Raw genomic sequence first — 71,875 nt, 5'->3', positions numbered from 1 at the left:
TAAGTTATTTAACTTCTCTTAGCCTCAGTGTCCTGATCTGTAAAATGGGAGTAAGGACTTCTAATACCCCAAGGATGAGGGTGAAGATTGAATGAGGCTACGCAAGGGAAGTGTTTATCTAACACCATGGCTGGCATACTGTAAATGCTATTATTATTCTTGCTATTTTTGTTAAGGGCAAAGTGAAGTGTTGTCCTAGGAGAGCACTGGGGTTTAACAGAGAAAAGATTCAGAGGTAATTGGCTGAAGCCAAAGTCCAGTTATAAGAATGCAGCCTCCGTGGGGAAAGGGCTGGAGGGTGAGATCAGGACCCACATTCTGAGCAGCACAGAGGATCCTGGGCATGTGCCTTGGGGAGCAGTCCCTCCTACCTGCAGCCAGATTTATGCTGGAAACTGGGCGCACAGCAGCACACCAGATGGCCAGGAGCTGAGCCGGGGGAGATGAGAAGCTGGATGCTTCAACCTGCCCTCTGTCAGCCCAGGGAGTCCCCAGCTGAGACACAAAGCACCAACAAGGCAGAAGAGTGATGGAAATTTCTAGAACGGGTCAGGGTCTGTCTCAATGCTGACTGCTGTCTCTCACTGAGCCAGGCACGGTATTGAATGAACAAACCAACAGGAGGCCAATGCTCAAAATGAACTGAAGTTAAGGAGAATAAACATCGACTTTTATTTATTTTTTGTTATTCTTGTGTTTAAAGCAAGTGCAGCAAGGAAAGGAACCGACTCCTGGAACCTCTTCGGTAATCGTGTTTAAGTCAGCGATTTGAAGCTCAGGCTCTGTGGGAAGATGGGAAAAGCTCCTGGACTACTTGCTATGTGAAAGGTATCCATCCGGGGTGGCGTCCGGGAGATTCTGCCAGACATCGGGGACCCACCAATCAGCAAGACCAGTAGAGCGGCTACTGTCACTGCGGTGGAAAATGATGAAACTACAAAATAAGAGAAAGGCTGTCTGTCCTCATATCTGGGAGCCATACCTTTGTCTGAGGGATGAAGAGAGTTGGTCAGAAAAGTTACTTAAAACATGCAGACTCTTCCCCAAATTCTCTTTCCTGAGAAGCTTAGGATAAACTTCCCTCCTCTTCCTCTTCCATCATCTCCTCTTCTTTCTCCAATTCTTTGTTCTCCCGCCCCAAAATCTGCTCAAACTGTCTCTGCCCTCCTTTTGCCTAATCTCCTCTTTAATCTTTCCCCAAAGACTCTTTGCTTCGCCTGTAGAGTATCTGACCCTCCTGAGACTTCTCCAGTTTGCATTGTCAACCTCTTAAAAATAACTCATCATTCATTTTTTCACTCTCATACATAAAACAAAATTATTGAGCATTTGTAATATGTACATGCATTGAGCAACTTTTCACATTTTCTAGTCACTTCTACCCTATGAACTATAGGTTCTGGTATTTTCCTGGCTTTACAAATCAGAAAACTGAGTGGTAGGGAAATCAAGTAACTTGCCCAGGGTTACCCAGGAAGTAGCCATTGCCAGACTCGACCTTGGGTTAGCTGATTCCCAAGGCCACACTCTCAACTATTATGCCACGTTGTTTCCAAGTGATGGTGATTCACCCTGTGACCTCTGGATGACCATCACACAGGAAGGGCAGCATTTCCAATGTAACAGGGGTCACAGGAAACAAGCTGACCCTGTGCATAAAAAGGGCGGCTGTGTTCTTTGGTGGGGCGGGGCGGGTCCAGGGGCCCTGCTACCTGCTGTGGAAGTGATGCTCGGACTCAACAAGATGAGGGACGGAGCGAGTTCCCACATCCCTTGGGACAGGTCTAAGCAGGGAGGGTAAACGCAGGAAGAAGAAAACACTCGAGGAGGCCTAGAAGATGGTCTCGGGAGCTGGCATGGAGTATACAGGAAGCGGAGATCCCACCCACTGGGCTGGTGGGCCGGTGTCTCAGCATCCAGGAGAAGGACACTGCAAAGCCAGGCCATCTTAGGTGCCAGGGCAGCAGGAGAGCGATGGTTTCAGTCGTGTGACCACACTCTTAACTGCAGGCAGCCTCTGGCAGGATGGGCAGCTGTGAAGGTGGACACTACTGTAGAGGTAAGCCAGGCTCAGGGAGTCCATTTTTTTTTAACTTTTTAAATTCCAGTTTTATTGAGACACAATTGACAAACAGTACTGTATAAGTTTAATGTGTACAGCATAATGATTTGACTTAACATACATCAGGCAGTGATTATCACAATGGGTAGTGAATATCTGTCAACTCGTATGGATACAAAATTAAAGAAGTAGAAATTCTTTTTCCTCTTATGAGAACTCTTAGGATGTACTCTCTTAACTTTCACACACAACATACAGCAGTGGTAACTATGTTTATCATGTTGCACGTTACAGCAGGGATTCCTTTTTTGAAAATTGGTCCATTTCTTTGGTCACCAGGTACTCATGGAGGTGCAATTCCTGTGTTCCCGGGTCCAAGTCTGAGTACTGAGCATCCAGGACTGAACAAATCCACACATGCCTCTGCTCAGTGGAGGTTTAATTTGTGCCACTTTTGTAGGAAAGTGACCAAAACACACCAGGTGATGATGGTGATATGGATAGGCCAGCCTTGAAGCACAGTGAGAACTGTCCAAAAAATTAATCAGGCAGCAAATATTCACCGTAACAGGCTTCTTTGCTGCACAGAAAAGCTATTCTGGAGTCCTTTCAAACATGCACCACAGAGCAATCCCTGAGTACGTGCAAAATGGAATCCAAATAATCCGAAGTGTATTTATGCCCAACTTTTCAGAAATTCACCCAGGATAGAGAACAGGATGTTCCACTGAGTAGGTGCTAATAAGGTGGCCTCATTTCCGTGGCTGGCACTGTAATACCTGGTGGAGTGACTCGTTCCACAAGTCATTTGATGGTAAAGCTAGTCCAAACATTGCAATTAACAAGTGCCTAGTAACAACAACCAGAAATTAGAGTCTCTAATATTAACTGTGTAACCCACTTTTCTGGTGACCTTGAACAAGTCATTTCACTTTTGTAAATTTCATGCTCCTTTCCTGGGGGAAGAGAGAATGCCTGGGACAATTTCTAAGTTCCCTTCCCAAAGGGACCTAGTATTTCTGCTAGGCTCCAGGAAGGAAATCACTCCAGGGCATTAGTATGAATGGAACGTGGCTAAGATGTGTGCCAGATGCAGAAGAAAAGACCCCAAATCAGCCAGAGGGTCCCAGCTCTGAGAGCCAGGATCTCGGCATCCTCCAGGTGCAGGACGATGCAGGCTGTAGGCATCACTCACATGTGAGATACTTTGTTTTCCTCCCTGTGGCCTGAGGGCATGTTGTTCCTGACCATGTGTATAAAGACTTGAGGTGTTTTCAGGGCAGCAGCATGTGTAGGTGGCACCTTGGAGAATCAAGTGCTCTGCATGAGTGAATTCCCAAAGAAAACAGCCAAGCTTATTTCTGCAGACATCAACTCTTCCTTCACTAGATCTAACCTATTTTCCCCAGGGCTGGTATGAGGAACACCCACTATTCTTCTGTGCTGAGCTATGGTGATAGACGTGGTTTGTTTAGGAGTATGGGTCTGACCCCAGATAACTGGGGACTTCCCATTTTTTATTTTTTTGCATTCTTTTTTATTGAAGTATAGTCGGTTTACAATGTTGTGTACTTTTTATCTTTAAAGCTGTTGTTTGCTTCCTTGCTTCTTTGTTCTTGCTCTTCCCTCTGCAGTCTGCTGTCTCACTGCCCTTGCTCTTTTGTTTTGATTTGCATTCGTTGGTTTCAGGCAGAACCGCCCAGTGGACAGCCTGAAGGCGACTCCACGCCTCCTTCCCCTGTGTACATTACCTGAGCTTCCTGACAGCTCCTTTCTCAGAACGAGGCTTTTGGAACTTTCTATCACGATAAGAAGCTGAAAGGCTGATCTTCACTAGTTATTTGGGTATGAAAACCTGTATTTAGACATCAAGAATTAATTCATGAAATTAACAACAATTTGCTTTAATGAATGTCCCGTTTTAAGTAAGGAGGCTGTGGGCCTTGAGGGAAAGTCAGGGATTGGCGAGTCAGGTTAGGGCCTTGCTCTATGAAACGTGAAAGACTGCTTCCCTCCCTGAACGTCATGCTCTCTTACTTGCAAACTGAGAATAGGAACATGCACTACAGAGCTGGTATGAAGTTCACATGTGATCAAGTGTCTGACGACACTTTGTAAAGAACAGCAGGGAATACACTGGTAACCATCATGAGGACACAGCGGTGCACTGTAATAATTTGTGGGTCTGTCCCATCCTCTAAACTGTAAGCTGTTTTAGGGCAGAAAGTATGCCTTACGTCTAAGGGTGACATTCAAAATATTTAACAACTCGCAGGGCGTCAGCCAATCAGGTTGGACACCGGCCTCAGCAAAGCAGGTGCGGGCTGTAAGGAGCCAGAACGCCTCCACCAACGTGCAGACCGGCCCTGCTCACACCCTCAGGAATCCTCCAAAGGGACCAGTGCCTACCTTGCACAAAAGGGATGCTCAGTAAGTGAAATGAAGACATTATCTGCTTTGTAAAACTTTTTTTTTTTAACTCACGAAGTTTTCAGAGGAACTTTCAACGTAAAACTGCATCTCTCTCTCTTTATTTCCCCAAGACTATTTTAGGGGCATATGATCTATCCCTGCCCTACTTGACTTCCCCGCAGAATATTTTTTTCCAAGTTCAGTTCCAGGTACTAATCCCTAAACACCTGAAGCCTCTTTTCTTTTACCTGAGTTATGGATTCATTAACCCAGACTTTTTAGAAATGTTATTATTAGAACTTTAATCACCCATGTCCTCCTTTTAAGTTCTTTCTAAAATTACTTTCTGGCAATAATAATTATGTCAATCAGGGGCCAGCCAAATATAACTGTGGCCCTTGAGCCAAATCAAGACGGGAGTTTCCAGCCATAATCTATTATTTCGCTCCAAACGGTTGTGCTAGTTTTCCCCGACCCCCACCCCTACCCCCACCCTCCCTTCTCTGTCCTATCTGTCTTTCTTTGGCATCAAGTGACAACAGCAAACGGAGTCCTAAAGACCAAGGCAGAATGTCAGAACAGGGTCTTTCTTACCACCTATTGTTATGTTGGCGTCTGGAGCCAGATTCTGCAAGTCATTTCTTCGAGGAATACAAAGGCAAACATGAGATGGTAAGTCAACAGGGTCTAAGTCAAGGGCAGAAGCCAAAATGGCAGTGCTGTGGCTGGAAGGCAGGGATTGGGAGGACAGTGAGACTAGGGTTGGAAGAGACAGCAATTAAGAGGTTCAGACATGAAGAGTAGACGACACAGGGCACAGGTGACAGGACTCTCATTTTGAAAGATGATCTCAGCCCCAGCTGCTTTGATGTGAACCAGGAGAGCGGTGGCGAATGTACCAGACGCAGGGAGGGAAGCCACAGCCGGTAGAAGCATTTCAGCAGTGACTCACCTGACTCCCAGCCCCTGCAGCCTCCCGCCTCTGTCACAGGAGTTCTGTGGGATCCAGGCTCTGAGATCACCTTGGCCGCAGTCAGACAGCATCTCGGGACCCCTCTCTCGTCACCTCGGCTCAATGTGAGGTCAGCCAAGCTGGCCCTTTCTGCTTTGACTTCATTCATTCATTCAACAAACATGTACTGAGAGCCTCTTATTTCCCAGGTGCTGTGCTGGGGTTTGGTGTGACAAACATTCTAGCCCTAGGGGTAAGGAACTGAGAAGACAGACAAGGAAACCAAAAATCACATTTGTAGGGAGCAATGTGCTTAAGTAGTCAGAGGTCAGATAAAGGGCACATGCCAGTAGTTCACAGTGCCTGGCTTGTGAGGAGATGACTGCGAGCTGTTCCAGGGTGTTTCCGTGGACCATAAGGGACCATTCAAGGGTTAACCAGGGGAGTGAGGGGTTTAGATTTGGGCTTTGATAGCCCACTAGGGCAGCAGTGTGGAGAATAGTTTGCCCGCAGCCTGCGGCAATACCCAAACAAGATTTTGGTAGTCTGGATTAGGTTGGTGATAGCGAGGATGCAGAGGACTGGGTGTGTCTCAGAGGGATGTTGGGAGAGTATCGACTAGCCTGGTGAATGATGGGCCAAGGAAGGTGAAGGAGGTGTGGGGTAAACTACCCTCTGCCATGTTTCTGTCTCGGAGACCTGGTAGGTGGAGGTATCAGCTCACTGAGGAGGACAGTGAAGGAGCAGAAGTTGGTTTAGGAGGTGAAGTGATGGGTTCAGTTTGGGGAGAGATGTCGATGGGTTATTGACAACTGTCAGTAGGAGACCGGACATACTAGTGTTACCCAAAAGTACGTGCTCTGTGCACCGTGATGCAAAAGGGAGGCCAGAGAGAAAGTAAATTAATACTTTGCTCGTTTCAAAGAGAGAAAAAAAATTCAGCTGAACTGAATAGCATGCTTAATAATGTTGTTTATTTGCATTCTGACGCAAGCTGCTTCTCTGAATTTAGACCAGCCACGGTCAGTGTGTGGTCCCTCACTGGTCCACAGACCACATTTTGAAAAGCTTGGGTCAGGAGAGTCTGGGCTGGATGTACAGGTAGAATGTCAGCGTTCAATGCTTTTCTCACTGCCTAGATCGTCCTGCCTCCTTCTTCGCTTCTCAAACTGTCCTTCTCTCTCCTCAATACTTCAGGGAATATTTACTTACTCTTTTCATCTCTGAAAGAAAGGTTTCCCCTGACTTTCTAACACTTGCCCTTGTCCTGCTGACCCATTCACCCATCCTCTCTCCTGCAGGACTTGGTGCTGACAACTGCTTTCTTCCTCTCTTGTACCTTCTGCATCTTATTTCAACCAGCAACTCAACTCAGCATCCGAAGTGCCCAAATCCTCCACTGTGAACCAAGCAGAGTCCCCTGGTTCTACTGTTACGGAGTCCAAACTCATTCTACTCGCCGCTCGACAAGCCAATAAATCAGGAGACGAGGTGTTGGGGAAAGGAATAATGACTTTATTTGGAAAGCCAGAAGACTGAGAAGATGATAGACTAATGCCCTGAAGAACCATCTTACCCAAGTCAGAGTTCAAGCTCCTTTTATAATAAAAAGGGAGGGGGTGTGGTTGATTGTTGCAAACTGCTTGGTGCCGAATCCTTTGTTCTTGCAGCTGTCTTTGTGGGCCAGGTCATGATGTTCCTGTAAACTTCCAACAAGACAAATGTTATTTTCTATTCTGCAACTTTTTATCTCTTGTGGATGGCAAAGTATTGTACTCTTAAAGGTCAGAGCCTTGAGAATGGGCTCTCTTGTGTATTCCAGGCTGTAGGCAATATTCTTTTACCAAAGGTGCAGAACCACCAAGCCTAAGCACAGGAAACAGAGCCCAGGGTTAGAGGCAAAGAAACAGATCTCATATGGAGTCAGATTTGCTCTTCCCTGCAACACTACCACTTCCTCCGTCTGGCTTTTTAGCTCCTCCCTTTCCTTAATCACAGAACTTCCTGAAAGGGGTGGGTCTTTGACACTGTCACCTCCATTGTCCCTTGGCTTCCACCTCCCTGCCTCTCTGCAACCTGCTCCCAGTTGTTATGCCCAAGTCTCTTCTCTGACCTCGACCTACTAAAATTCCCTACAACGTTGGATGCTTTATCACTCTTTTCTTGAAACTCCCGTTTCTAAGGTCCTCTTTTTCCTGGTCTTCCTGCATTTCTCTGACTGCTTTCCCACAAATTCTTCTCCTTCCACAAGTGCCTTGCAGATAGGACCAGTGTATTCTTTCTGGAACTATTATTGAAAGTGTATTCCTGGGTAAGCCACTTCAAGTCTGGCTTCTATTTTTTTTTTTTTTCCTGTAAGTTTGGAGCTTTGTACTAGGACACTTGCAATGTCTACTCCAGGAACAGTTTGATTCAAGAAGCATTTATTAAATGCTTCTTACATACAAATCAATTTGGGAAATGTACTCAAGAAGTCTGAATGCCATTTGCAGCAACATGGGTAGACCCAGAGATTCTCATATTAAGTGAAGGAAGTCAGACAGAGAAAGACAAATATCATACGATGTTACTTATATGTGGAATCTACAAAAATGATACAAGTGCACTTATTTAAAAACCAGAAGTAGACTCACAGACACAGAAAACAAACTATGGTTACCAAAAGGGAAAGGAGGGGATGGAATAGATTAGGAGTTTGGAATTAACATATACACAGCACTATATATAGGATAGGTAAACAACAAGGACCTACTGTAGAGCACAGGGAACTATATTCAGTATCTTGTAATAATCTGTAATGGAGAAGAATATGAGAAAAAATGTATATGTATAACTGAATCACTTTGCTGTACACTTGAAGCTAATACACCATTGTAAATCAATTATACTTCAATTTAAAAAAAAGCTTGAAGGACATTAGGAGTCAAAGGTCACCTGCCATCTGCAGTGTGACAGCAGCCTAACCAGCTACTGCAAGCAGTCTGTGGAGTGAGGCAGTGCTAGTCAGGGTTCTCCAAGGAAACAGAACCATTAGGATGCGTGGAGATATAAATAAGAGACTTGTTAATTGAATCGGGTGGTGCAGTTACGTGAGCCCCAAAATCCCACCGTCTGCCGTCTGCAAACTGGAGCACCGGGAGGGCCAGTAACTCAGTCTGAGTCCAAAGGCCTGAGAACCAGGGGAGCTGATGGTGTAGCTCCTGGTTCAAGGTCAAAGTCCTAAGGCATAAGTCCCAGAGTCTGAAGGCCAGAAAACCAGGAACTTCTATGTCCAAGGGCAAGAGAAGGGGGAGAGAATTGGCCCTTCTTTCAACATTTTGTTCTGTTTGGGCCTCCAAGGGATTAGATCATGCACATTGGTGCGGGTGTCTTCCTTACTGTGATGATTTCAACGCTAATCTCTCCAGAAACACCCTCATAGACCTCACCCAGAAACAGTGCTTTGCCAGCTGTTTACTTAACACATAAACAGGCAGCAGACAAATAAGCAAACAAGTAAATATGATCAGCCTCGTTCATGCTCGCTTTTATTTAGCTAGCCGGCAGCTATTCCCTCAGCGCCTACTCTGTGTCAGACATCATGCTAGCTGTACAAATATAACCACTATTGCTAATCCTTGCAAAACCCTGGAAGGCAGTGTTATGATTCCCATTCCAAAAATTAAACTGAGGCTCCGAAAGAGTAAGGTATCTTCACAGAAGGAAAAAAAAAAAAGAGAGAGAGAGAGAAGTTGGGATTGTACTTTGTAATCTGTTTATTCATGCACTTTCTGGTTTAATGTCTGTTTTCTCTTCTAAACTGTAAACTCTTTGGAGCAGAGAATATGTTAATTTTGTTCAGTGCTGAATCCCTAGCATCTAAAAGATAAACACAGGGTAGGTTATGGGACTGAGTAACAAATTGATCCAATTAAACACCAGGGCCTCTGGATTCTGAGGCCCATGCCCTTTGTGCTAAAAGACTTGGTCCTCTGTAAATACTATGTGTGTGTTACAAACGTTTGGGGGGACACAAAAGAGAGTTTGTCTCATTAATGAATTTTTGCGAAGGTTTCCATGTCATTTTGACCAGGCCTTGCTAGAGAGCATACACTCTGACAGGTAAGCCCAGATGGCCAAGCAGTGTCGGGAGTGACTTTAGAACGGGTGGGCAGAGGGGTGCAGAGGCCCTCACTACAGCAACAGTTCTAAGGATCCAAGGAGATGGATTGAGTGCCTGGCAAAAAGTGTCCAGAGAACTAGGAAATTCACTCCCCCCTTGCCAATGCCTCCGGGGCCAGCTCTGGTGATCTGGGGCAGCACCAAGAAAATATTATGCAAGCCACAAATGCAAACAATATATGATCATTTAAAATTTTCTAGTAACTCCATTTAAAAATGGAAGAAGAAAGGGGTAGAAGTAGTTGTAATAATATGTTTTATTTAGTCCCGTATTTCTAAAATGTTATTTCAACATGTAATCGATACAAACTTATTAATGAGATATTTTGTCCTTTCTTTTTTTCTATTGATTCTTCAAGATCTGGTATGTATTTGACACAGTAGAGGTTCATTCAGACTAGCCACAACTCAAGTGCTCAAAGCCACGTGTGGGTAGTGGCTACCATATTAGACGGTGTGGGTCTAGATATGCAAAGTGTGGTTTGTGGACCAGCTGCACCAGAGTCCCCGGAAAGCACGTCAGGAAATGCAGAATCTCCAGTCCCACCCCTGACCTACTGAATCAGAATCAGAAATTTAACCAGACACCCTGGTGATCTGTGTGCACGAATCTGGTCTAGGGAACAGGCAGGGAACTTCCAGTCTGCTAGAAACCGAGCGGTGTAGTTCATGGTCGAGCACTTCACACATTCCTGATAAAGAGCCAGGGAAACTGAAAACATTAGGCAGCTGCAAAAATAGAGTACATTTTTGTGTCCAATGCGGTTTTGTGAACCGTGACCTCTTCATTTTGCAAAATCCACTCTGTAGGCCCTTATGCTGAGATCTTGTAATAATTCACCGGTATGTCAATTAACTTGGGAAAGCAAAAGCAACAAGGAGTAAATATGTGCAACAAGATGTCAGCATTAATTTGGGGATTTAAAATGGCTTTCTCAATACATGCTAGAAAATTGGGAAAGCAATCTGTACTTACTGTGGAAACTCCTGATGGGCTCAAAAATTTGGGATGTTTAGATAAAGATTAAATATGCATTTAGGGGGAAAGCAGAAATATTCATAACTTTCTTCCTTCAGGCTAAATGGACACACATCAGAGGCTCAGAAGCGTATCTCAGATTTATTTTTATCTTTCCAATTCCTAGATGTCTTTAGAATCCCAAAGTCAGAGCTTCACTGGGTTTTTGTTTTTTTTAACTTTCTCCTAATAAATTATAGTGGGGGGAGGGGGCAGGATTTGTTTTCCTTATTAATTAATAATCATAACTTAGATTTTCCTATTAAATTTTTTTCTATCCCAGATTTATTAAGTGTATTGTCATCACCTTTTCAGAGTAGTTTTAAACTCTTGGAAATGAAGGCACTCAAGGATGGAGAGGCACTCAGTTCAGTGTGTCTTTAGTAATACAGGACAGGCATGGAGAGTTGTTGACACTTGATACAATGCTCATCTCCCAGACTTTGGTTTACTTTGTCCACAAAGGGGAAGAAGGATGTATTAGTAAGAGTTCTCCAGAGAAACAGAACCAATAGGATGTGTGTGTATACACACACACACACACACACACACAGGGGGAGGGACAGATGGAGGGAGAGAGAAAGAGAGAGTACTTTTAAGAAATTGGCTCATGTGAGTATAGAGGCTGGCAAGTCCTAAATCTGTAGGATGGGCCAGTATGCTGAAGACCTAAGAAGAGCTAAGGTTGTCATTGAAATCCAAAGGCCATCTGCTGATAGAATTTTTTCTCACTTAGGGGAGATTAGTCTTTGGTCTATTGAAGCCTTCAACTGATTGGGTGAGGCCCACCTATATTATGGAGGGCAGTCTGCTTTGCTCAAAATCCACTGATTTAAACATTGACCTCATTTCAAAAAACACCCTCACAAAAATATCTAGAATAATGTTTGACCAGCTCTCTGGGCACCGTGGCCCAGCTAAGTTGACACTTGAAATTAACAATCTCAGATGGAGATCACAGCAGCTTAAAAACACACAGGGAAGGCTCTGCCTCCTCCTGAGAAAGAGGCGCAATCTGTTCCTCCTACTGTGAAATCAGAGAAACGTGTCTTTGGGGTTCTCATAGGTTTGACTAGAGCCTCTGGGCCCGCACTTGGACTCATTCAGCTTCCCCAAGGGTCGGTACTAGCTCTTTTCATACTTGAGGCCCCCTGGCCTGGCACAGAAGTGGTCAGTTGGTATCTGGCTCAGAGACATCAAGATGGGAAGCCCGACTGCTTCCTTCTCATCCCAGGAGTGTGGGCGCAGCCTCTGCTGGGGACAGCTGGACTGAGCTTCATTGCTACCTAGTTTGCTGGCTGCAAAGATTTCAACAACTCCTTTCTGGGGCCAGATTCTGTTCTAGTCTATTTAGCTCATGAAAACAAAAATGTCTGGTATTGGCAGCATTTCCTCTACTTGACCAGTCCTTGCCCTTTCTCTGCCCAAGCATACCTTTCCCAGCCTTTTTATCGAAAATACAAGGGACTAGTTTAAAAACAAAGCAAAAAAAAGAAAGAAAGATAGAAAGAAAGAAAGAAAGATAGAAAGAAAGATAGAAAGAAAGAAAGAAAGAAAGAAAGAAAGAAAGAAAGAAAGAAAGAAAGAAAGAAAGAAAGACTCCCTCTCAGTCTTCCTTTTTCCTGCCTTCCTTCCTTCTTTCGATTCTCCTTTCTTCCTTCTACAAATCATCTCGATGACTGGAAGGTGGGAAGTGCGAAAGGAAAAGTTTGACCTTTAGGAGATGCAGTCACAAATTCTAGATATGCTAGAAGAAAACACTGGTTCAATATGCTGGCTGATCTCAATGAGTGAATAACTAAGTCTCTACTTTCTCTAGCTCATACTCTGGAGTACTCAAGTAACACATGGGACCCTGCACTGAAAGGAGAATCAGAATTTATTGTCATTTCTGTTCTGTGCAGAATATACAGAAATCCCTTCATTGGACTGGTTGCTGTCATCAATCCAACCTAAAGTTCAGATTAGTAGTTTATCAAGGAGCAACAGTTTTCCTAGTTCCTAGGAACAGGGATTGCAAACTGAAGCATGAAAGAGTTCCCTGTGAATGATATATTTTAGTGTGATTCCATAGAAAGGGGAGACAGTTGTTCAGTCACTCACACCTGCCACATCCCAGGTCAGTCTGTGCATTGGCAGATGAATAAAACACAGTCCAACACTTCATTTGGTCATGTTCTGGTCCAATCTATTTATCTTAATTCTAAAGTTTTGTGAGCTGGAGGTTTAGGGCATCCATTCTCCCTTCTCTAAGATTCCAACCTGAGCTAAAAATGCCATCAATTCCAATAGCAATTTTTCTCTTACCTAATTGAATATGTTGAAGTGACTTCACCTGACCTGACTTGAATTCACTTGAGCATCTACTACCGGTACTGCAGACTCAGTACTCAGCACACAGTGAATACTTCAGCTCACCCAGAAAGGGACTCATCCACCACATTTGTACATTCTTGGCACTTGCAGGCCAAGAGTGCGATTCTAAAGTGGTGGCTTTATTCACCACATAAATCAGGGGATAATACTGAGCACTCCACCTAGGTAGGAAGTCTCGGGGGACACAGGCCACCTTCAGAGAACACTAGAAGCAGGATTTCTCAGGTCATCTCCGAGCACATCACCCAACTCCTAGGAACATGAGAAACTTGTTGACTTTCACTTACAGGTCTTGATGAAATGCCTCTTTCTGGATAAAAGCTATTTATTGGCATCAGTCATATGCTAGACAATAAACACTGGCCAAGCCCTCTGTCAGGGAGATGAGCACAATGAAATAGATGCCTTTGAGTGCTGGAAAAGGGAAGATGTCGAAAGGGAAAAGGAAGATACTTTCATTCTGCTGAAACTCAGTGAAAAACATGGGGGACATTTTCCTAAGCATGGAAGATGCTCATAATGTACAGAGTGCTGGCAAACACAGCAATGCAAGTATTGGGTGGGTCATCATCTGATGGATTATAATGAGAAAGATACTGACATTCTCATAGATACTAGGGGAAAAGAAGAAATTGGAGTTAAACGGTAAATGGAAGACCATGGTAACAAATAAATAAGTCATGGGTAAACAATGGGGATCCCCACAGATAGACAGTTGATTCATATCTGCATGAATAATTCAGAAGAGGATTGAATTTATGGAATTCAGGTGTCCCTAAACTTCCAGCTATCAGAGAAGACCAAATCAGTAGCTGGAAAAGTGTCAGATGAGCCAGAGTGCACATTCGGAAAAAAACCAACAATTCAAGGGTATGTATAAGAAAAATGCTAGTTATTCGTCAATTCATTCATTCATTCACTGACTCATTCATTCATTCAACAGAAACATACTGAGCTCCTGTGCCAGGTGGTAGTGAGGGAATGGCACACAAGATGTGGTTGGCAAGAGAGTTGTCACAGGCCCTTCCTCGAACCTGCCAGTCGAGCCTGCAGCAAAATCCAAACACTGACAAAGTTTAGAGCACTATTTGGGAGGATTCTGGAAACAAAGGGGAAGTGTATTATTTTTTATGGCTAAGTAATATTCCATTTTATAAATATACCACAACTTCTTTATCCAGTCCTCTGTCGATGGACATTTAGTTGCTTACATGTCTTGGATATTGTATATAGTGCTGCTATGAACATGGGGGTGCATATATCTTTTAGAATCAGAGTTCCCTCCAGATACATGTCCAGGAGTGGGATTGTTGGATCATTTGGTAAGTCTATTTTTAGTTTTTTGAGGAAATATTGATGGACCTGGAGATCATCATTCTAAGTGAAGTAAGCCAGAAAGAGAAAGAAAAATACTATATGATATCACTCATATGTGGAATCTAAAAAAAGAGAAAAGAAGACACTAATGAACTCATCTATAAAACAGAAACAGACTCACAGACATAGTCAACAATCTTATGGTTCCTGGACAAAAGAGGGTGAGAAGGGATAAATTTGGGAGTTCAAGATTTGCAAATATTAACTACTATATATAAAAATAGATAAAAAAACAAAATTCTTCTATATAACACAGGGAACTATATTCAATATCTTGTAATACCCTTAAATGAAAAATATGAAAATGAATATATGTATGTATATATATGAATGGGGCATTATGCTGAATACCAGAAATTGACACATTGTAATTGACTGCATTTCAACTTAAAAAAATACTCAAAGGAAACTATGAAAAAAATTAAAACAAAACAAAACAACACAACAAAGTGGAGGTTTGATTTGGTCCCAAACAAGGAGGATGCGGTCATGAGAGAAACCACAGGAGGACATAACAGACGTTCGGGAGAAAGTAGAGGAAAAAACAGCGAATTCTTCTGAAGAGGCAATTAGAAACATCCTGGAAGCCTGGAGGCTGAGGGGGATATGATAGAAGTTTATAAAATCACAAAGACCGTGAATTAAATAACACATAATGTTTAAAAGCAGATGCTCTGGTGCCGGATTGTCTGGGTTCCAATGTTGTCTCTGCTGCTTTCCAGCTGTGTGACTTGGGGCAGATTACTTAATCCGTCTGCATTTCTGTTTCCTCATCTTTGAATTAAGACCAAAAAATAAAGTACCTACTTATGGCATCAATGTGGATGGGAAGACTGAAATGAGTTAATACACTGCATGGCTTTCCACAGCGCTTGGCACCAAGCAAAACGCTGATAAATGCTATGTGTGGTCACTTTTTCCCCCCAAGTGCTGAATCTTTAGAATCAATTCAGTCAATGTTTAATTGTAAAGGAAAGAAGGCACATTACGGCACACTTGGTCATCTAAAGGGAACTTGTAATATCCAGAAGCAGTGGGTCTTAACCTACTAGGAGATGCTGAGAAGGTTAGATTAGTTATTTCCTGCTAGACCTGAAACGAGTCCTAACGGGGTACAGGAATGCTTGGGGTGCATGTTTACCTTTCATCTTTGCACCCCGCAACATACACAACACAGTCTGATGCAGCCTTCTGGGGCTGAGTGAGTGTGGGTCTGCAGGCGTTTCCGAATGAGAAAATGATTGCTCAGCTTGGCAAAAGGGGAAAATGTCAAGGCTTTGATGTAGCAACACATAATAATAATAGACCATCCACTGCAAAGCAGAGCATTGCTGGAGACCTAGGGCCACAGAGTGCATTTTTGTTTGTTGTTTCCATAAGGAAAGAAGTTGGTGTAGAGGGGCCACACACTTGGGCCTAGTCAGAATTCTCTTTTGACAAAAGCTTTTGTGAGGCCATAAATGGGCGTGGGGGGTTGGGGGGAGTTGAGTGGAGGGGAAGGAAAAACTAACTGCCTGGAAAGGGGATCTCTCACTGCAGTTGAGACAGAGAGCTGCTTAATTCCCCCATGCCAACTGTCAGTCATCTCCTCTACTGCCAGGCTGGATTTTGAAATGAGGGCTGAGGTCAAGTCTTGAGGTAAGCATGGTATTGACCATGCCCTCTCCATTCTCTGGGCCTCAGATTGGTTTCAGGTAAAAGGATGGACCAGGTTTAAAAAAAAAATAGAACAAATAAAACAACCAGAATGTTTTCTTCAAACGAAATCTTACTTCGGAGTTTCAGGAATAAACTATATACACCTCAAGTGTGTGTGGCACCGGGGGTGGGGCTCAGGGCTCCACCAGCCACTGCTGCTCCCTCTTCAATCACCCCTACTTGCATTGCATTCCCCTCTTCTGGCTCATCATAACACAGTTTGAAAACCACTGGCCTCGATAAACTCTGAAGTCCCCTCTGGGTCTAACATTCTGTGGTTTTTGTGCCTTTGGCACCAAAGTGACCTCAAATCAAAGGAGCAATTACAGGCTCTCGAAGAGCACTGTCCAGTGGAAATATGTAAACTGCCTAAGTTACGAAAAATTTTCTAACATAGTCTAAGAATAAATAAAAAGAAAGAAGTAAAATTAATTTCATTCACGTATTTGATTTCATCCAACATACCGAAAGTATAAATAATTCAATAGGCAATCGATACAAAAGTATCTAAGATAGCTTACATTTTTATATAAAGTTTTCAAAACCCAGAGAGTGTTTTAAACTTACAGCACATTCCAATTCAGATCTGCCACATGTCAAGTATTCAGTCATCACAGGTAAGGGGCTACCACACCGCAACACACAGACACAGAACCTTAAATGGCTCAGAGCCTTTTCCTGAGTCACAAGTGCCCCCTACCCATGAATTGAAAGGGAAAGACCTGCAGGCCTCCTGCATTCAGACTCACGACAGTGAGACACATGGATGGTCCTGTCTGTTTCCATCAACCCACAAGCACTGCAGGGGCCCCCTCTTTCAGAGGATCCTTTTCATCAGCCTCTCTTAAGGTCTGGAGGTGTCACAGGATGTCTCAACAGGCCGGCTTCGGCGACCTCAACTGCTCAATCCCTCACTTTTCTATCCCTCAGTTCACTCCCCACTTCTTGCTGCTTTAACATCACTTTATCCTGCAATTTTTTATTTCTAAATTTTCTGTAAGCCTTTCTCTGCCTTACTTCCAGTACCCCCAGGAATCCACTTTGACCTTGAGTATTATTCCCAAAATCTGGCTCTTACCTAGTCCCTACCCTCTGCCATTACCTCACACATTTAACCATTCAGGTGCACAGTCATTTAATACGTTTGTTCAGGCTTAATTATATTATGTCTCTCATGTTGGCTTAAGATATCTTCACCTTTTTGCTTTAACACACAGTGCTTTGCACTGAAAGGAACGATCAATATTTTTCTTGTGCTGTTTGTTTGTAGGAACAAAGAAATGGCTCGGTACAATTATGTTAGGACACTCAAGTACAGTAAAGAGGTATCATTGTTTCTTTGGGACTAAAACTGAACATTAAGGCTTTGCTGGTTATTTGTATCCAGATCAGTTTCATAATCATTGGCTGGCTGATATTGCTAATTTAAATCTAAGGGTAGTACTTCAGATAGTATTTCCACATTTGTGACTCAAAAAGATGGAACAAAATCACCTCTTTTTATACAAAAGAAGCCTAGAAAAGTAGTGATTAAAAAAAATCCACCTGTAACCTGTTTTTTCTACCACTATAATTTGAATTTAAACTATACATTTAGAGATGCTTAATTTAAAAAATAATTATATCTTTGCATATGTTAAGAACATGTTTATTCCATGTTTCAGTCTTGATAAATGATGAGGGATTTTGCCATCTTTCCCAATTTTTCAGCCTGGATGGCTTAGATTTTTAGTCAACTAAATTATAATAATCCACTAGTTTGAAACTATAATAAAATAATCATCTCATTAAATGAGTTACAATTCTTTTTGTAGTTAGTTTCCTCTTTTGGGCCTTGTAGAGAAGGCTGTTAACTATTCTGCAATTGTATAAATTCTTACTTTGTTTGGGCTTAGATACTGAGGCATTAGCAATGAGTTCATAATTTATAGATCTTCAGTACCTTTAAATACAGGCACCCCATTTCCTGAAGCAAAGACACTGCTTCCTTTACCGAATGCTTTTTTATCAGCAGAGAATCCTTTCTTCCCCCACCCCGAGTTCTTGCACCAGAACTTTTTACTTTTTCTCCTGAGCTGGGTTATTACTATTTTACAGCATGAATAAATAAAGCCAGTGCCTTTGGATGAACAGATACAACAGATGAGGGTCAGAATCAAGACATATCCAGAGCTCTCCAACCTTGAGTCAGTGGATGTTTTTCAATAATTATCTATGGTTAGGAAAAGGCAAGCTGTTAAAGCTCCAGGGTTGACCCTCTGGGAAGTTTTTTTTCTGATTTCTGTGGAAGTTACCAGAACCCACCTTTCCTGGCCAGGACGTGCTGATCCCCAAAGGTGTAAGGTCCAAATGATGTGCCCTAACCTCTCATTAGTTATCATTAAGGGGTAGTGTGTGTGTGTGTTGATGTGTGAGTGGAGCTACAAAACTCCTTTGCTGTTAAAGATGATTGTATGCATTTATTTCTGTTTGAAACACTGTTGTGAAACCTGGGCTGTGCATGTATGTATGTATGTGTGTGTATATATGTATGTATATACATATATATACACCTAAAGGGATCTCTCAGCTCATTGAGCATAGCTGGCTAGCCGACCAAGGTTTGGCATCTTCAGATTTCAGGTCTGCACTTAAAGCGATTATATGACTATGTCGTCGCTGCCATTAGCTTGCTTATCAGGCTTGGAGCCCGAAGTATGGCTCTTAACACCTTCAGTCTGGTAAGAGAGAATCATAGCCAAACATTCTACGGTGCTCATATGTATTACTTCACTGGAATTATTGCACTCTTTCGCCCTTGCCTCTCTGAGATAGAACGGGAGGGGTGGGGTGTAAAAGCCCTATTCCTTTAGGGTTCTTCAAACTCTCTGCAGTTCGTCTCCCCATCTCCACTTCTGTTCGTACCCCAAGACTTTCCTGCAGTTTCCCTGATATTTTCCTGACGATGCGCAGGAGAGCTCGGCCCACCCCCGCTCCAGCCTCCTTCTGCTCCGGTGAACGCCTCGCCCCGCGACCACTCCTGCGGCGAAGTCGAGAGAACCCAGAGGGGAGGAGCCTCCTCCAAGACACTCGGCTGGTCACACTCAGTCTGATTATTTACACTCAGCTCCGGTTCCTTTCCGCCAGCCGCTGCTGTTCCAGAAGCTCCGGGGCTGGCGGTCCTCCGCTGACAAGGGCCCTACGGGTGGCGGGCGACAGCCGAGGAGCGCGGGGCAGTGGGGCTGCGGGCCGGTGGCTTGCGGTTCTTCGGGACGCGGCGGGCGCGGCGCGGGGCCCCTGCCTGCGGCGTGGGAGAGGGGGCGCCGGCGAGCAGGGGACCCGGCCCTCGCGCGTGGCGGGCGCAAGGCGAGCACGGGGGACGCCGGGCCTACGGGGTGGCGCCCGTGCCGCCCCTCGAGGCGCACTCCCTATAGCTTCTGGCCTGGGCCCAGGGGCACCGCCTCCGAGCAGCCCTCCTCCGTGCTGCCTTGGTGCTCCGGGTCGAGCCCCGGGAGGCAGGCGAGGGAAGCGGGGGCGTGACCGGGGGGCAGATGTAGGCGAGCCAGAGGGCGCCACGCCACCGCCACTCCGGGTAGCAGTAGGGCAGCCGGAGGGGCAGCGACATCTGCGGGCGGGCGGCCGACGCTTCCTGGCGGCGCAGGGCCGAGCGGGGCCGCCCAGAGGACGTGGGCCGCCGCGAGGCTGGCCGGGCCTCACTGCCAGTGGACGAACGGCCGACTCGCCAGCGGAGCGGGAGCCCAGGTCTCTACTGCGTGGCCCCGGGCCCCGGACGCGAGAAGAAGCGATGCCCCCGGCAGCGCGCCCACGTCCGTCCCGAAACAGGCGGTTCGGCGACGTCAGTGAATGTGGAGTTGGGATTTATCAAGTCACCTCGAGCGACTCGGAAAACCTGTTTTTCCCACTGGGGGCAGTGATTATTCTTGTTGCCTCTTGCCTTTAAAAAGTTACTCCAACACGTTTGCTTATCCGTCCAGAATAAGAAGGGAAAATAAATTGCGTGGTCTGTTTCCGGATGAAGGAGTGTAGGGGGATCCCGCCAAGTGGGCAGAGTCAGTTTCAGCCGGAGCGGCGAGTCCAGCCCATTGACAATTCAGCTCCGGAAAGGGTTAACTGCATCCTGCTGGTTCGGTTTACATGTAAATAGAGAGCAGCTGCTCCGCGCGGGCCCCAGTTGGCCCTTTTAAGTTTTTGATTGGTTGCCAATGACATCACCGCCCGTGTTATAACACTGAAGACCCAAAGCGGCGTCGGATAAGCCCTCCTTAAAAAGACAAGGCCACGCCCCTTCTCCGCCCCCTCCGGACGCCTATTGGTCGCGGGCTCCTGCGAAGTAGCGGTCAGCTTTCTTCGGGTTTCTATTGGCCCAACGCGCCGTCGGTCGGTCGCCGGCCCGCCCCCTCAGAACCGTACATTTACAGTGTAGCAAAAGAGAAAGTAACTATGTTGCTGCTGGGGATCAATGAAGCCAAGTGAATGAGGGCTGAGTGTGCGACTCCATAGCTGAAGAGGAGCGCCAGATGGTGGAGGGTTACACTTATTTATGAAGTAAGTGGAAGTCACCGCGGCTACTCCTGAGAGCCCGGGAGTGTAAGGCGGTGGGGTGTGTGTGTGTGTGTGTGTGTGTGTGTGTGTGTGTGTGTTGCGATGCTCACGGAGGAGCCACAGCAGGTGAGGTTATAGGGTTCTGGCTATTGGCTCCCGCTGCCCTGTGCGTTTACTCTCTCTGCAGTCTACTTGGATTGGGGCGAAGAAAAAATGAGGTTTGTTGGGATGCTTTGCGGCAGTTTTAAATGTCCGGGGCTTGTTAGTACGCTATGTTGCGAAGGGAGATTTTAAGTGCCCCAGGAGTAGGGAAGGAGCATTCTCTAACCACTTAATTTTCTTTCCAGCCCCTGACTAGAGGTGGAAGGACGACTAGCGAGGGAGAGGGGATAGCTCAGTTTTTCTCTGGGAGGTTTCCTGGGCCAATCTGGACGGTTTCACGGGCAATATATACGCCCGACCCTCTGCTGCAGGGATGCAGAGCTCTTTATACACTCCATGTGTGTGTGTGTCTGTGTCTGTGTGTGTGTGTGTGTGTGTGCGCGCGCGCGCGCACTCCGTGTGGATGTGGGGGTCCCAGCTTGTGTCTCCGAGAACAGGCTTCTGCGTCCCTCTCAAAGGAAATGGACTGTTGATCCTGGAACATACCCTACCAGGTAACACAATAGCAAAGACTTTCAGCGCTTGGTCCAGCTGGGAAACAGTTATAGCTTCTGGAATAGTACTTGCTCTTCAAAAAATACTACGCAAGGGAGGGAGGGAGGGCAAGGGAGGAAGCTCGGCAGGGAAGAAAAGAGGGAAGGAGGGAGGGAAGGGGTTGGATCCTTCTCGCCCATCCAAAGGTGGGTGAGAGAAAGCCACGTTGGTGGGGATCTGTGGATGTGAGAGGTGTGTGCCCCTATGTGTGTGCCAGTGTGTGGATTCTGCCTGTGCCACTTAGGCTGTGTGTCAGAGAATGGTGACAGTCGTGTGTGTAGATGGATATTCGATGACATTTTTTTCCAGGCAGCTCTTAAAGTTCGTTTAGATGAGTGACTCTTGCAAGGGGTTTGGTTTCTTTTCTGGGTGTATGTCTAATAGGAGAGGAGCCAGCAGGGCCCAAGTGTGGAGTGCCCCTGTGCCTATGGGGAGGAAGGAACTGTCCCTTTGCAGGCGCCCTCTCGTGAGACAGGAGGTGGACCCGATGGGCAACTCTTTACTTCCCACAGGGACGGGCTAATTGGGAAGTCTTCTTAATGAATCCATCCTCTTGAAAGGGAGGCGTATCTGTGTGAGACTGAAATATTATGCTTAGCTGCTGCCTCCCATTGAGAGAAGGATGCACAGTCTGTGCCCATGGGGAAAAGAAGCAGGGAGGAGAGTTGAAATGGTCTTTTCCTTAAAGGCAGGAGTGGAGGGAGGGGGTGGTGCGGCAAGGGAGCAAAGGGTGATGGATCTGCCAGGGTTGCGATTTCCAGACCTGGCTCCTTGGCTTGAGGCTTCATTTTAGGAGACCGGTTTGTAACGAAAGAGGAAATGCAAATTAATGTATAAGAGGCTAGTAGGAAACATGGGCGGTTTAAATATGACTCTGCTGTGCTTTTCAAAGGACTCAGTAGAATGGAAAGTAAGACTAGCTTGTAGTTAAAGAGAGTCACTTAGGGGGATGCTTTCATTTTGACGTGAAGAAAGTTGACAACTGCCCCTGATGTATATTTAGCTACTGTATATTCCCGTGAGCCATGCCAGTGCTCTTGGTCATTCCTTTGCCTTTGCAGTGGGTGACGGAATTACACAGAAAGTATGCACAGGTGGATGCATGGGTCTTTCTCGAGTGGTTGCAGTATACTTCTGCCCAGGAGATGAGGCCCTGCAGAGATGCCTCTTATGAACCTTCCCTTCTGCCTCCAGCTTTTCTAAATCTGTGTGTGTTTACCTTCTCTAAGGCTGTACTTTGATGTAGGTCCATGAAAGGTTGTTCATCCACATTTGCATGGACTTTGCACCTCACCTTAGACTCAGCAAGCAGTGGGGGTCCTCAGGTTGACATCCTCTTTGACTCCGTAGCCGTGAGGTTCAAGCTCCGAGAGTGGCAGGATAAAGGGCTCTCAGGAGGACTTTGCTCAGAGGGGCGCAAAGGCCTTTCCTAGGGATTGGATTCGACTGCCTTTTGTGTCACGTGACTTGATTCTTTCTTTCCCCCTCCCCTTCTTTACAGACTGTCTTGAGTTCTTCTTGAATTGCCAGTTTTCAGCCTCCTCATGCCTCCGTCTCCTTTAGACGACAGGGTAGTGGTGGCACTGTCTAGGCCCGTACGACCTCAGGATCTCAACCTTTGTTTAGACTCTAGCTACCTTGGCTCTGCCGCCCCCGGCAGTACCAGCCATCCTTCTGTCATCACCACCACCGTTGTGTCCCTAAAGGCTGCGAATCTGACGTATATGCCCTCATCCAGCGGCTCTGCCCGCTCCCTGAATTGTGGATGCAGCAGTGCCAGCTGCTGCACTGTGGCCACCTACGACAAGGACAATCAGGCCCAAACCCAAGCCATTGCCGCTGGCACCGCCACCACCGCCATTGGAACCTCTACCACCTGCTCTGCCAACCAGATGGTCAACAACAGTGAGAATGCAGGCTCTCTAAGTCCATCAGGTGGGGTGGGCAGCCCCGTGTCAGGGACCCCCAAACAGCTAGCCAGCATCAAAATAATCTACCCCAATGACTTGGCAAAGAAGATGACCAAATGCAGCAAGAGTCACCTGCCGAGCCAGGGCCCCATCATCATTGACTGCCGGCCCTTCATGGAGTACAACAAGAGCCACATCCAAGGAGCTGTCCACGTTAACTGTGCCGACAAGATCAGCCGGCGGAGACTACAGCAGGGCAAGATCACTGTCCTAGACTTGATTTCCTGTAGGGAAGGCAAGGACTCTTTCAAGAGGATCTTTTCCAAAGAAATTATAGTTTATGATGAGAATACCAATGAGCCGAGCCGAGTGATGCCCTCCCAGCCACTTCACATAGTTCTCGAGTCCCTGAAGAGAGAAGGCAAAGAACCTCTGGTGTTGAAAGGTAATGCCCCCGCGCCCCCACCCCCAGCACAGTCCTGATGCATCCGGGGTCACTCTGGGTTTTCTCGTACAAGTACCAGCATTCTCCTTCCCCCGGGCTGCACAAGACCAGAACTGACTTTCTTCTTCTCGACTTCCCTTCCATGCCTTTTCTTAATTATCTGAATGTAGGGAGAGAGACTCCTACAGTGGACGGAAAGCCAGAAGACCTGGGCTCCCGTCTAGTTGGGCTTGTCACGTCCCCTCTCAGAGACAGTTTTCTCTTCTTTCTAAAAAGGGGCTTTATGACACCAGACGGCCTCTCCCGTCATGCCTGGTCTGGTAGCTCTCTTCCCATCCATAACTCGTTGGAAAGTTCTTGTCTCTCAGACTTAGCCAAGGCTGATGGCATGGAGGAAACAGCAACCCTGGTGAACAGCAAGTAAACTGACAAGTGCCACTTCTTTCTGTGGGAATTCTTCCTCTTTCTCACCTCTCTGAATAGCTGGGATGATCTATGACTTATAAAGTGACTTTCAAGAAGGGCAGAGATCCTTATTCTCAGTCTCCTCAGAAAGTATCAGTTCACCCCAAACATCCGTTCCTCTGTCAAAGCTCCAAGGGACAGTCCCTTTTATGAAATACTCCCCAACCTATGATTCCTTCCGGCCTCACCTGACAACCAGTAGCATCACGGCTCCTCCTGAGATGGGGGGTGGGCCACTTGCCCCAGGACACGGAGCGCAGAATAACTGGGAGGTCGGAGTTGCTGAGCACTGGTGGGAGGAATGAACTTCCCGCTGTTCTCTGAGCTCCTTCTGCACACTGCTGCCGAAACGAGCAGAGGAGCCCTCGTCCTGTGCCCATTCCTGGTGCGCCTCCTTGTCCTCTGATGTCATCCGTTGGGACCCTGCACATCACTTTTCCTGTTTGGTGTCTTCTGTAGGGTGGTGGTGGTGGTAGTGAGAGATAGTCAACTTCTTTCTTCTTTTCTCTTGTATTTTGAGCCAAGGCACCCAGCTGGGGCCACCTCGCTAGCCAGTCTCCTGAAGCGTGTTGACCCAAGGCATGGCTGGGTTCCTTTGAATGCCTTGAGTATTTAAATTGCAACAAGCCATTGGGGTGGGCAAAATAGTCATTAGTCAGGGTGGGCCAGCTCTGCCATCCTTCTTCTCTTCTTCCCAGCGATGCATTCTGCCTTGGATTAAGCAGTGTTCTTAGAAATATGGTTCAGAATTTCTTTGCTATCATCCTGCCCGCCCACCGTCACTGCCTCCCAGCTTGCTCTCATCGGGCTCAGCCCACACAAAGGTGCAGCTTTCCTTGGGGCTGGTGGGCTCCGAGGGAAAGGAGAACATGACGGAAGTGGCATCCAGAGGGTTCCAGCAGCACCCAGTCACTTTTTGTTGTTGTTGATGGGTTATGGATCTGACTTCAGACTGTCAGATTTCCTCTGTGTACCTCTGTATTTTATCATTTTATATCCTTGTTTGCCTTCCCAGTTGGGTTACCCAGCTAGTGTTCTGTCACTGTTATCTTGGCTTGTCTTATCTATTTGAGATGAGAAAATACAGCCTACAAACTTCTCTTTTGTAGTCATCTGTCTTGGGGAGCCAAGAGAGGGACAACCAGTGGTCTTAAGGGTAGTCTCTTTGCTCACGTAGAGTAGATGGTGTTGAGCAGAAGCAGGCCTTTCGTGTCTGTGTGACCTGCGGACAGGCATCAAGCAATACAAAGGAGGATGACCCTGGACTTGAACACGAGGGCGATTGGGAGGACTTGTAGACCCCACCCTCTGCTTTGCAGTGGGCATTGTTGCATGTGGGAGTGGCTTGTCAATTTCTGGGAAATGAATCTCCTAGGTGTTACTGATCAAAGTAGGGTTCCTTCCCCCCCCCCCCCTCCCGTGGATGCAGCTGAGAGTCTGGGCAGCCTGCACTTACTCCTCAGTGTCAGTAAGACTGCCTCCATGGGGCGGGGCCGGGCCTGCTGCTGACCTCACCACTGGGCGCCCTGGGCGGCCGCCGTTCGGGCTGATCATTTTCGGGTTGGTGAGACACAGCGGCGGTCGACCTGGAAGACACGCCGGTGGTGGAGGTTGGATTCTTTGTAGTTTGGGTGGGGGTGGGAGTCTTTCTTCAGTTATCTGGGAATTGGGTTGAAGACGTGTAGTTCAGGAACAAAGGGGTCTGTAATCTAATTCATTTATTATTTCTCTCATTAGTATCGTGATCTCTTTTGGGGGAATAGCCTCAAGTTGGGACCATGCTGGGAAAGAAGGAAAAGAGATCAATGTTAGAATGCCCCTACCTACCCTTTCCTCTGGGGAAACCAAAGGTTAATACCATAGCACCATTGTGGTGAAGGATGGGTGGGCATCTTTCAGAAGGCATGGCCAGCAACTTCTCCTAGGTTCTTGAGTGGGTCAAGCAGACCATTCTAGTCTGGCTTCTCTGCTGAGGGTCTATTTTAGTAATCCCCTCCCTTGGTGATGTAAGATTTTATTTTAGCAAGAGTGGGAATGGTACCATTTTGGAATGAGTGATTTTTGCAGGCAAGATATAGTGGTGGGGATGGTTAGAATCAAAGGTAGAGACTTCTAAGGTTCCTTAATTTATTTTCAGATATTTCAGTACAATCTTGGGTAATTTATGGCTAACCCATCTGATTCTCTGGTTTATGTTTGTAAACACTGGTTGCTACCCTCCCTGTCCAAGTTTTATGTGCCCCTGTTTCAATGCCACGTTCTCCATTTTTGGTGCTGCCTGTCAAGTAGAACGGCTGCTCAGATCCCATTTTAGTAATGCTGTGTCAGGTTGGGAAGAAACTGATCAGAGGCACAGAAGCCCCTGGGATTAAGTTACTGTTCTAATTTACAGTCCCCTCCCCGTTGTGACCTATGTCTGAATCTGTCTTTTATTCTCATCTTCTGAAGAATAAATGGCATCAGGCCGGTGCTTCTACTCAAACTGGCAAAAATGATCCAAAGGAATAAATATTTAGAGCTTTGCAAAGCCTTTGAAAGAATTACAATCCATTTTACCCGAAGGTGATTTTTAATGTGATTTCTAACCAAACTGAATAAGGAGGTGAGACAATTCTGGGCTTTCCACGATGAGGGCTACCATCTTTGTTATGATGTTTATAAGGCTCCCTTTCTTTTCAGCAAGGCTGGGATCAGAGAAATAATTCATCACTTACCTAGGTGGGAAAGCATACTCTACTCCTGCCTCCTCTTTAAAGACAGTCTATGCGTTGAAATTTTATTGTAACATTTTTTCAAATACGCAGAAAAGAGTGTAGTGAGTACCCATATACGTATCACATTCGATGACTATTAACATCTTCCCTATTTGCTTTCTCTTCCTTTTTATGGTTGTTGCAATATGTCATAGTATAGACCACATTTTACTGTATTTAAATAATTTTCATGTTTAAACTTAATGTTTGCAAATGAAGAAGGCTGAGAATCATTTATAGTATGGACAACATTTTCATGCCCACTTCTGAGAGCTTTTCAAGCTTGGAATTCCACTATAACTAAGTCGCGATCAGATCTCTGGAGAAGTGTCCCTCTCTCAGAGGGGAAGGTTTCCAGGCACCTCTTTGGGGGACTGGGGGACTGTAGCTCCCCCTTCCACATGGGTATGTCAGAGCTTGTGCCTGTACCTGCTCTGTGCTGTCACAAAACAAAGAGAGACTGGCTGCTGCAGCCTCTGACAGGCCTGCCTCTGTATCAGAGGCATTTATTGGGGGGAGGGGGCTGGGGGAGGGGGAGGAAAGAGCATCACTTTAGGAGGCTGATATGTAGCAAAGTTTCCATAATGTAGGGAGTTAGATTTTTATGCTCTCAAACTTTCCATCATAACTCTTGAGAAATGAGCAACCCAGATTGCACATCTTCCTATAGTCAAAAAAGATTCTGAAGTTAACGCTTGTAGGCAATGTCGAGTTTGACGACAAAGTGAATGGCCATGCTCAGAAATCCAAGATCCTGGAAAAATATCCTTTCTGTATTCTGCTTTGTTTTGTGTGTGTGTGTGTGTGTGTGTGTGTGTGTGTGTGTGTGTGTGTGTGTGTTGGGAGTGGGGAGACTTCCTCTTGTCTGTTAGGAAGTTTTCTTTTTTTTTTTTAAAGACCTGTGAAATAAAGGCAGAATCTAAAGTCACAAATTTAATGTTGTTGTTCTGAGCTTCTGTATATCATCCACACGTGATGACATTAGCCTTGTAGCCAATGGTGGAGACATTCAGGCAGGACTTGGGACCCAGCCTGTCTGAGTCCTCATCTTGGCTCCCTTCTTAATTAGCTGTGTGCCCTTGGGCAATTGCTTCTTCCTTTACTTCCCTACTTCCCCCTTTACAAAAATAGGATATGACAGTAGCTCTCTCATAGTGTTAGTTTCAGAATTAAATGAATTAATGTGTGCAAAGTGTCTAGAACAGTTCCTCATACATGGTAAACACTCAGTAAATGTAGCTTTATATTATTACTATTGTTGGTGGAATAGGAATGATGGTGGCAGTGAAAGTGTAATTTTGGATCCTCTTCCAAAGTAGTACAAATCACAAGCTAGGTGTAGCACTGTGTGTGTGTGTGTGTGTGTGCGCTGCTATGGCCTAAAAATAACTTGGTGACTGTTACCTAATTTAAGTAGGATACAGTTGGAATGCCAAGTAATTACAAAGACACGTTGGGTCAGGAGGGCGCAGTAATTTGGGCCCATCCTAGAATTATTTATTTGTAGGGGAATTTGTAAAAACGTGATGATAAATCTGTCCAACTCATGCCCCATAACTAAATAATGAAAGCATAAAACTACTAAGCTTTGCTTTTCCTGGCCTCTCATCAGGCTGATTTATTTTTGGAATAAGGATTGTAGTCTGACTATAAAAGGGTCGGTGGAAGGAGGGGGGGGATGTGTGCTGCATTTTGAGAAGTTCTGGAAGCTTGGAGTTGCGATGAGATGAGACGTGAAGGGGAAAGGAGGGAAGTCACCGAAGGGCCTGCTCATTGATTTAAGTCAGTCTGAACCTTTCCCTGAGCCGGCGCCCATTGCCTCTACTCTCTCTGAGTGTTTGCAGGGACCGTTCTTCTTCCGAATTAAAATGTAAGTGAGGAGTCTGTTTCCTGTTCACTGCATGGTCAGCGACGTGGAGTTTAGCTCACTTACACCTGAGCTGAAATCGAGGCTCTTCCCCAGACCCACTAGAGGTGTCCTTAAGCAACTGGGGTTACTGCTCTCAGCCCGTTTTTCTCCATCGTAAATCAGGGGGTACTTCCAACATCACAGGATGAGTTGAGACAATGTAAACAGACCATCTGGCACGCAGATAGCCCTCTGTAAATCAGGACCCTGGGCTCTGCTCGCCTACCCCCAGGCCCGTTCAGAACCCTTTCCATCAGTGAGCGGGGGCAGGGAAGAGGGTGTCTGTTACTCTAAACACAGTGCTGTGGGAACAGGTTAAGTATGAGCCACTCGTCCTCACCAGTTCAGATCAGTGAAGTTACCCATCTGGCTTGTCAAGGACAAGTTCAAGGAACTCCTCTCCTAGCACTGGTAGAAAATGCTTTTAGATTAGAAAAGCGGGGTCGGGGAAGGGAGGTTTGACAAAAATCCCAGGAGCAGAAACTACCACGGAGCCTTGTGGTGCGCATGCGCTCAGGAGCTAGCCGCGGGCCTTGGACCTCCGACCTGGTGCTGTCAGCGGCCAGAGCTTCCCCGGCCCAGCATCGCTGGGGAGCAGTTTGGGTATAAAAATGTGTGTGTTTGCAGTCCCTGGGCAGTTTAACTCGAGGAAGTAGATAAGGGTACACGACCAGTGGCCGGTGTGTGGGGTGGGGGGCGTGGCACTGGCGGGGCAGGCAGAAATTCTAATCCAGGAGGGGCCATCTCACCTTTCTGAACTCAAGAATCCCAGGTTTTAGATGAGGAAGAATTAGAGGTCACGTAAGTCCAAGAGTCTTCACTCTAGGCTGCTCCTTGGAATCGCCTGGAGCAATTGCAAACCTGGGAGGCTCAGTGCCCACCTCCAGAGATTCTGATTAAATTGGTCAGGGGTACCACCAGGGCATGAAGACTTTTAGATCTCCCAGGTGATTCTAACTTTGGGAACCATCCACCTAGCCCAGTCTTCTCACTCTGCGGTTACAGAAATGGGGCCTGGAGAGGTTGATCGCTCATCTGAGGTCACGTGCATGATTAATTTTAGAGCCTTAGTGCAAAAGTAGGTCTTGCTAGGTCGATAGATGTGTGTGTGTGTGTGTATTATCTGATTATAACAGTACTAGTGTGTAGCATACAAATATAAGATATTTAATCAATCATTTTGTGTATTGATACCTTTTTTGTTGAATTTTGAGATTTCAGTCCCAAACTATAAGGACCTAAAGTCTAAGATCTTTTGAAACCAGCAAACTCTTGGTCCTGATATTTCCCTGGGTCCTAGAAATATGGGACAGATACTAGTGACGATTCAGTCTCATCTTCTAGGGAATTTAATGGTTTAAGGAAGAACTGGAAAACATTTATTAAAATGCATTCCTGTACCCAAGTGCCTCAGGTTTCTAGGGACTTTTTGGTTGGTTTGTCTCCACGGATGTACAGCCTTGTGGGTACAGGAGATTCATTCATTTGTTCAACAAATAGTATTGAATGCCTTCTACGTGCTAGGCACCCGTGCTCAGGCTGAGGCATCAACCATCATGACTCTTATAATGTAAACGTTGGAATATACGGACCATATACGGACCAGCTAATAGCCCAGATTCTTTCCACCTGGAAGACGATGTATCTGTTTGGCCTCTTCGTCCTCTTCTGCCACACGGTCTTGTTTAGGGAGTGGTTTATCTTCAGGAAATCTCATTCTCCTGGGAAGTACGTGTTTGTGTGACATTTGGCATTTTTATCGTTTCTTTTTACCTTTCGTGGTAGTGTCTGGCCTCTTTTAAGCACATCTTTATGGGCCAACAGAATTTCTTTCCTAAAACTTGATCTGATAAGCATTCTCTTTTTTATTACTATTATTTATTGGTTTTTAATGGAAAAGGAAGTACACCTTTTCTCTCAGCCTCAGAAGCTCACGGCTGACAGACCTCCTCCATGCACTGGAGTGGAACTTTGTAATTTGAACCTCACTAATTTGGGATATGTTGCTGATAGGAGTAAGACCCGTGTTTATTTTTTCCTGCATGCTCTCTATGAAAAGGGGACATGCTAAGCAAACAAACATTGTACGTGGTATTTCAAAGATAAAGTTTTGGCCTGCTTAGGGGAAAAAAAAAAAGAATTTGCAAGTACAGTTAAAAACCACTTTAAGGGACAGGGCTGGTTTGAAAACACAACTGTCTGTCATTTCAAAGCCTGTGATATTTCCCCTAAGCCATGTGGGTCACTTTGAGGCAAATTTTCTGTGCCTGTGTCTCCATACACTCGACATTCACGTCACATAACCTCACTAATTCAGAAAAATTGGTGAGGAGAGAAAATGATGCGTATGAACCACAGCCTGAGTTTTATTGTGGATCATATAGAAATAGACATTTTATATTCACGCTGAGGTAATGCCCTTTCTAATTATGAAGTCTGACTCTAGGTGCTGAGAGGAAGGCCTTAGTATCCTTTTTTTTTTTTTTTTTTTTTTTTTTTGACCAGCTTATGTCTGTATCATCTATTATTACTTAAAAAGTGAGGACAAGTGGCTCACGGGAAAAAAAGGTTTGCAGATTCACCAAATTATCTGTATTGCCTTAATGTTTTATTTGTGGTGAAGCCTACTCGTCTCTCCCACCAGCACCTCAAGACTAGAACTTCGTGGAAAGAAAAGCAAAGCAAAGCTCTTCCTGAGTGCTTCAACAAAGGGTTTCATTTTCTTTGTCTTGCCACCAACTGGACCCCCAGTCAGGCATCTGTTGCCTTTCAATTCTCCATCAAGTAAAAAGATGAAATTGCCTGGTCCAGGGGGCAGTGTCAGGCTGTCCTCCCATTATGATATGAGCTCAACTGATCTTATTTTGTGTCCCTGGGTAAAGAGGCTGTCACCACTTTGCAGCAGAACATTATCGCCCACTCTTTAATTCTTCATACTTATTCTACGGGAGAAATAATCCCACGTTCTTTGATTCATGGCCCCGAGGTCCACTACCACTGGGCTGAACATCACCAGCTGTTGCTACTGGCAAGTGGAAAGAAAAACAAATTGGGAGGAGAGAAAGGAGGAGCCAGGGAGTAAAGGCAACAGCACACTGTGAGGGCAGGGGATGCTTTCAGAGTCAGAGAGACTGGATATCTTCTGGCTCCTGGACTTGAGTCTTGGGTCCGAGGTTTCAAGACTGTGAGTTACTACCATCCATTATTACAGAATGTCTGCTTCCTTCTTAAAATAATAAGATGAGACAGACTTCTAAGGGGGGTTTCCTTGAAGGGACAGAGGATATTTTCTTGGGTCTTATTTTTATTTTTCTAGTCTCATTAAACAGCACATTTTTTTTATGATAAGATTTTTAAGAATGGTCCAATGATTCTCATAAAATGATATTTTAATCGAACAGTGGAACACCATTTAATGACATGTAACTACTCTGAGTCTGATCAACCCATTATCCCTGAAATTAGAAAATTATTTGCCAGAGAGTTTGGGGAAAAAAATAATAGCTATTGAATGCTTTCCATGCACTGGGCATCGGGCTGTCACATATGTGTCTTACTTAATTCTCAGTGCAGCTGCTTGAGAGAGGTTTGAGATGCTCAGTTTTACAGATACAGAATCTGGGGAACAGATTAAAGATTCTCCCCCAGATCACTAACCAGTGAGTTGCAGAACAAGAATTGGAATCCAGACCTAAGGATCTCAAAGCCCAAGTTCTTTCTAGGCTGGCCACATTCTTATTTACAAGTGTGCGTTGTATCTCAGCCTTAGGGTTGCTTTAACTGTCCTTTATCTCTGATTGCCCTAGGTTACAATAATTTCCCCTCCCCCCCATTTTCTCATATCTCCTCAACTGAAAATTCCAGTGCTAAGAGTGACCAACTCCGTGTCTTCAGAGAAGAGCTGGCTTCCCAGTGAGCTCAGCGTGAATTATATCCCAGCTTTTGGAAACTTCAAAGTTTGGTCACAGCCAAGGCTTTGAAGTAGAGTGAGAAATCAGTGAAAGAAACTTTCGAAAACTACAATGATTAATTGTAGCATTTATGAAATGTTTGCTGTCTCGCTGACTCAGTGATCAGAGCATGACATTTCATGGTAACACCCCAGTCTGCATATGAGCGACTGAGACTCAGAGAGGTCCAGGCACTTGTCCAAGGTCACTCAGCTGGTGCCTGGTAGAGACCGGGCAGAGCGCTTTTCCGCTTCTGCCTCTGCTTGGTGCGTTTTCACTGTGGGGAAATTTAGAGGGCATTCTCTTTGTAGCCTGTGGAGTTGGGAATGCTACTTCCTTCTTTTGCACATGTTAATGCACTCACTGACTTTGTAGAATGGGAAGGCAGACAGGTATGGAAGTTATATATCGTGAGTAAGAAGGAATGTTTGATGGGGATATATGATTACATCCCAAAGACTCTGGTACCCAAAGATATTTGATTCCTTATGTTTTATATTCATTATCCATTCTATTCATGTGGATAATAATATTAATTATGTTTTTTTCCCCCTCAACTGCGTGAAGAGAGAATCTCTAGTTGGTTATCATTACCCTTTGGGAAAGGGAATTCTCTGGGATAAGTGAACAAGAATCTTATCAAACTATTTACTATGTACTGTTTACTATTTTCTTTTCTGTGTTCCTCTCCTTTCTTATCTTTCTTCTTTCTTGCCATAGTCTAAGCTTACAAACAGCTCAGATAATCTGGGAGTGTAGCAGGAACAGACCCCGGAGAAAGCATAATTAACCCCCATGAGAGATAGCAGAAGGGACCCCTGGGAACCCTGTGCCTGAAGTAGCATTCGTTCAGGCAGAATTATTGAGCGTTTGTTTCAACTGTCCCATTTTACAGATGTGGAAACTGATCACTTACCCAAGAGCACATAGATAGCAGAACTGCTATAGGATCCTTGTTTCCTAACTCTTAGTTCAGATCCCCGTGGGAGTATACACAATCCTTTGATTTGATTCTGGGTTGTTATTAAACAGGCAAATCTTGGGGGTCCAACTGTTTGGCCAGGTTACTTCACGTTTTCTTTCCTTTTCTCTTTGTAATGAATTTATTAAGCACCTTCTCAATGAATCGGTCTGCTGATTTGCATTTGTATGCAGCCCACCTATTAGAAATTATCTTTCATAGCAGAGGAAATGTCATGTGGAAGGAAACAGCACAGATTCTAGAACCGGACTGTGAGTTTAAGTTCTAACTTTGCCACTTATTAGTAGCATGAACTTGAGCAAATTCAATTCAGTGTGTCTCAGTTTTCCTACCCATAAAACAGGGAGGGCAATGACAATTCTCCCATAGGGTTAATTGTGGATTAAACTAGATAATATGTATACATGTGCTAAGAACAATGCCACACACAGAATAGCTCACATTTGTTGAAAATGTACCATGATTTTAATATCGAATATCTGTAATAAAAATTCATCATCGTATACTTATCTCCAAGGGGCATATGAGTAATAAAATTCAGTCAAATGAATTGACATTGCCACTGGTGCCATGTAATAGAAACCACTCTTCCATGCCTGGTAGATTTTTTTGTTGTTGTTTAAAAGTTTGGAAAAACCCAGTGTTTCTAGTGGGATGCCTAGAAAACTGCATCCGTACTTTTTTCTGAATCAGTTCCAAACAGGAAAATTACATACTAGTGCTACGTGAGGAAATCTTATAAAATTAAGTCTTAGCAAAGACTGAGTGATATACTCATTGTTGGAATCTTAAGAAAATTTTAGACAAAAAAAAGAAAGAAACTCAGATGACATACTAATCCTCCTGACTGGCCTGGTTTCACTTTGACAGAGTCTCTTCATTCTTTACCCATATATGTGCCTATTTTGCAGAGGTTTTCATATAGAAACTGAAATTCATTTTCACTTTATACTGCAGGTACTTTTGCTTCCGGTAAAGTCATCACAGGTTTTCTTTAAAGGTTATCACATGTCTTATTTTAGGGATGTGTCCCATTTTACTTAACTAACTTGCCTGTTAACAAAGTTAAGATGGATTCCAAGTTTTTGCTATTACAAGAGAAACCTCCAGAGGGAATTCCTCATTTGAGAGCCTCTCCACTTTCCCGCTGAGGAATGGAGGGTCGGGGCCAGCTACCTTGGGTTTATTTTTTCCCCCTAACCCCCCTTTATTTTTTTCATCCCAGCTCTTCTCTTCAGAAAGCAAGAGCCAACTGTCTGTTAAAGATACTGGTGTGGAGGGAAGTCTTTATCCTTGATCCCGGGTCTTTGCACAAATTCCGATTGTGTGTTGCAGCACACGTGCCCTAAGGCACGTGCTGTGAATCTCGGACTTGGAGGTTGGTGAGCAGAGGGAGGAAGTCTGCAGGCAACACTCAGCACTGTTCAAAACCAGAAGCGACTGTGGACACGAATGATCTGGCCGACACCACCTCCTTGTTTCATAAGTCTGAGTCACTCCCAGTTTTATGCTGTTGATAAGACACTTTGAAAGGGACATCGTTACAAATAACAGCAGAAAGGGTTAGACCTTGTGAGATGCTGTGTGATATGTGTTTGTGTCCCCACCCCCTTTTTTTTAAACCCTGGGGTTTTAGTGCAGTGCTGAAGTGTTCGGAGTGCTTAAGCAAATGCAGTCAAAAGAATACATCAGAACGGAAAGACAATTCCCATTAGTTCTTTTTGCCAAATTAAGGTAAAATGCCCTTTAAATAGGACCTAATTCTCTGATAGATAATTAGCTTGTCTTTCCTGATAAAGTATGTGAATTGGATTGAATTTATTATAATTAATCTTGCATATTATGTAAAAATGCATTCATCTGCCCTTATTAGGTGTATCTCTTCGTTCCTACCTTAAGGGTGACTCAGAACCCCCTCCTCCTCCAACTCCAGTGAGAACTGAATGAATTGGATGGATCCCAGGGTGATGGGCAGCTCTCGGATACAAAGGTTAGGAGAAGCTGAATGCCGAGCACCACCATTCAAAGGGACAGAGCTTTCATAAAAATGTCTGTGCATCTTAAAAAACAAAACAAAACAACAACGACAAACTTCGATTAGGTTTTGAGTCCTGAGAATCACATGCTTCAAAGCTGCCTGAGTAATTACCTTGAAATCAGTCTCCGACTAGTGACATTCTTCTGGATTTACAGTGTGGAGCATTTTCCAAGGGAGTGAAGAGTGGGGTGATTGGCAGGTACACTTGCTGGGGTGTCTGGGCAGTGAGTCTGGGAGGGGGCCCGAGGAGGAGCAGAGGGGCCTTTCAGTGACTCCAGGAGCCCAAGCTCCTCCCTGTAGTTTTGCCTCCTCCCCACCCCCCAGCCGTTCAGAGTTTTCTGAGACTTCCCATCTGGCTGCATTCAGGGCTTCTTGTCTCATTGAAAGCTATTGTCCAGGGTTACTTGATTTTGCCAGTATCAAAATGTGTGTTGGGGAGATGTGGGAGTTCGGGAATAAAAGAGCACACTGTGGATAATTCATCCAAGAGCCTCTCTCCTCCAATTTGAAGTGTTTCTTTTCCCGAGAAGAGAGCAGCTATTTGATATTCTGTGGGGCTGCCTGACACATGGCATAGAGTTTAGTCAATGATCACTGCCTATACGTGCGTGTGTATATGTGAACACACACACGTTCGTTAACGTTTGTAAAATGGGGACGCTAATGGCACTAAGCGTTAACTCATTTCATGAGGATAACAACAGTTATCTCTAGCTGTGTGCCCAGGATGGTAGCCACAGGTCACACGTGGCCATTAAGCTCTTGAAATAGGCTACTCCAAACTGAGCTGTGCTATGCACATATGGTACACACTGGATTTCAAAGGCTTTGTATAAAAGAGGATGTAAGAGATGCCGCTGATAATTTTTTCAAGTTGCTTACATGTTGGAATGATATTATTTCAGCTGTGTTGAGCTAAGTACAATATATAATTAATGTTAATTCTGCCAGTTTCTTTTTACTTTTTTAGATGAGACTGGGCACATTCAGGGTGGTATGGCCATAGACCTCTTTTTACTTTTTAAAATGCAGTTACTAGAAGAAGATTTGTGATATAGTAGCTGGCATCACATTTCTATGGAATGGTGCTGATCTCTATATAGTAATAAGGATATTATTATCTACTTTTGAGATAAGGAAACTGAGGCTCAGAAAGGTTAGGTAAATTCCCAAAGTCACACAGAAGAAAACCAAGCTCAGAGCGGTCTGACTACAGAGCCCATGTTCTTCCCCAGGACAAAACTGCTGAATGATGCAGAATTTGTCTGGCTTTTGCTCTTGGTGGTCCCTGGGAGGTAACCTCTGGTTACACCTGAGCATATGCTACTGACATGATTTAGAACAGGGGTGGGTCATCAGAAAGACCGACAATCTGATTACAGGGTGGGGGCTTTGTACTGGCCTGACCTCCTCCTGAGAGGGAAGAAGGGGGCTGAAGATTGAGTTCAATCATATGAGCAATGGTTCAGCCAATCATGCCTCCGTACGAAGCCCATATAAAAACTCAGCACCAAACCTGGGTTCAGCTTCCTGATTAATGAACACATCGGTGCCCTGAAAGGGTGAAGAGCCCTTGAGGGCACAGAAGTTCCCCATTCAGGACCCTCCCTGACCTAGCTCTAGGGTCTCTTCTTTTTGGTGATCCTGATTTGCATCCTTTATCATAAAAATATAGCAGCAAGAAGGCTCTTTCCTGAGTTCTGTGAGTCACTCTGGTGAATTATCCAACCTGAGGAGGGTGTGGGAATCCCAGAATTTTTAGCCCCTTGGTCAGAAGCGCAGGTGGCCTGGGAGCCCCTGGACTGGGGCTGGTGTTGGAAGTGAAGACAGTCTTGTCGGGAACTCTGCCCTTAACTGGTGGAGGCTGCTGACTCCATGTTGTTAGGGTCAGAGTTGCCCTGAGGTTTGACAGGAACAGACCGTTTGTCATCTGGATGTATGCTGTAGTGGTACACTATTTGGGAAAGCGATGTAGACTCTCTAACCTCACATCTGGGTGACAGTGGCCAGTTACACCCTAGACTGGTAGAATGACTCAGTCTTCCAGAAACAGCTTTTGACCACTAGGCTCAGCCTGAAGACAGGGTAGGCTCTGACAGCAACCACCAAGCCCAGAACCTTCCAGCCTGCAACCCTTGGGGTCCCCTCTGCTTCATCTCCCACGCAACACCACATGGATGGTGGGGGCATATGTAAGTTCTGTACCTCCTTGATATCAGAGATTCTTAAATATCGGTGTTGGGATTCAGAGTCTTATAGGAAACTGACATAGGGTGATAATGCGAGTGCAAAGTGTTGCGTGACGTTTTGTTTTTTTAAATAGTCTGTGTCATTGAGAGTTCGACTGTTGTAATGTGTTCTGTTACATCTTAAGCACTGTGTTCAGATCAATTGTCGTCTTTTCTTTGGGGGATTTTGTTTGGATATTTAAACCATGGTTCTACATGTTTTCTTTGGCTGTTTTGCTTTGGTTTCTCCTTCCTGCTTAAAATAGATGCTGTGTCTTCCCCGTGGTCCTGCTAATCGTACCCTTCTGTTCATGCGCAGGCCTGGCTCTTTTCCCGCAAGGCCCTCCTAGGTCAACAGCTCCTAGAAAGTGGACTCACTGCAAGGGCATCTTGGGGCTGCTCCGGAAGGCACATTTCTAAGAAAATATAAACTTAAGCTGTGTAGTTATTGCCAGAGAAGGGTCCCTTACCGGTGAAAGCCAGGAATGAAACAAAAAAAGGTTCTCGAGTTGGAGAAGAGGTGTCTTGAAATGCCCAAGATGACTCAATTTCTACCTGCCTGGGCCAGCTCTGGGCACGTTTCATCCTGCCACTCTGCCCGGCTTGCTGTTCAGAACCGTTCAGCGTGAAGGTTGCGGGCAGTGAACTCTTAGGCACTCTCAGTAGCTGTGAGAGTTCAGCCCCAGTTTCTAAGAAGGAGAGAGGATTCATCAGAACCAACCACAGAGGCACAGAAGACTGGGTGTTTTCCTCTCACGCTGTGTCCCCGAGCATCTCACCTTCCAGAGGACCAGAGGCCCTGAGGCCCCTTCCCTGTCTTGTAAGAGCACCCGGAAAGTTACCCCTGTGGAATAAGAAGGGATGTAACCATCTTTTTTTTTTAGAGAAGAGGAAAATCCTGTGTTTGAAGAAAAAGCTCTTAAGATACGATTATGTTTTGAAATGGCTTCATGGTTAAGGAACTTGCCTGAAGGTGGCAGGTTTAGTGAAAGGGACAAGAGGAACCCAGAATTCCTGGTTTTAGATCCAACATTTAGTCCCTTCAACAGGAGGCAGGAGAAACAGCCCCGGGGTGGTGAAGATACTGTGTGAATCCATCTGTTGCCCTCACCGTGTCTGAGTGCGCGAGTCAGTTAGCCAGACCAGGTCTTGTTGAGTTTTGTGCTCTCAGTACTGTGCCCTCAGCCCACACTTAGTGCTTAACAAATGTGTGTGGAGATGGACTGGGGTCCCCCGACATCCCTCAGGCCAAGCGCTCTCTCCTAAGTCTTCTTTTCTCATTCTGGCTTTTTCAATCCCTTTATCACTTGTGTAGAATGTCCAAGGAGGACACGAGGAGAGAGGAGAAAGGGTTAGAGGCCACCAGGTGTGAATCGTCTGGGACCCCAGCCGTCCCCTGGTGTGGCTATTTGTCACACTTACACCTGACACTCCTGCAGGCTGTCCGTTTCCATCAGCCTTTCCGGCCCCGCTTCCCACCCAGGGGAGTGACAGGATTTCTGGGTCCTCATGCTAAATTCACCTGGCTGGCCCCAAACCTGCCCTGCCCAAGTCACAGCCAGATGGCATTACCCCTGATGTCTTTAAAACGAGTCTTCTGCCAGGGGTTTCCTGTTTCCTCTAATGTTCCTTCATCTCTTCTCCTTTCTCTCATTAGATTTATCTTCAGGGGCTGTATATATTTCAAAAGTTGTTTTAATCTCCGAAATTCCTAGCATTATGCCGAGCAACACATAACACAAGCTTTACAACTAACTGGCCCTCTCTTGTCTCATTCTGAAGTTCGTTTACTGTAGAAATATTTAATGAGCACCTGCTATACAAATCAGGTGTTGCTCTAGGTGCTAAACAGTGAAACTTACATTTTCTATTAATAACTACCAGTATTAGCTGATTAAGTCCTTGCAATAACTCTACTGTTGCCTGTTGGTACTATTATTAGCCGTATTTTGCAAAAGAGGAAACTAGGATTCGAGAAGGCCAAGGAACTCAGCCAAGATCAGACTGCTGGAAGGTGCAGAGGCTGCCTGAGCCACAGCGCAGTGATGCTGTGTTTCCTCTAAGACAGACGACAGCTCGGCTTTCTTGGGGTCCACATTATAGTACTAACCACGGAGCGATGAAGTCAGCAAGCAATTTCAGAGAACCGAGGGGCGAAGACTGCAAAACTTTGAAACGCCACGATTTGGTGAAAGAGCTAAGGGAGGGGGGCCGCTGTGCGTGGGCGTCAGGGAGGCCCTTTGTGAGGAGACCCCACGTGACGTGAGATCAGAATCACCTAAGTGAGGATCTCGGGGAAGGGAGTCCCAGCAGGCGGGAACAGCCAGGGCAAAGGCCCTGAGGTGGGAGGCAGATCACCCAGGCCTCACCCACCCTGCGACAGCTGGCCTCGTTCTTGCTGTCATTTCATCAGTGTCACTATATCCAAACTGTGCTGAAGTAACAGAATGCTGGAATTGGGAGACACTCACAGATGATCCAGATTCCTGATTTTCTGCAGCTGGCAGAAGAGGTGACAGAGCTAGCACCCAAGGTGGCTTGAGGGTGGAAAGAAGGGCTGCTTTCCAAGTCCTTTCTGTCAGGACGTCTGTCCCCCTGAGCAACGTTAGGCATGGCTTCAAGGGGATGTGGCTGGGAGGTCTGATGGTGCCAGAGGTGGGGTGCATCCCAGGTCCCCTCTCCTTCCCCATGTCCCAGGCTGAACTGACCATGACTTATCTGGATTTCCACTTAGCCTCAAATCCACGTCAGCATTGTCTAATCCCAGCCCGCCTCCTCAGAGATGTACTGGCCTCTTAGTTGTTCTGTTGTCCCCTTCATCCCAGAAGATAGTCCACGACGTGGGGTCATGCTGGCTTTTGACCTGATGCAAACTCGTGTATCTGTCAGTGCACAGAGGCCTCATCGGGCTTCAGACTGACCTCCCCAAGCAAAGCCCTCATATAAGGGTCTGACCGTTGGCATGGCCGGCTGGGTGAACCCCTGCGCCAGGAGAGCTCACACCTGCTCTCTGGGGCAGTTTATACTTGATGCTCAGCCTTGCTTCATATTCTTGCCAAATATAGAATTCAGCTCAGTGACTTGGGGAAGTTGTTGCTATGCCTTTTGTGAACTGAAAACCTTGGTTCAGTAAAACAATTCACATTTCGATATTGACGCTTGATCCTTTCCCCTACCGCTTCCTGAGTTCCCTAAGCCACAGCCCTTTGACCTCCAGATCACGTTAAGACACATCATGGTCCAAGCTGTTTGTCTGGACACAGGGGGTTCATACACAGTGAGCCGAGATGCACACAGTGTTTTTTCCTGGGCGCTTCCATACACTTCGTTGTGATGGAACCCACCTGGGTTTCACTAGTGTGACCTTGTCTTGCTTCCTGCCTTTTCTCCCTCCTCTTGTCATGGATGTTTTTAGATGACCTTTTATGAGAGTAATTTCCAGTGGGATGTTTCCCAGTAGAAATATGTTCTCTCTGGAGGCTGGCTCTTGAGATTTCTAGAGATTTATTTAATTGGACTCTACTTAAATCCCATTGGGAAACATACTTTTGCTGTGAAGTTGTGATGTGTTTAATTTGGAGTCGAAGATAAATGTTGGTCCTCAGGGGAGGTGGGTTGAGCAACAGTATCCCTTTTGAACAGTGGGCTTGTTTAATGAATAGATTTACTGGCTTTTCCTCTGTTTGTTTGTTTAGCAATGCTTCGTTATTTAAACTTCTGCACTGAAAAAGCAAAGAATGTTTTCCCTCTTCAGAGAGTTAAACAATAATGGAGAGTATCTGCTTGGGCTCTTGGGGAAAACATGGCTTTGAGTTTTACAGTACTCTCCTCCTGTTAACATTCTTCTCTCTCCAGCCTTCTGGTATGATCTCATGGATTTTTTTCCCATCCCTTAATCTGTCTTGATGGATTAACAGGTATTGAGTTTTGCAGCGAACAGAGAAGGCGAAGCCCTAACATGGTATCGAGTAGCTTCCCAAATACACAGAAAGCTCCAGCTAAACTGTTCTTCAGCCCAGAGAGATGCTCGGGGAGGGCATGGGTCAATGCTGACCCACAGGGAGGGTGTAACTGATGAGGAAGCATGTGTCTTTGGGAAGAAGTGGGCTCTGGGCTTGTGGCTGATTTGTGGAATGAAGGTTCTGGAAGATCCCATGGATTTGCCTCTTAGGAGTATGCCAGTCCTTCAGGCAGCATCCCTGTCTTAACTTTGGACCATTTCTGGCTTGACTTTAAGATACGGCACCACCTTGGGTTGGCTCCCAGAGGCCAGGGTCTCAGGCAGTCCAGGGGTTTTGATATGGTTCTTCAAAAGTAAGAATTATAATTTATATTTTAAAAAAGGAAGCTATCCTGGGAATTAAAAGGGACCTTGTGTTTGTCTGCTGGGGCTGCCACAAGAAATTACCATAGACTGGGTAACTTCAACAACAGACATTTATTTTCTCATAGTTCTAGAGGGTGGAAGTCCGAGATTGGGGTGCTAGGATGGTCAAGTTCTGGTGAGGTCTTCCTGGCTTGCAGATGGCTACATTCTTGCTATGTCTTTGTCCTCAATGGGAGAGAGAGAGAGAACAGGAGAGGGAAGAGAGAGGCAGAAAGAGACCAAGCTCTCTGGTGTCTCTTCTTATAAGGGCACTAACCCCCATCATGAGGCCCCCACCCACTCTTATGAGCTCATTAACCTAATTATCTCTCAAAGGCTCCATCTCCAAATACTGTCACATTGGGGTTAAGGCTTCAGAATGTGAATTTGTGGGAGAGACACACTTCAGTCCCTAACGGGGACAAAACATGTATTCTGGCAAAGAAAGTGTATGAATTTTGTCCAGGGTTTGAAATATAGGTACATTGCACCTAAATCTGATGAATTTTTTTCTAGCTCTCTTTTTCTCTCCCTTGTCCTTTCAAACCCATATCGATCACATATTATGGACTTCTAAACATTCAGGGGCCTCCCTGAACTTAGGATAAAATCGCAACCGCTGAATGTCCCTGAGAGGCCCTCTGCGGACTTCTTTGCCTTCCACTGGCCATTCTCCACTGTCTCCCCTGCAAGTTCACACTGCTCCCCATCTTCCATCCCTCTGAGTCATTGCAGGCCTCCTGAGTGTCCTGCCTTCCCCACCCACTCCCGGTGTGGTTCTCTCTGCCTCCATTGGACTATCCTCCTGGCTCCCTTCCCGATCCCTCTTTTCCAAACCAGTCAATCCCTTCTTATCACCAGAGGAGTCTTCCATGAACCCTGATCCAATTAGTCCCCTCTCCCAGCACCCAGGAACCGGAGGGCACCTCATAGCCCTAATCATCATTAATCATTACCTTTTTATTTGTGTGTTTGTATATTTATCATCCATCTCCTCCCACTGGACCCTGACCGGTGGGGAGGGAGGGAGGAGGGGAGACGGAAGGGACATCTTCAGCCCGTCACTCAAGTCTATAAGTGGCTGGGAGGGCTTGCTCCCAGTGAAATGTGTGTTCATAGAACTGGGGTGTCTCTGAAGAAAACCCAGAGACTTGCGCTGCGTGTTTATGACGTTCCTTTTGCCCGGGGAGCTGGCTGGTCTGGGCGGACATAGATGAAGTCTAGACATGGAGGGTTAGAGAAATCAGAGGGGAATCGGAACTTGCAAATGGCCAGGAGCCTGAGGCTGGAACGTGGCTGTTTTTCTGTTCCCTCCATAAACCCAGCCTGCATTTGGACAGTCGCACTTCTTGGTGGCAAGCCGTTCATGTGATTGACTCCCAAAGCCCCTGGGCGTCATGAGAAGAAACACTCTCTTTCCTCAGCAGTTTTGTGAGTGGGAGTGCGGCTCAGTCTAGGGGTTGATGAACTCCCTATGAAAATGAGACTCCCCCAGGCGGGGCTTTGGACAGACTGAGGGGATGAAGGGGGCAACTGGATCCCCGGGAAACTTCTGCTCTGACCAATCCAGGCTCCTCCTGCCACTCAGGCTGAGCAAGTGACTTGGGGAAGTCAATTATGCCCATCCCCCGCCCTCCACGTGGTGCTTCTTGCAATTTTTTGGAGGTAGAATGGGGATGGTGGGTGTACAGATGGGGTTCTCTGCACGAATGGAGCCTTAGGGTGTGGGGGGCGGGGACGGAGACTTGACCACTTTTCCCACCCCCACCCTCGACTCTTTCCAAAATAGGTTAAAAAATATTCTGTGGATTCATTGGATATTTAAGATTCTAGGGTATTCCAGGTAGCATCTGCTTCTCTCCTGTTTTCCTCTTGAAGTTTATGACAGAACCGATGGGGAGGTGGGGAGGGACGGAGAGGAGCCAAGACTGGCCAAAGGGTGCTGTTCCTTAAAGTCACAGTGACTTCTGCAAAAATCCAGGGCTTCCTGGCTGTGGGAACTCTGTGATCTTAACAGTTTGAAGCCTGCTCACAGAAAAGTCATCTGCTCATTAAAATAACACAAGGCTGCTTAATTGTTGTCTTTGTGGAAAATTACATGACTGTCATCAGCTGTTGCTTCTGGCAGTGCCTTCTGTTCTAATGTAAATAAATGAGGTAACAGATTTAAAGACACAGGCTGTATTTACGTGCTTGTGAAGTAGCCTTTCAAAGATCTGCCCGTGTTATTCAAATACACACAAATTAAACTTGTGGAATCATAAACACTGGTTACTCATTAAAGCCTTAAAGCAGGGATGGTCAGAAGGGAGCAATAGAAGTGTATCTCCCTCCAAGGGTGCTAACCGGAAGCTGCCTGTGTGTACGTGTGTGTGTGTGTGTGTGTGTGTGTGTGTGTGTGTGTGTGCGCGCGCGCGCGCGCAATCCAGAGCTGCTTCAGCAGGTTGAAATTTAATCCCTGGCCCTTTTCTGCACCAATTCTGTAGTAAAGGGACTTATATGCACCTGGGGCAACTTCTTTTTTGTGTGTTTGTTTTTGTTTTGTTTTTATTTGTTTTTAAAGTAGCTTTATGGAGCTATCATTTATGTACCATAAAATTAGCTCATTTTATTTTTTATTGAGTTGGAGTTGACATACGATATTATGTTAGTTTCAGGTGTACAACACAGCGATTTGATATTTTTTTACATTCCAAAATAATCACCATGGTGAGTCTGGTTACCGCCCATCACCCTCCAGAGTTATTACAATATTATTAACTGTATTCCCTATGCTATACATTTCATCTGCATGACTGGTATATTTTATAGCTGGAACTTTGTATCTCTTAATCCCCTTTATCTATGTTGCTTGTCCCCCTACCAATGAAACAAATGAACAGACAAAACAAAACAGAAACAAACTCATTAGATACAGAGAACAAACTAGTGGTTGCCAGAGGGGAGGGGGCAAAGGCGACTTTGAGCTGAGGGTGAGGTGGTGGAGACAGAAAGAGAATCTTTTCAACTTTGACAAAAACATGCTAGGGTCAGCATTTCTTGGAAGGCATACAATTAAAGCTTCATTTTCAATTTTTGCAAATCATAGTTCCCAAGTCATGGGAACTTTCTGACTCAGTTCACTTTCTTGAGGGAAATATTTAGGCGGGATTTAAAAAAAAATTTTTTTTTTCCATTGAGGGCATTACAAAGCTTTTTATCAGTCAAAGAGGGAAACAACGTATTTTAAAACATGAGAAATAAAGAGCCCCCAAACAAATTAATAATTGAAAAGAGTTGTAGAAGTATGTAGAGTCAAAAATTTAGCTGAAAGCACGCTGTAAATTACACAAAGATGAGGAAGGAGCGAAAGTTCTTGTTTTTAGTTCTTGGTATTTATTGTAGTCAAATATTTGCTGATTTCCTGAATGCTAGATTTTATAATCTACCAAATTGCTGGGGTGAAAGGGATGGCACATAATCTGAGGTAAACAAAAATGAGGTCCCTGAGTTGCAATGATGCTACAAGCAATACCTATCTCAGGTAAGCATCAGTAGTCTCAAGGGTGATTTTTGTCCAGCAGAAGAGCCAACGAAAGGATTGTATCATGAACTCAAAACTTGAGAAGACTCTGGTATAAACTTTTCACAAATTTTCTTTTTGTTCTCTCGGAACCTCACCAAATACAACTCGGTTAGATTACTATTAAGTAAAAGGACAGGAGTCCTCTTTAGTCTGTTATGGGAAGACAGTTTGGGGAGGGGCATTCTTGAAGTAATTCTCCTTATGGCATTAGGTAAAATAGATACCAGAGAGATCCTTTTACTTCTCTTTTAATTTCTGTAAATTATTTCCAAAAAGAAACTGATCACCCGTCCATGACCAAGAGATCAATCAGTTCCCTACAGCTTTTGGTATCAAATGCATCAACAGATCACCTGTCTTCCTGTGACACAGCTAAATCCCGTGTACAAAGGGATTTAAATAAGACTACCCCTGCACTCTTCCCCTGCTGCCTTGTAGAGAACACACTGCCTTCTCGAGTTCGCTTTTAAAATAAATCCCTAGAGAACTTGTATCTCCAACCAGAGACACCAGACAGTAAAAAAAAAAGAAAAAAAAAATCCATGCAGCAAGAGACTAACATATGTGCAGATATATCTTCCTGGAACACTTAATGATATTTATGCAAATAATCAACATGTGCTCAACTGAATTCAAGATCCTAATTTTTTTTCAAAGAGTGTTAAGCTGTATGGTAACTCCTTGCTTATGTTTTTTCACGTGTTGGACATTTCACTTGTGAGCAATGAAATGATGTGATTATAGGGGAACTCCTCTCTGACTCATGGTCCCCACCAGCAAAACGATACAGCCTCCCTTAATTCCCCTTAGGGAAGAATACACGTTCCCTGGGGACAGGATCATAAGACAGTTGAGGTGACACCATCTGGCGTTGAACTTGAAATCATTCCTACTACAAAATACCCAGACCTGTTTAGGACCTATGAAGACAATCTCATGGAAAACAAGAGGTAGAAGTAATCTTTGTGGATCTAGCTAATATCCCTAATATTTTTCCTGTTAAGGTGATGATTTTCTGCCCTGAAAAGTATGAAACAACTCTGACCCCTTCTTTGGGAGTTTCAAGTCAGGAAGCCTGATGTCAGTTCCAAATTATCCAAGCTCTGTTTCTTCCACAAGGATCCTCGTGAGAGTGGAATCCTGACAGTCGGCTGAGAGGGACTTCAGTTTCCACGGAGAACCCACAAAATAGCATCCATGAAGACCCACTTACACCAGTTATCTTTCCCTTTTATAGTGATGTTACCTACCTCATGTAGCATTTTACCCACATTAAAAGCCTGTGAGATGGATACTGCCGTTAACTCCACATTATAGATGTGGAGATTGAGGTGCAGAGGTGTTAAGTAGCTCACCAAGGTAACACAGCCGGTTCGTGATGGGAGCCAGGATTCTAAACACAGACAGTCTGGCTCCAGCATCTTTGTTCCTAACCACTATTATCAAGTACCATTTAATTTTAAAAAACTAGTCACCCGGTAAGAAAAGCTAGACAACAAAAAGGGGCAATCGGTATATTTGCAGCAAGCTTGTGGAAAAGTCCAGCTTGAGTGCCCTTCCACCTTTCTTTGGGTGTTAATGCCACTTGCTGACCTTCAGTGAGAGTTTTCCTTAAATTTCTGGAAAATGCCCACTTTTCAACTTACCATCAAGCCAAAAACACCTGTGTGCAAAAGTGCTGGCCATCTTTGGAATATGGAAATCTGTTGATAGAGTCTGCAGTTGGATGTGGTTTCTTTAAATTGCCACCCAGAGCACTGCTTCTGAAGCACGTGACACAGGACTCTTGTGTTTCTAGGCCAGCAATGGCCAAAACAGCTACAGGGGCTGAAACACGTCTACAAAGAGAGGTTCCCCACTAAAACTAGAATCCATGGCCTCTGGGGGACCATCACCTCGCTGATCTCCTGTTGGAGGAAACTAGCCAGTTGGATGGCTACACATTGCTTAGGGGTGCTGGGCAGCTTTCGTTGTGGCCATTCAGAATCATCGTGCTGACCATACTCATTCTGACAGAGAACCTGGTTTGGAGATAAGGTTTGAAATATTTGCTTCCAGCGTTGTTGCTCCTGCCTAGAAAGCATTTGCACTGATAACTGTGGGCATTGAGTGTCCATGGAGACGACTCAGCCTGCTGGGGACATGGGGGCACGGGGAAGAGGGGGACGGAGAGGGGACAAGAGGGATTTTATTGAAAACATCCAGTCTCCTCTGGAAAAGCCAGGACTCCGAAGCCATGCAGGCTTTATTGGGAAAGCTGGGACAAAGAAAATGACATCAGAGGTACTCGTTTAGGAAGGAGAGGGAGCTGCTGCTTTCTTTATGAAGAAAAGTCTATTATTTAAACTCTAAAAACTGCTCAGATACCTTGGTTTCTTGTTCTTTTTCAAGAAGCTTTTAAAAATAAAGACTCTGGAAAATTAGCTTCCTTATCATTTAGAGTCTTTATATTAGGTAGATTTAAAAAAAAAAAAAAAAGAATCTTTAAAATGGTAGTTTTCCCAAGTAATGAAAAAAGTGCTTCATATGTGCTAGATACTGTTTCAAAGTATTTTTTTTAAGTCAGTTTAATCGTCAAAACTGTCATGTAAAGTAGGTGTCTTTGTTTTATATGTGGGGAAACGGGGAAACCAGGAGATCAGAAACTTGCACCAGGTCTCAGAGCTAGAGTTTGGTGGTGCTGGGATTCAGGCCCGAGCATTCTGACCTCAGGATCACCGCACCGCGTTTAGGGTTCTTGGGGACCTCTGGGTGCCAAGATCAACTGGCAGTAAGGACGGCAGGGATAACATTGGAGTAATAAGACATTATTTGTCGAATGCCTGATTATATATCAAACTGTTTACCCAGGCTTCCTGTACCACAACTCTATGGGGAGGTGACATTTTTATCCATTTTACAGATTGGTAAACTGAGGCTTAATGAAGGAAAGGGATTTATTACAGGTCTCACAACTCTCATGAGACAGCATCACATTTGCAGCCTGGGTCTGCCTGCCTCTACCCCTTCAGTGAAGCCACCAGGCTTCACTGCCTCTACTTCAGTTGTTAGTTATCATGTTGTAATGTTCCTATATAGTAATGACAAATATGAAATAATCAAAACTCATTAAGTGGCCAGTCTGTTCAGGCTGTAGTAGGCCACGATGGAGTGGGGTAGAAGAAAAGTAGTTGGAAGAGAGAACCATATTAGCACTCCTCCTTCCCTTTACCCCACCCCGGCTTCCAACCCCAAACCCCTAAGGGAAGGAAACCATCTTCCCTGCAGACATTTCTCTCTAAAAACCACCAGTGTGAGCTTCTACTGGTTCACTTGGCCTTAACACCGTCCCCAGAGAGAGTTCTTTAACCGCAGCATATAGATGTGCACAGCCCTTAATGAGAACTGATGCCGCCGCTGGTCAGCAGACTGGCAATTGAACAGAGTGTTTGTTCCTATCCCTCCATGAGAGTTTCCTTGTTGAGCGAATATGTGTGAATTAGAATATTTCCTTTTCTATTCACTCTGCCTCCAAATATGCGATCAACAGAGTTCCCACGTGGCTTAAACATACAATATACACATAATTTTGCATGTGAACACCCCCTGGGATTCAGAGCATTCTGTGTCTGTCTGTCTCAGATTCCCTCCCCCTCCCTCCCCCATGGGTTTTTTTCCCCCCATTAGGCAAATGGAAGGCCCATGCCACCTGTTAGCATTACATCATTGGCTCCCCAGAACACAGTTGTACCAAAGGCCTTAAACAAAGTAGTTCTTCTTGTATTGTTTGCACTCAAAGAGCTGATATCATGCCAACTGATGTCATTGTATGTCTTTGTGTAACTGCTATGGCAACTGGGCAGGTGGGGAGCCTCCAGCTGATGTCATTGGGAAAGGAGGTGTTAGAGACAGAATTTTAAAAAGCTGTATGCTGCTTTTTTCTGTGTGTGTGGTTTTCTGGCTTGCATTTTTTTTTAAGCTAGCTGCTTTTAAGACAAATTACAGCCTGAGTACCCTAAGTAAGAACAGAGAGAACCTCCTCAACCCACCCCCTTCAAGACTTCTTTTGAGTTTGTTTTGTTGTTCTGTCCTCTCATCTTATGTGGAAAAGTGTAACAACTGTCTTTTTCTTAAGGGGAAAAAAAAAGTGAATTAGGTTCCCATCACAGAACCAGTGTGGAACTCTTTACTTGGATTTTATGGAGACAAAGCTGAGCAGATTTTAAAACAACTCTTTCAAGTCTCTTTTGTGGAGGTGACAGTGGGTAATTTCAAATTTTTGTTTAGGTATTCACTCATGAACTTTTTCTGGTGGCTTCCATTTCTTCTGTCTACTTTAAAAATGATCTCTTTGGATCCAGGAAAACTTTTTTTTTAAATCATTATTTCATATCAGAATAAACTAATAATACATCAAGCCAGAGTTTAATTCTAGAAATCCATTAAAATGAATTTATAGTTCCTGTTCTTCTTTTCAAAAAGTGAAGGTAGGTTTCAACACTTACAGATGATCATAACATTACCCCCATCGTATGAGCTCTGAGTCACTGCCGGGTATTCATGAAAACACGACTTCTCTGGTTCATACGACCCATGTGCATTGGCTCTAAGCGGCCCTGAGACTTGGTCTGGGTTACAGTCTGGGGCTTCCTGCTGTGGTTGCCAAAGATGGGACTCGAAATGGAGAAGGACATATGTTGGGTTCAGAAACCAGCGGACAGATAGACTTCCTGTATTTATTTCAACACAGCCATATCCTGTTCACACTTTATGTTTCCTCCCTTATCTGCTGAAACTATCAAGACAGAAGTAAGGCATCTCTCTGGGCTGGGGTGGGGGAATGTTGGTTGTGGTGGCTTTCAGCTTCTAGGAGATCTCCAACTTCCCCCTCTGTTCAAAGGGAAGGCCAGGGTGTATCCAGTGGATAAGAATTAGAACTCATTTGGTAGTAATAAAATCAACTCAGATTTCATAGTCCTTCCATGTACAGTGTGTAGCTTGACCTTTGTAATAATCATTTGGGCTTATCCATGTGTGCCATGCATCTAACAGATATTAAAGAAAAAGTTGAAACAATAAATTGTGATCCAAAGATTTCCTAACTGAAACAAGTGTTCTTTCTTGCATGGTTCTTAAGCTTTTGAGCACATGGATGGTGAATGTTTTTGAATTGGCTTTTTTCAGTTAATATTAAGTAGAAACATTTTCTTTATTCTCATATTCCTTTCACAACTTTTAATGGCTACATAATATTCTGTTGGGTAAATATGACAACTTTTCCCTTTAAAAAAATGCTTTTGAATTTTACTTGGCTTTTCCAGAAAACAGATACTGCCGTTGCGAACATCTTTATGCATCTAGCTGGATATCCTGGGACAGATGATTTCCTTAAGACACACTCCCATGAGTTACACGGCATTTGATGAGGGGGAAGTTTGCATATTTTACATGCACTGGTTCACTCCAGACTCCCAATCACACTAACAGGTATATGCCATTACCTTCATTTTACAGATGGGGAAATTGAGGCACAGAGAGAGAAATTAACTTATCCAGGTCACAGACTTAGGAAGTGGTGGAACTGGAATGATAGCCAAGATAATCTGGTTCTTCCAAGGTCCCTGCTCATAAACACCCTGCTGTACTTGGCGCAAACTTGGCCTCCCGGGTGATGTGAGCTTATGAAGGGTTCAAGACACGCCCCTGCAGTACCCAGATACTGGCTGAGATTCTCTGCCAGAGGAAGTCATCCATGCCTTCCTGGGCGCCCAAAGTACAAGGTTCTATATAGGCCACTGAGCATATGGCTCTTTGAGGCAGATCAGATTTGCTGCTAATGAAATTTCCTGATGCTTCATGGAACTCTTTCCAGGGGCACATGCCCCAGTTTGTATTAAGAGCACATTTCCAAAGTCCTGCGTGTAGGAATATCCTTCAAAGTTTGCCCTGGGTCTTCAAATCGACTTTATGTTTGTTTTTTTCTTTTCTTTTCTTTTCTTTTCTTTTCTTTTCTTTTCTTTTCTTTTCTCTTTTCTTTTCTTTTCTTTTCTTTTCTTTTCCTTTCCTTTCCTTTCCTTTCCTTTCCTTTCCTTTCTTCTCTTCTCTTCTCTTCTCTTCTCTTCTCTTCTCTTCTCTTCTCTTCTCTTCTCTTCTCTTCTCTTCTCTTCTCTTCTCTTCTCTTCTCTTCTCTTTTCGGTAATAAGCAACCATGCACACTCATTCCTATGAGGAAAGTGGCGTTTTCTGCCAGCTCGGAGATTCTGGGGCGGTAGTCATTCTCCCTTGCTGTGTTTTTGTTCCAGGTGGACTTAGCAGTTTTAAGCAGAACCATGAAAACCTCTGTGACAACTCCCTCCAGCTCCAGGAGTGCCGGGAGGTGGGGGGCGGCGCGTCTGCGGCCTCGAGCACGCTACCTCAGCCCATCCCCAGCACCCCCGACATCGAGAACGCAGAGCTGACGCCCATCCTGCCCTTCCTATTCCTTGGCAACGAGCAGGATGCTCAGGACCTGGACACGATGCAGCGGCTCAACATCGGCTACGTCATCAACGTCACCACGCACCTGCCCCTCTACCACTACGAGAAGGGCTTGTTCAACTACAAGCGGCTGCCGGCGACCGACAGCAACAAGCAGAACCTGCGGCAGTACTTTGAAGAGGCTTTCGAGTTCATCGGTAACTGTCTCCCCCGGGGCTGCTCATCTCCCGCCGTCCTTTCCCCTCTGGCTTTTGCTTTGATAGCAAGTCCAAGATTTATGCCTGTGTTGCAAAAAAAAAAAAAAAAAAAAAAAAAAGCTGCTCTGAGGTGTTTTCGGGCCCGGCCACCTGGTGCAGCCAAAGTATGCTCCTCAGTCATAACCCATCAGGTGTATGAGAGCCATTAGGTTGGATAAAATAGAACCATAATTCAATTGGGTTGGGATCTTTCAACTAGAAACCCTCATCCCTCAGGTTCTCAAAGGATAGGGGGTAGGGGTTAGCACTGAGATGCTCTATAATGTAATGTCAAAAGAATTGGTGGAAAGTAAGAACTTGGCGGCCAGAGCAGGTGGCGCGGTTTTGAGGTCTACAAGCATCCCTCTGAGCCTTGCAGGCAGTAAAGCACAGTTGGCCCTCGGTGTCTGCAGGTTTCCCATCTGAGGATTCGTGGATTTGGAGAGCTGACTGTACTGTGCCATTTTATATAAGGTCCTTGAGCATCCATGAATTTTACTGGGGGGGGGGGTATCCAGGAACCAATACCCACATATCTCAAGGGCTGGCTGCATTGTGAATATGATACCACTTCCAAAATCACCCTCCCCTCCTTTACTTGGAGTTAAATTAATTTGCAGCTGGTACAGCCTCTTTCCATGAGGCTGGGGCGAAGGTAGTGCTTGCTACATGGGTGTTTCTGAAGGACTTTTCTCAGTAAAACATGATCTTGCAGTGGACATCTTTATGCATCACATCAGTGCAGAGGAGAGAGAGAGAAGTGCAGGGGGCTGAGGAGTGTTTCCCTTCTGTTTCCTTTGTCTCAGTTCTTAAACATGGGGCCGCCAAGGGCACGAACGTGAGTGCTAATGAGATGGCCCTAGATTTTCTTAGTTTACTCCAGACTCGTTGAAGTAGGAGCCAACAAATTGTATAGCCCATGTTGTTCCCCAAAAAGGAAAATTCTAGCAATAGCAGGCTTTTAATCTCCAGAAGGAAGCAACGGCCAGCCTAACCCTAATTCTAAACTTGGACTTCCGTTGCTTCTGTAGCCTCAAACTGTTGCAAGGCTCAAATTACCATTTGGGGAGCACCTGGCACCTCGCAGGTACTCAAAGTCTTTTTTTTTCAGGTGACTCCAATCTTTCTTACCACGAAGAGGTGACCCAGTACTTTTCCTAAATACTGTAGCAGATTGTTACTGGCCTCTGTCTCAGGAAGAAATGTCTCAGAATAAACTCTATAAAATATCTTATTCAGAAAACCAAAAGATAAACCACAAACTGAAAGAAATGTATTTGCAAAATACATAGCTGATAAAGGATTTGTGTTCAAATTGTACCAAGAACTCTGGAACAAGCCCCATCAAAAATGGGTAAAGACTGGAACAGACACCTGGCCAAAGGAGATACACAGAGAGTAAATGAGCAAACAAGGATACACTCAACATCATGTACCAGTAGGGAATTACAAATTAAAACAGCAATGAGATAGCCCTACACACCTATGAAATGACCCCTCCCCCGCCAAAAACCGACACTACTGGTTGATGAAGAGTGAGGAACAAGAGGAAGGCTCCTAAAAAAATAACAAAACAAAAAACTAAGTAAAACAGAACAAAAATGAGGAGCCCTCATGTTTGGTGCTCCTCTGTCAGGAAAAAAATAAAAGACAAAACAAACAAACAGACAAACAAACAAACAAAACCTTGGGTTTAATAGCCACCCATCAGGGTAGGTGGATGTGCTGCAGAGCTGGCAACTCTGGCGACTTTGCCCAGGTATTTCCTTTCTAACTGTGCTTTCAACACAGGACCATGCAAGGACAGTCTGGAAGGAAATTCTGAGTGGTCACTGAACTCAGAAAAGTAACATGACTTCTCCAAGGTCGTAGGAATTTTAGTATCAGAGAAGGGGCCAGAGCCTGGTGCCTTTGACTCCAAGGCCAGGGGCCTTTTTGCAATACACCAGGGCAGTGTTTACAAGTTCCTAATGGGCCACATTTGTGGTTGCAAAGATAACCTAGATTCTTTATTACCAATCTCTGAATCAAACCTTGAACCCTGGGAAAGAAAACTTGTCGCCAAGTAGATGAGGAACTTCCTGGTAGATACATGATGTTATGCCTGCAATTTTACCTGACTTAATTCCACTTGGGGGAAGTTAGGAAATCGTTTTCCACTTAATGAGTAGCATAAGATATGCTTGTTCTAAGAGGATTTCAATCAAAGCACCCACATTCCTTATAGATTATTCAGGCTTACCTGGTTTTTGCAGAAGGAAACAAAACAAATAGTAAATAGCTTTTAACTTGGAAAACAATTTCCCATCACAGCCTGCGCAGGCACGGTTTTTTATTTTCATTGCTCCATCATTAGATAAACTGAAATCTTACAGTCTTGCTTTAAGGAAAACACAGCTGGTTTTATAAACATAATAACATCCGCAGAGAGTGTAATATAAACTAAGCAGAGTCTAGGTTTAGGGTTTAACTCTGCCCATTTATTTATTCCTGAATTGGGTGATATTATTCCCATGCTCCCTAAGCCTGCTTAGGGAATGTTATTCCCATTATTCAGACAGGAAGACTGAGGCTCTGGGGAGTTGTGACCCACACAAGGTCCACCACAAGGTGGAACCAGTGGTCTCACACCTAGCACTTTGTGGCTCATCTTCTTGCCACCAAGCTTGCCAGTCTTCGGGTGGAGATCATTAAATAGTATGTGCTCAAGAGAAGAAATTGAAAACAGGAAATACTTTCCCAAAATACTACTATCTATGAGAAATAAGCTAAATCTCTAGATTTTTAAGATAAAAACTTGCATGATGTTTCTTTCTTTGGTTTATCGGTGAGTAGCCGACAGAAGTAGTTTATGTTAGAACGCTCTCTCTCCATTCCTGCCCTTCATCCAGTTGGTAATTTTTGCAGGGATGCTTTCTTTGGGATGCTTTTTAGTTTAGAATGTCATTAAGAATCCACTTAGGCAGTGCCCACAAGCTCTTCTCCTGGGCTTTTGATATATCTGAAAACCTTTAGAGTATTACCTTTTTCCATCGTGCTGGATTCTGAGCCATCACTGGAATTCCTCCTTCCTCTGCATCATTGCCATGTTGGAAAGGCACGCGCAGATGTGGAGGGGTTGGAACTGTTCCGATGTAGGTGACACCCTATGCTTGAGCCCTGCAAGTCTTTAACTTGCAACAGTAGGGTTTTCTAGTGAGAAGCTGAACACAGTAACTTTCTAGTTGAGTTTTGTTCCTTCTACCTCCTTTGGAGTTTCATAAGACTGAAACTCTTACCCATTCAACACCAGCTCCTGTACAGAGCAATTCTATCGTATAAAAAGGAAATTTTTTTTCCCCTCTATCACAGGTGGGAGAGACATCGTCAATAGCACTAGTTTTGATAAATCCCACGACGTGGTGATAGGAATTAACGTCCTTCATCAGAAAGCCCTCCTGAATCAGTAGCTTGCTTAACATTTAAGCTAATTGGGTCGTGACTCCCACTTCAGTTGGCCACCATCATGTGTGAAGTTAACTTTGTGAATGACTCATTCACCCCATCTTCTCTTTAAATGTAGAAATATAGCTTCTTATATGTGCTAACATAGCCAGTTCTGGACGTAGTGAATTAAACATACATAATTAACTGGTAAATTATACTTTGTTTCAAAACCGTTTTCATGAATTCTTTCTCTACAGAATATGGCATTGTCGAGTCTAGATAAAAGATTAACCTCTCCCCTTCCCTTTCTCTTTCTCCTTCTCTTTGCCTCTTCCCTTTTTCCCTTGCTCCAGAGGAAGCTCACCAGTGTGGGAAGGGGCTTCTCATCCACTGCCAGGCGGGGGTGTCCCGCTCAGCCACCATTGTCATCGCTTACTTGATGAAACACACGCGGATGACCATGACTGATGCTTATAAATTTGTCAAAGGCAAACGACCAATTATTTCCCCAAATCTTAACTTCATGGGGCAGTTGCTGGAGTTTGAAGAAGACCTCAACAACGGCGTGACACCGCGAATCCTTACACCAAAGCTGATGGGCGTGGAGACGGTGGTGTGACGACAGTCTGGCTGGAAAGGATTACTGTTCTCCATTAGGAGACGAAGAGGAAAGAGGATGGATTCGTTCTTTTCTTTTCTTTTTTCTTTCTTTCTTTTTTTTTAAAGATGGGGGTAAAGGTTGTGAATGGAGACAAACTTGTTTAAAAACCTTTTTATTTTTAACAAGTGTGAGAAGAATTTAACTTTTGATGCCATTGAGATTTACTTCCCGCGAACTGACAAAGCAGGGAGGCTAAAGAAGTGATTTTTTTAAGCCGACAATAAAAATATGATCAAACTTGTTTCTCCCCCTTTTTCCTTTTAAGCTATTTGTAGAGTTTACGATGAATTAGTCTGTGCAGGTTCATAGACCGAAGATGCTACACTTTAAACCAATTAAAAAGAACCAAAAGTTAGTAGACAAGACCTTGAATCGTGAAGGCCCGGGATCTGCCTGGGCTGTCCACACAGAAAACAAAAACCCAACCAAACCAAGCCCTGCTGTGCTCAGTGGTGCAAAGAGAAGACCAGAGCAGCTTAAGTGGTCTAAGAACGCTTCACACTCATCAAAGAGGCAAAGGATACTGTTGATTTTGTGTGTTTCATACTCCGGATTATTTTTCTCCCTTTCTGGGTTTCAGAGGTTTTTTGAAATAGCAAGGAACTGACCATTATACCATATGCCTTCGCTGGCTTCTTGTGCAATAATGTGGTGTTTTGAGTGTGCAAACGAGTTAGAGCTGGCAGCCGAATGACAGACAAATAGTGCAACGTTGCCAGTTTGGAGATAGAGAGGGATTAAAGGAAACCAGTTACTTTTCTTTCCCACCTTTTCCCTTTGTTTAATTTTCTTTTCTTTGATTTGACTCTGGTTACAGTGCCATAAACCTTGTTACATATGTATATCAGAATGTAAAAAAAAAAAAAGATAAAAATTTATTTAAAAATATTTTTCGCAAAAAAAAAAACTTGGTGTGTTTCTGTTGATTGTGTAAAAATTTATTTTCATTATATAAATGAAACTCATTTGGAGATGTGTCTTTTTTCCTCCTCTTTCCTCCTCAACGTAGGCTTAAGCATCTCTTACCTCTGGTAACTTGTACGTGTAACCCCAGTGGAAATAAACACACATTTTTACACAGGGGAAGAGCGATGGGGAAGGGAAAAATATTCTCTGGCCTCAGTGTGAAGCAGAGAGAATTAATAAGGATGTAAAAGAGCTCCAGTCAGTCCAGTCATGATCCCCTCTATTGTCACAGCCCCACCATCCACTTCTGCCAAAGTAATTCCTCTTACAAACCAGAAGCCTCTGGTAGCATCTCCTGAAAGGAGTGAGGGGCCTCGACACCAGCCTTTGAGCCTTGGTGATGAGGTCACTGCGAGATTAATTGGTTAGAATTCCGTGATCTCCCCAGTGGCTCTTTGGTAAATATTTGTGACACTCTGCCAATTAAGGGTCTTGACACCCCACCTCCTCCACTGTCATTTTCTCACTTGGCATCTTTGGTGACAGTGATCACAGAGTGTGCATTGCAACACGTTGCTAGTTCCTACTCTTTTGCCAGTGAACTGAGTTCATCTTCGTAAGTACGACTTTGCCATCACACTTGGTGAACACATAGCTGGTGTTCCACAGGTTCCCAGTCCACAGAGGAGGAGTAAGGGCTGGGTAGGGGAAGAATACAATCCACGCGTTATTTTATGTTTTATTAAAATAGATGCCTAGAGGGAACTGGCTACAAGGAAGATTCACAGAAAACTGAAATTTGCCTGGGGTTCGTAAAAGAGTTGAAGAATCTGAGCATTTTCAATTCTGTGGGACTTCATTTAGAGATAACATTTTTGTGAACATTTTCTGACAAATGTGATGATGAAATATGTTTTGACATTTAAAAAAAAAAAAAAGCCTTTCTAGTAGAAGTGATTTAACTTTTTTTTTTTACCAGAACAATAGAGACTGAATTTAACAGGAGTTAACTGAGAGCTGTTTTGAATTATTTTGGTTTACTACAAAGTGTTAAGGTGAAAAGCCAGTCTCTTATGGTGCCTTCTGCTCTTCAGACTAACAATTTTCTTTGTGCTGGAAGGTATTTAAGGAGCAGGGGGTGATATGTCATTGGTAATTTAAAATACACGATGATTTACTAGATGGTTCTTTTGGTTTATTCTAAGTCTAAATGTTAAAGTTCTGATAGTGTAACATTTATTCCCTTTCTTTTTTTCCTTTTTTCTTTTTAACAAAACAAGGCAAAGAATCAATATAGTTTCTCTTCTTTAACTACAGGGAAATAATTTATGTTTTTTGAACTTTCTGATTTTGAGAACAAGACTGTCCTGGGGCAGATAGGAATCCTGCCAACCAGCATACCAAGAATTCTGAGAGAGACTCAGGTCTTTTTCACTAATCTGTTTTGAGTCACTTAGCCTCTCTTTCTTCATGAGGAATGTTAACCACTTCGTGGAAACAATATGGGTTAGCCGAGCCATTGCTCTAGGAACCAGACTCCCTACGTTTTGTTACCAAACCAAACTTGGATCTGCTCACCCATGCAGTAAAGCCAGTCTGCTGACACCAGGTCGTGGTGAAGGAAAGTGCAGTGTTTATTGCAGGACACCAAGCAAGCAGTCGAGGGCAGCTGACACTCAAAAAGCCCTGACTCCCTGATGGGTTTCAGTGAAGCATTTTTAAAGGCCAGGTGAGGGAGGCATCCCAGGGTATGTGGTCAGCTTGTGCACAGTTCTCTTGTTGATGATGAAGTAGCAGGGGGGTGTCACAGGGGTTGACATCATCAGTCTGTGGCTTCCAGGAGGCCTGGGGGCTGTGTGCTTATGATCATTGAGTAGTTAACATCTTCTGTTTGCCAGGAGTTACAGCATCTGCAGAGCAACTCAGGACATGTGCCTCAGATACTATTACATGGGTGCTGCAGAGAGGATGCAAAGCAGCGGATATGGGGGAGAGGCCTGTGCCAGGGAGGCCCCACAGGGTCCTGCTCAGTTAAAGCTTCTGGGCCTCAGTGGTCCCTGGGAGCTTTGGAGCTGAGCTGGGAAATTCAGTGTTGTCTTCTGAGAAGCAGAGTCTGACTGACAGACGCGTGCGTCGCTCTCAGAATCCAGTGAGGGCTGTTTCATGCCGGATGAACTTAACAATTTAATAAAATGAGCCTATAACTTATCTAATTGAAAAAGAACAGAAGCAACAGGCATTGCTACTTTACATGAAACAGAACGGCAGCTTCAGCTCCTCTGTAAGCACTTATTTCCACAGTTAATACATCTCCAATCAATGGATGTTAATCAGGATATGGAGTTCATATTTCATGGAAAAGCCTGTGCCAGCCGCTTTTGGATAAGGACAGGTAGGGCAGGAGGTGGGACAGGGCAGCTGATAAATGGAGGCCATGAACAAGGGCAGATATGAAGGGAGAAATCTACCGAACCCATCAATTACATATTGATAGTAAATGAGGAAAGATAACTTTCCAAAGGGTGATAAAATACGGGGAATAGGAGAAACTGGGAGTTTATAAAAAAAAAAAAAAAAAAAACTCTATCAGAGTGAAGAGCTAGGAAAATGGAATCATACTTGAAAAGTTAAGATAGAATGCTGGTAAATGGCTCAAGCCAAATTGAACAGAGATCAAGCAATAAGGTCGTCACCCTGTTTGTGAGTAGGCTTTGGTAAATAAGCCACAAGACATTATATCTATGTTTAATTTCCCATGCGTGTAACATCCAATCTCAGGAAATATGGATTGATGTTGGTTTTAAGTTCTAATTGGAGACCGTTGTAATATGTGGATATGTGTGAATACGAGGTGTAAAATGACTAGAAAAGCATTTAGAAACAACTGTCCAAAATTAAATCTGTCTAAAGAAGATTTTCTGACTTTATGGAAGTGGTAGACTCTGAATGCCAGGGTTTCCTTTGTTCCCAATTTCTTCCTCTGTGACAACCTTTGCCAGTGTTTGGAGGAAGATACGTGGGATAAGACACTCTGCGTCTAGTGAAGAAGTCAGTGGGAGTGTGTTGCCTCCACGTGAATGATGGGCTGAAGTCTCTGTGGGTCAGCAGAGCTAACGGGGACAAAAGGTGGGCATGAATAAAGGAGAATGAGGAAGAACTGGAATTAGGAGGGAAAACTAGAGCCCACATTTGCCTTTTACCAACCTCCATGGTGTGGGTGACTTTGGAGGAGGATCTCGTGCCCTTTCCCACGCTGCGGAATGTATACGTGGTGCAGGACCTGTGAAGCAAAGGAAGAGCTCTGGAGAGAGCTTTGGGAGCTGCAGTCACAGCTGCAGCCCTAAGTCGAGGTGAGCTACCAGGTCAGTGAAAACGTGTGCCAGTTACCATAGTGCCCTCTTCAGAGTGTGACGGCTGCTGCTTCACTTCTGCCTTCCAAATCTCATGCAGATTTCTCTGAAGGCTAACCTTGACCCAGTGTGAGACAGGAAAAGGAATTCTAGGAAATGCAGTTTCTGATTTAGCTAAGTTGATACTGGACAAAACCACCACAGTCCATTCCTTGACAACTTTCCGTCCATTTACACTTCTTTGAACCATATATATGTATCTTCCAAGCAAAGACATTAGAAAATGATGTTTTCACCTGATAAGATGCCACTATCACCTCTGCATTGACAGGACACTAACCCTTCCTCCAAAGGAGAATGCATGGCCTCATGTGCTAATGTATCCATTTCGGGGTGATGTTCGTGCCTCTTGTACTTGAGATCCACTCTCCCTTTGATATCCTGTAATTTAAATACTGAGATATAAGGATATTATAGATTAAGTTGTATTTGCCAAAAAGATGTTTTTGACATTTAAATCCCAGACCTCGTAAATGTGTGATCATATTTGGAAATGGCATCTTTGCAGAGGTAATCAAGTTTTTAAAAGGTCATATTGGATTAGGGTGGGAGCTAATCCAATTACTGGTGTAATTGGACCAATCCCTCTTATAAAGAGGGAAACTTGGACACCCACAAAGGAACCAGTTCTGGCTGATTATACTAGAAATGGTCCTATTTCAGGGGGCTGGTGATCAGTCTCTGTTCAGGGTGGGTTGGATGCTCAGCAGTGGCTGTAGCCAGATTAGACATGATAATGGAAATTCACGTTGCTGAGCCTATGCATAACCTCCGTCTCTGCCACCATGGCTATTTTGTTCATGAGCCCATTGGTCCAGGACAAGAGTGATTGAAGAAAGGGACTTGACAGAAATTCACAGAATGTGTCACCTTTACCATTATTAAGATCCTTCTATGCTGAGGTTGAGCTTCACTGAACAGTCACATGGTCAGTGCCATTGAGGGAGCTCTATCCATTTACTTCTTCCCCAGACTTTTCTGTCACCAATTTTCCAATGATGTTTCCTCGAAGTCCTTGATTATCCATCTAAACTATTATCTACTGCTCATGAAGCAATGTAGATTTATATCTCCGGCTATCTCTCAGACAAAATGAACAACCAGGTACACTGCTGGAAGTTCTGCCCACTGGGAAATTTATCCTTCCACACTATCATCCTTGGCCACCCCAGTGTGGGTCTGCAGTGATTTAACCATCTATTTTAGGATGATACCAGGGTATCACACAAAACTCTGTAATCAAGGTCAGATACTTTTCTTTCAGTCTGCTGGTCACAGAGAACTTCCCATGAAGTCGTAAGTGTGAGTTCAAGGAGGTAATGTAGCAGAAATGAAGACCATGAGCATTTGGGTCACTTGTTTATTCAACTTACTTGTATCTGATTTCACATATTCAAATTCCACTTGATAATGGAATCATGTTATTCCTGCCCAACTTAGAGGCTTGGAGGGTCAACAACATTTAGTTGTTTATGAACAATTTGGGTAGCATTATAATTTGATGGTCCATAATAAAGCTTCCAGCTTCAAACTGCTATTCAAAAAAAGGATAGTTTTTCAGAAGAAGCTGTCATAGTGTTGTTCCAAAATCCTAAATGTCTGCTGTGTAAGTCACCTATCAGATGAATGGCTTCATACAGGATCCCTGTCTAATACAGACCCTTCTAGTACCATGGGATGTACTGCATTTAGATGTAAGAGCAGCTTACATGACAGTCTTGAACTATTGCAGAGGCTTCTCTTGCTCTGGATCTTTTGTTTCTGTACCGAGTCCCAAAGTGTGGGGTTTTTTTATCCTGTATCAAGCTGTTTGGGGACACCAGCTGGGTGTCCTACTATTCAACTTATTCCTGACACTACTTACCTGAAGATAATGCCAGACCCTGCAGGTTAAGGGCTCCGTCCTACATGACTATCCCTATACCCGACTCCAGTTACCAGCCACTAGGTTGTCACCTGTGCTTCTGACCAACCAGCTATAGATTGTGGGTCCAATGATCCCCTCCTTGAGTTTGATTAATTTGCTAGATTGGCTAACAGGACTCAGAGAAACATTTTACTTACTAGATTACCAGTTTATTATAAAAGGATATAACTCAGGAACAGACAAATGGAAGGACTGAATTGGGCAAGATATGGGAAAGGGCATTGGAGATTTCACCTTCTCAGAGCACACCACTCGTTCCAAATCTCCATGGGTTCGCCAACCCAGAAGCTCTTCAAATCCCGTCCTTTGGAGTTTTTAATGGAGGTTTCATTATGTAGGCATGATTGATTAAATCATTGGCCATGGTGACTAATCTCCCAGAGGTTCAGGTTGGGGCTGAAAGTTCCAACGTTTTCATTACATGTTGGTTCCCCTGGCACCCAGCTCTCATATGTAGATGCTTTCCAAAAGTCATCTCATTAGCATAACAAAGTACACCTTTATCACTCTCATCATGAGAAATTCCAAGTGTTTTAGGAGCTTTGTGTCAGCAATGGGAACAAAGATCAAATATACATTTCTTATTATAAATCACAATATCTGCAGGAATCCACTCAAATTAATGACCTTTCATATGACTTGGTAAATAGATTGGACTAGCATACCCGGTAAGTTATGTTTTCTCCAAAATCCAGAAAGGTCTATTAGACATTGTGCATCTTTCTTAGTAGTAGGAGGGGTCAGATGTAGCAACTTATCCTTTACCATGAAGTGATACCTTGCATGCTCCAAACCACTAGACCTCTAGAAATTTCATGGGGTGTAGACCCCTGAATTTATGGGATTTATAACTTGCCTTCCAGCATGAAGTATCTTAACAACATACTTGGAATAGTTAATTCATCCTCTTCATCAGGTCAGCACGATATCATTAACATGATGCACATGCCTGATGTCTTACGGGATGGACGGACAGTTACAATCCCTACAGGCTGGGACTGTAGAGCCAAAAGAGCTCTGAGGTAGGACAGTGAAAGTGTATCAATGGTCCTGCCAGATGAAAGCAAATTGCTTCCGATGGTTTATGGGGACAACAAACATTTCCTGTAAAGGGCCAGATAATAGATACTTCAGGCTTTGCAGGACATATTGTCTCTGTTATAACTACTCAACTCTGCAGTTGGAGCACAAAAGCTGTCACAGACAATATACAAATGAAGGAATCTAGCTATGTTCTAATGAAACTTTATTTACATAAAAACATGGTCATCTGGATTTGGCCCATGGGGTCTAATTGGCCAACTTTTGGTCATTATTAACAAGTATAGAGAAATAGGTTGATACTATTCCTCTGGTGCACTATTCATCTGGTGCCAGGAGCTGTGCTGAATTCTTCCATCAATGAAACCGCATGTAAAACAGCATCCTCAATTGGAGCCAACACCCGATTGAGATCTTTTAAAATCCTCTATGATTCTTAAAAATTCATCTGTGTTCTGGATAGGCCAAATATACCAAATAAATGGAGATGTGGTAGGAACGACCAGCTTTGCATTTTTTCCAGTCCCTGTTTGTGGCACTGAAGTCCACAATTCATTCAGGAGGGCTGTGTTTCTGTTTACTATTTTGGCACGTAGCTTATTGCTGTATAAGGAACTACTCCAAAATTAAGTGGCTTAAAACAATAAAAATAATTTGTTCATTAAGGTGAAATTCAGTCAGGTTCAACAGACAGTTCGTATCTGATAAGCTTATCAGGATAACACCATCTAGGGCTGGAGAATCTATTTCCAAGACAGTTTGTTCTTGTGCTTCTTATAGTTGACTTGCAACTCAGCCAGGGTGGTCCACCAGATATCCTGGTTCCTCTCCACATGGGCCTCTCCATGGAGATGCTAGGGTTTCCTCAAAACAGGGCAACTAGTTTCTAAGAGTAAATCATCTAAGAAGTCTGGATAAAAACTGTAAGGATTCCAAATCGCCTAAACTCAAAAGTCTCATATCACTTTTGCCACACTGTATTTATCAATTGAATCATTAACGTAAGCTCAGATTCAAGGGGAAGAACATTAGACTCCACCTCCCAATGAAAGGAGTAGCAAAGATCTTGCAGCCATCTTTAATCCACAACAATTCATTTTACACAACAAAGCCAGGCTGTGAAAAAGTAGCCTACAGAGGGCAGTCATGTGGGAATCACAGTAAGGAGAGCAATATTTTTCATTTCTTCTGTTAATTTCCTTAAATGGTGCTGTGGCTCAGGGATATCACTTGAACTTTATTTACTCTCAACAAAAGATTATCATCCTCCATCCTCCACGCCCAAGCCTGGAGGAATGGAGGTAAAGGACATCAGGGGAGAGTTGTGTCTAATGGATGATTGCTTCTGCTTCTTGTTCTGATAGGAGTTTTGGGTTTCTAAGAACCAAGCCACCCATCTTCTTACTAAGCAACAGTTAAACTTGCTAAATCACAGTCTACTTCCAGAGGATATTTATTCTCTGATCACTGGCTTTGTACATATTTCAGACCCAAAACTCTGGGCACCATATTTTTCTCAATCTTTGCACCAGCACCTTTTATTCAGTTAGCACATGAGTGATTTAGCACCTTGGAAGTCCAAGGTTTGTTTGTTCTTCAATATTAGTGTGATTTGTGACAGAGTGTACCTTGTTGAGCTGGGGGAAATAAACGGGGAGATGTGATTAAAAAGAATTCCTTAAAATCCAGTTGTCTTTGGTGCCAGGATAAAGTTGAAGTCTTTTATCGTGAGGCTGCTGAACCCTCTACAAACATATCTGATTATATAATCCCTTTAAGACATACTTAAATTATAATTATTTCCTTCTGAATCATTTCATCAGTGAATAAACCTGAGGTTCAAAAATGGAAATGATCACTTAAGTCATCTTTTTATTTTCATTATTACTGTTTTCACCATATGGGATAAGTATGCTTTCTCCTCAGGACAAAGGCCAACTGATATGTCCTACAACATTAATCACTACATTCTTTTCTTAAGGATTCCTCTTGTATAGTAAAATAAATAAATAAATAAATAAAAAGCTATGTGTAGCAGCCCTGTCCACCAGAGTGGCCAGGACCCAGCTCAACCTGCCAGTGAGCAGGCACGAGCTCCAGAATCCCCCCGGGCCCCATCCTGCCCTCCAGGAAGCCTGTTCTAGCCTCTGGACCAGGCTCACCCACCAGGGGGCACACACCAGATGCAAGAAAACTGCAGTCCCACAGCGCGTGGACTTAGCCCGCCCACAGCAGGACAGACCCCGCCCTGAGACCAGCTGGGCCCTAGCCTTGCCCACTAGCAGGCAAGGGTAATGATCATAAAGATGGTTAAAGAACTCAGGAGAAGAATGGATGCACAGAGAGAGAATTTAGAAGTTTCTAGCAGAGTTAGAAAATGTAAAGAACAACCAATTAGAGATAAAGAATACAATAACTGAAATGAAAAATACACTAGAAGGAATCAACAGTAGACTAAGGACACAGTGGAATGGATCAGTGAGCTGGAAGACAGACTAGAGGAAATCACTGATGCTGAATTGAAAAAAGAAAAAAAAAATAAGAAAAGAAATGAGGAAAGCTTTAGAGAGCTCTGGGACAACATCACGCACACTAATATTGGCATTATAGGGGGCCCCCGAAGGATATGGGAGAGAGAAAGGGGAAGAGAACACGTTTGAAGACATAATAGCTGAAAACTTTCCTAGCCTGGGGGGAAAAAAAAAACGTCCAGGAGGCACAGAGAGCTTATACAGAATTAACCTAGAGAGCAATATACCGCAACACATTACAATTAAAATGACAAAGATTAAAGATAAAGAGAGTATATTAAAAGCAACACATAACATAGAAGGGAACTCTCATCAGACTACCAGTATAAACCCTGCAGGCCAGAAGGGTTTGGCATGATATATTTAAAGTGATGAAAGGGAAAAACTTACAACCAAGAATACTCTGCCCAGCAAGGCTCTTGTTCAGATTTGCTGGAGAGATCAAAAGCTTTACAGACAAGCAAAAGCTAAAAGAGTTCAGCACCACCAAATTAGTTTTATAAGAAGTGTTAAAGAGACTCCTCTGAGTGAAAGAGGAAAGGCCACAACTGGAAACATAAGAATTATGAAATGAAAAACTCATTGGTAAAGACATACATACAGTAAAGGTAGGAAATCATCCATGCACAAAAGTTATGGGAAGGTTAAAAGACAAAAGTAATAAAATCATCTATATCCACAGTAAGCAGTTAAGGAATACACAAAACAATTAGATATAAATTATGATATCAAAAAGAGTAATCTTGTGAGTTCAAGTGCAAGGTTGTTAAAATGCATTTGAAATTAAGAGATCAGCAACTTAAAACAATCACATATATAGAGAGACTGCTATATAAAAGCCAAATGGTAGCCACAAACCAAAAACTTGGAATAAATAGACACACAAAAAAAGAAAAAGGAATCCAAACACGACAGTAAGTACAGCCATCAACTCATAAGAGAACAAAAGAAGAAGAAAGGGGAAAAAAAGAACTACAGAACAACCCCAAATCAATTAACAAAATGGCAATAAGAACATACATATTAATAATTACCTTAAATGTAAATGGGTTGAATGCTCCAACCAAAAGACATAGAGTGGCTGAATGGATACAAAAATAAGACCTATACATATTCTGCCTGCAGGAGACAATTCAGATCTAGAGACACACACAGACTGAAAATGAGGAGATGGAAAAAGATATTCTATGCAAGTGGAATCCAAAAGAAAGCCAGAATAGCAATACTTACATCAGACAGAATATATTTTAAGATAAAGACTGTTACAAGAGACAGACAAGGACACAACATAATTATCAAGGGATCAATCCAGGAAGAAGATAAAACAATTGTAAATACATGCACACCCAACATAGGAGCACCTAAGTATATAAGACAAATGCTAACATGAGTAAAAGGAGAAGTCAACAAGAACACAATAATTGTAGGGGAATTTCCATTACACTTACATCAATGGACAGATCATCCAGACAGAAAATCAATAAGGAAACACTGACCTTAAATTACAAATTACATCAAACGGACTTACTTGATATATAGAGAGCATTACACCTGAAAGCAGCAGACTACACATTCTTTTCAAGTGCGCATGGAACATTCTCCAGGACAGATAACATGCTAGGCCACAAAATGAGCCTCAGAACATTTAAGAAAACTGAAATCACATTAAGCATCTTTTATGACCACGGTGCTATGAGACTAGGAAACAACTACCAGAAAAAAAGTTCAAAAAAATAAATAAATAAAATAAACACATGGGGCTAAATAATATGCTATTAAACAACCAATGGATCAGTGAAGAAATCAAAGAGGAAATAAAAAATATCTAGAGACAAATAATAATCAAAACACATGATCCAAAACCTATGGGGTGCAGCAAAAGCCGTTCTCAGGGGGAAGTTTATAGCAATACAAGCCCACCTCAGGAAACAAGGTGGTGCTGTGTCTGCCATCCCCTGGTACTTTGCACTTAAGAGAGGGTGTCACATGGGTAGTTTGGATTGTCTGAAGCCCATGAGTTGAGAAAATCTAAAGAACTCAAAAAAGATAACCCATGTAGCTTATCAGAGGTGGAGAAACTGGGCGAGACTCACCAGTTGAGCTGCAGTGACCTGAGGACTTGCTTCCTGGGTCTTAGTGTCTTCAAGTTCAGAGAGTGACCTTTGTGGCCAGAAAGCCCCTCAAAGCACCTGGAAAGTCAGGAATTTCTTTTCCTGTCTGAAGGAGTTGACCTCAGATGAGGGCAGCTTCTGCCAAAACTTGACTCCTGTGGATCTGCCTAGGATAGAGGGTTGCCTGCTGTCACACAGAGGCTTCCTAAGGTCAGGTGACTTGGCAGGAAGGAAAAGTGGGTTCAGAGGAGACAGGTGTGTAGCTGCAGGTGTACACTAAGCTAGCTCTCCATCTTGAAGATGTCAGTCAGTCACTGAGCTGTAGATTAGTGGTGAAGAACCCCTGCAATAACCAGTAGCCACAAACACAATTGAATATCCTAAATCAATTAGGAGAGTCCCCAGTATAGAACTATTGAATTCTCATTCCATATCTGACTTGATGGATGGAAACGACTTGGCCCAGCAACTCACCAAAGGACCCTTAACTGCACACATCTTAGGGCAATGCCCAGAGGTCTGGTTGCAGACAATTAAGGGCTTCTAGACTGAATATCAGATGAGTTGAGTTTACCCAGATACTATCCTGTGAACCTGAGAAGTTGAAAATTTTTCAGATTGTCAGGCATTCAGAAACCCAAACAAACAAGCAGCTAAGCATTGCAGCAGTCACATAACCTCCTAGTCTCTTAAAACTGGCTGAAATTACCTGGAAAGTCTGCTTTTATTCACTCCCCTCCAGTGAGCCAACTGGAGGTATAGCCCAAGCTTTCATGCCCCTATGGGTGTCCTGGCTACCTTGTTAAAAAGCAGGTTCTGATTCACTAGATGAGAGATGAAGACTGAGATTCTGCATTTCGGCCACACTTTTAGGAGTTCCAAAGCTGCTGATCCAGGCGCCACCATTTGGGTAGCCGGTCTCTAGGGACATATTTCACAGAGAGGTAATTATCATACCGCCTCGGTGGGCGGCCACAAGTTTTCAAGATGGTGCCCTCTGAGACCTATTGTGAGCCCGGCCGATGGGGCTGATTTTATTCCCCACACTTCAATTTTTAGAAAATAAAATCTGGGAAATGGAGATAATAATACCTACTCTTTCTCAGGCCCCTAGCCATATCCTGAGAAAATAATGGCTGCGAAGTGTTTTCAAATCCAGAGTCCTGTTAGCTCCTTACTTAGCAGTACCTTTTTAAGATGAAGCCCAGAAAAGTGCTTCATAATGATCCAGTGTCCACACAACTGGTTGGCATCAGAGGCTGTTGCAGTTACATGGATGGCATCCTTGCTCACCCTGTTTGTTTGTTTGTTTGTTTAAGTTGTTCAAGTTCAGGTGTAAGGTTTATGCTACACTCCTTCCATGCCCTCCGTTCTAAGCTGAACTGTCCCTTTTAATGGGCTGGTGGCAAACTAGTGGTTTGGCTACTTAGGGCCCATAAATGTCAGGATGCTTTCCTGGGGCTGATGTGGTTTTTCACTCCTGAATTGTATCTGATGGCTCGTGTGTAGCTAAGAGGCCAAGGCATTTTTAGCTTTAGTTAAGCAACACCAAAATCCTCCAGGTTGCAGCTAAATCCCTCTTTGACTGCTCTTGGAGTGCTAGCTGAGGGCAATGTGTATCCTCAGCGCCAAAGGCGCCAGCACAGATGGGGCGGCTCCGGGCTGATTCTCCTATATTTAACACAGCCCTAATTACCCACAGGTCTCTGAGTGAGGAGGGCTGATGAGCAGTTCAAGCTCCCTGCATAGAAATAGCCCCAGAATAGTTCCAGTGTTGTTTCTAATTGCAATGGATGAGCAGACTGTCTCATTAATCCTTCCCTATCAGCGTGCAAACGGGCTGCCCCAGAATAGCCCTGATCTCAGCCAGCCCGCAGCCGGCTTCAGGGCTGGTGGTTTTGTACATATTTGGAGATGGAAGGTACTTCTCCCCAAGGATGGATGTGTGTGTTTGGGGGCAAGGAGTAGTCTACGAATTCTGGAATCTTAGGTCAACAAAGGGACAGGATGCAAAGAAGACTACCACACGGGGGCTGGAAAAGCTATGAAGTAGCTGAAATAAGACCTTCAGATGTCCCCAGTGTGTTCTTGTGCCCTTTTACCTCTACGGGTGAATATTTCACTCCGTTCAGTTCTCCTTGCTCTGCCCTGTCTGTCCCTGCTCAGTGCAGGATCTGATTTCAGTTATGGACGCCTTAGGATGGAGGCGCCGCTCGCAGGTTTCCACATGCTTACAGCTTTACAGTGAACAAAGGTTAGTTTCCTTTAGACACTCACACTGTTAGACCCTCTCAGCAGTCTTGTAGAGGTTAGCAGTGATGGGCATTACTGTCATTATACAAAAGAGGAGATTGAGGGCTGGCAAGAAACAGTTTGTGAGCACCCCGAGATCGCAGAGTTAGCAACTGACAGACCTCGAACATGAAACTAGATCTCTTCTCTGATGGTTCTAGGAAATACTCATTTTCTTGTTAGAGAAATATAAAGTCTCATGGTCAGGATGATACCGTGGAAAGAGAAGACTCTGGAATCAGATTGGGATTTCAACCTCTGGGACTTTGGGCATGTTGTGAGGATTAAATAAGATAATGCACATAAAAAAATCCTGAGTCAGAAGAGTGCAAGTAAGAAGAAAAAAAAAAATCCTAATTCCTCAACACTAAACTATTTTGTACTCTTCCTTGGGGAGGAGATAAACCTTTCAGAGCACAGGGTTCATAAAGTATTATGGGGTCCAGTCTTCCTTCCTTTTGTCTCCCTCCTTCCATCTGCTCCTTTTCCTCACTTCCCCTCCCAGCCATCCCTGGGACCCCTGTATGTGCATCAGTGGGAGATGCGGCAATTTGGAAGTCAAGTTGCCCTCAAGTTCCAGACCATTAAATCCAATCAACTATTTTTTTTTTTCATATCCAACAGCCTCTACAGTGTAGAGGAAAATGGAAAAGGGCTAAACTGAAAAGAGAACTATACGTAAAATTTATTGAGCAAGATTTTGGTTCTAGGCACTCAGATGTTTATATGTTTATATGCATTTATATTTTAAAGTATGTATGTGTATAAAATTGTATTTATTTATTATATTATATTGAAGTATAGTTGATTTACAATGTGTTATTTTCTGGTGTATAGCATAGTGATTCAGAGATATATATATATATTCTTTTTCATTATAGGTTATTACAATTTATTGAATATGGTTCCCTGTGCTGTACAGTAGGACCTTGCTGTCTATCTGTTCTGTATATAGTAGTTTGTATCTGCTAAT

General features: G+C 44.1%; 1 protein-coding gene across 2 annotated transcripts; it reads left to right on the top strand.

Moving 5' to 3' along the window:
- Positions 1-19,504: 19,504 nt before the first annotated feature.
- DUSP10 (dual specificity phosphatase 10) lies at positions 19,505-57,649 on the top strand. Of its 2 annotated transcripts, XM_045509497.2 has the most exons (5): positions 19,505-20,601; positions 20,946-21,254; positions 22,796-23,649; positions 52,187-52,558; positions 56,377-57,649. In XM_045509497.2, the coding sequence occupies exons 3-5, from the start codon at positions 22,839-22,841 to the stop codon at positions 56,640-56,642; spliced, it is 1,449 nt and encodes a 482-aa protein (XP_045365453.1). In that variant the 5' UTR covers positions 19,505-20,601; positions 20,946-21,254; positions 22,796-22,838; the 3' UTR covers positions 56,643-57,649. The 2 variants fall into 2 exon arrangements, with proteins under 2 accessions (XP_045365453.1, XP_010972298.1); XM_010973996.3 differs by lacking the exon at positions 20,946-21,254 and having other exon boundaries at positions 19,511-20,601.
- Positions 57,650-71,875: the final 14,226 nt, after the last annotated feature.

This window comes from Camelus bactrianus, chromosome 23, assembly GCF_048773025.1.
Source record: "Camelus bactrianus isolate YW-2024 breed Bactrian camel chromosome 23, ASM4877302v1, whole genome shotgun sequence".
NCBI classification, from domain to species: domain Eukaryota; kingdom Metazoa; phylum Chordata; class Mammalia; order Artiodactyla; family Camelidae; genus Camelus; species Camelus bactrianus.
This window is presented reverse-complemented; position numbering and strand designations above follow the sequence as displayed.

Excerpts from the sequence above, each read along its gene's own strand:
- DUSP10 (XM_045509497.2), top strand. The coding sequence starts at position 22,839 with ATGCCTCCGTCTCCTTTAGACGACAGGGTAGTGGTGGCACTGTCTAGG. Across the intron at positions 23,650-52,186 it reads AGAACCTCTGGTGTTGAAAG|GTGGACTTAGCAGTTTTAAG; the intron begins GTAATGCCCCCG and ends TTTTTGTTCCAG. Across the intron at positions 52,559-56,376 it reads AGAGGCTTTCGAGTTCATCG|AGGAAGCTCACCAGTGTGGG; the intron begins GTAACTGTCTCC and ends CCCTTGCTCCAG.